Source organism: Oncorhynchus masou, unplaced genomic scaffold, assembly GCF_036934945.1.
Source record: "Oncorhynchus masou masou isolate Uvic2021 unplaced genomic scaffold, UVic_Omas_1.1 unplaced_scaffold_1299, whole genome shotgun sequence".
Taxonomy (NCBI): Eukaryota; Metazoa; Chordata; class Actinopteri; order Salmoniformes; family Salmonidae; genus Oncorhynchus; species Oncorhynchus masou.
Window position 1 is genome coordinate 114,408 of NW_027002843.1, and position 62,768 is coordinate 177,175.

Consider the following 62,768-nt stretch of genomic DNA (forward strand, 5'->3'; position numbering starts at 1 on the left):
CAGAGAGACATGGCAGAGTACCAGCTGAATATACCACACAGAGAGACATGGCAGAGTACCAGCTGAATATACCACACAGAGAGACATGGCATAGTACCAGCTGAATATACCACACAGAGAGACATGGCAGAGTACCAGCTGAATATACCACACAGAGAGACATGGCAGAGTAACAGCTGAATATACCACACAGAGAGACATGGCAGAGTACCAGCTGAATATACAGAGAGATGTTACTAGTCCATCCACACTGCAGAGGGACAATGTAACTAGACCCTCCACACTACAGAGGGACAATGTAACTAGACCCTCCACACTGTAGAGGGACAATGTAACTAGACCCTCCACACTGCAGAGGGACAATGTAACTAGACCCTCCACACTACAGAGGGACAATGTAACTAGACCCTCCACACTGCAGAGGGACAATGTAACTAGACCCTCCACACTGCAGAGGGACAATGTAACTAGGACATCCACACTACAGAGGGACAATGTAACTAGACCCTCCACACTGTAGAGGGACAATGTAACTAGACCCTCCACACTGCAGAGGGACAATGTAACTAGACCCTCCACACTACAGAGGGACAATGTAACTAGACCCTCCACACTGTAGAGGGACAATGTAACTAGACCCTCCACACTGCAGAGGGACAATGTAACTAGACCCTCCACACTACAGAGGGACAATGTAACTAGACCCTCCACACTGCAGAGGGACAATGTAACTAGACCCTCCACACTGCAGAGGGACAATGTAACTAGGACATCCACACTACAGAGGGACAATGTAACTAGGCCCTCCACACTGCAGAGGGACAATGTAACTAGACCCTCCACACTGCAGAGGGACAATGTAACTAGACCCTCCACACTGCAGAGGGACAATGTAACTAGGCCCTCCACACTGCAGAGGGACAATGTAATTAGGCCCTCAACACGGCAGAGGGACAATGTAACTAGACCCTCCACACTGCAGAGGGACAATGTAACTAGACCCTCCACACTGCAGAGGGACAATGTAACTAGGCCCTCCACACTGCAGAGGGACAATGTAACTAGGCCCTCCACACTGCAGAGGGACAATGTAACTAGACCCTCCACACTACAGAGGGACAATGTAACTAGACCCTCCACACTGCAGAGAGACAATGTAACTAGACCCTCCACACTGCAGAGGGACAATGTAACTAGACCCTCCACACTGCAGAGGGACAATGTAACTAGACCCTCCACACTGCAGAGGGAAAATGTAACTAGACCCTCCAGACTACAGAGGGACAATGTAACTAGACCCTCCACACTGCAGAGGGACAATGTAACTAGGCCCTCCTCGTCACAGTAGAGCCACTTGTGTGTTTAAGGCATGATTAAATGAAATGAAAGCCCTCCCATCAGTCCAATCCCAGCTAGTACAACAAGGCTCTGAGACGACCTGGTAACTGTCCGTATCCCAAATGTCCCCCTATCACCTTACAGTGCACTACTAGTGAACTACGTAGGGACCCAAGCCAGTGACTGATTGGCTGATGAGGAAAGCGATCTGCATACTGATTGGCTGTTTAAGGACCGATAGACCTCTTACAATTTACTTCAATGTCTTTATCATACTCCATTCTATTCTCGAGGTCACGAGGTCACAAATACGGTATAATATCGGGACCATTTCAGATCACCCCGGCTCGGCCATACGGTCACAGGTTCATCCTCCTCCTCCCCACTCCTCCTCCCCTCTCCTCCTCCCCTCCCCTCTCCTCCCCCCCACTCCTCCTCCCCTCTCCTCCTCCCTCTCCTCCTCCCAACTCCTCCTCCCCACTCCTCCTCCCTCTCCTCCTCCCTCTCCTCCTCCCCACTCCTCCTCCCTCTCCTCCTCCCCACTCCCTCTCCTCCTCCTCCCCACTCCTCCTCCCCTCTCCTCCTCCCCACTCCTCCTCCCCCTCTCCTCCCCTCCCCCTCTCCCCTCCCCCCCTCCTCCTCCTCCCCTCTCCTCCTCCCCACTCCTCCTCCCCACTCCTCCTCACCTCTCCTCCTCCCCTATCCTCCTCCCCTATCCTCCTCCCTCTCCTCCTCCCTCTCCTCCTCCCCACTCCTCCTCCCCACTCCTCCTCCCTTAAGTTAGTCAGAGAAAGGTCAGCTTAATCCTCCTCCCCACTCCTCCTCCTCCCTCTCCTCCTCCCCTCTCCTCCTCCCCACTCCTCCTCCCCACTCCTCCTCCCCTCTCCTCCTCCCCTCTCCTCCTCCTCCCCACTCCTCCTCCCCGCTCCTCCTCCCCTATCCTCCTCCCCTATCCTCCTCCCTCTCCTCCTCCCCACTCCTCCTCCCTCTCCTCCTCCCCTATCCTCCTCCCTCTCCTCCTCCCCACTCCTCCTCCCTCTCCTCCTCCCCACTCCTCCTCCCTGCAGTCAGTCAGAGGAAGGTCAGGTTCAAAGCTGGTCTTCAAAGGCCTCCATGTGGCAAGAACCTCTGCTGTGATACCACCTCCCCCTCTCCACCTCCCCCTCTCCACTTCCTCCTCCTCCTCCCTCCCCACTTCCCCCTCCTGCTTCCCTCCTCCTCCCTCCCCACTTCCCCTTTCTGCCTCCCTCCCTCCTCCTCCCTCCCCACTTCCTCATCCACTTCTACACAACATGTAAAATGTTGGTTTCATGAGCTCCCAGAACCCAGAAAATGTCCAGAAAAAGTTTGTTAACATCCCTGTTAGTGAGCATTTTCCCTTTGCCTAAATAATCCATCCCCTGACAGATGTGGCATGTCAAGAAGCTGATTAAACAGCATGATCATTACACAGGTGCACCTTGTGCTGTGAACATTAAAAACCACTCCAGAATGTGTAGTTTTGTCACACAACACAATGCCACAGATGTCTCAAGTTTTGAGGGAGCGTGTAATCGGCATGCTGACTGCAGAAATGTCCAACAGAGCTGTTGCCAGAGAATTGAATGTTCATTTCTCTATCATAAGCCGCCTCCAACGTCGTTTTAGAGAATTTGGCAGAACGTCCAACTGGCCTCACAACCCCTGACCATGTCAAACCACGCCAGCCAAGAACCTCCACATTTGGCTTCTTCACCTGTGTGATCGTCTGAGACCAGCCACCTGGACAGCTGATGAAACTGTGGGTTTGTACAACTGAAGAATTTTTGCACAAACTGTCAGAAACCGTCTCAGGGAAGCTCATCTGAGTGCTCATCGTCCTCACCAGGGTCTTAAACTGACTGCAGTTCAGTTGTAACCGACTTCAGTGGGCAAACGCTCAACTTCGATGGCCACTACACGCTAACCACTAGGCTAGCTGCCACCACTACACTCTAACCACTAGGCTACCTGTCTCCCCCCTCTAACCACTAGGCTACCTGCCGCCCCTACACTCTAACCACTAGGCTACCTGCCTCCCCCCTCTAACCACTAGGCTAGCTGCCACCACTACACTCTAACCACTAGGCTACCTGTCTCCCCCCTCTAACCACTAGGCTACCTGCCGCCCCTACACTCTAACCACTAGGCTACCTGTCTCCCCCCTCTAACCACTAGGCTAGCTGCCACCACTACACTCTAACCACTAGGCTACCTGTCTCCCCCCTCTAACCACTAGGCTACCTGCCGCCCCTACACTCTAACCACTAGGCTACCTGCCGCCCCTACACTCTAACCACTAGGCTACCTGCCGCCCTTACACTCTAACCACTAGGCTACCTGCCGTCCCTACACTCTAACCACTAGACTACCTGCCTCCCCTCCCTCTAACCACTAGGCTACCTGTCTCCCCCCTCTAACCACTAGGCTACCTGCCTCCCCCTCTAACCACTAGGCTACCTGCCTCCCCCTCTAACCACTAGGCTACCTGTCTCCCCCCTCTAACCACTAGGCTACCTGCCGCCCCTACACTCTAACCACTAGGCTACCTGCCGCCCCTACACTCTAACCACTAGGCTACCTGCCGCCCCTACACTCTAACCACTAGGCTACCTGTCTCCCCCTCTAACCACTAGGCTACCTGCCTCCCCCTCTAACCACTAGGCTACCTGCCTCCCCCTCTAACCACTAGGCTACCTGCCTCCCCCCTCTAACCACTAGGCTACCTGCCTCCCCCTCTAACCACTAGGCTACCTGCCTCCCCCTCTAACCACTAGGCTACCTGTCTCCCCCTCTAACCACTAGGCTACCTGTCTCCCCCTCTAACCACTAGGCAACCTGCCTCCCCTCTAACCACTAGGCTACCTGCCTCCCCCCTCTAACCACTAGGCTACCTGTCTCTCCCCTCTAACCACTAGGCAACCTGTCTCCCCCCTCTAACCACTAGGCTACCTACCGTCCCTAAACTCTAACCACTAGGCTACCTGCCGTCCCTACACTCTAACCACTAGACTACCTGTCTCCCCACTCTAACCACTAGGCTACCTGCCGCCACTACACTCTAACCACTAGGCTACCTACCGTCCCTACACTCTAACCACTAGGCTACCTGTCTCCCCCCTCTAACCACTAGGCTACCTACCGCCCCTACACTCTAACCACTAGGCTACCTGCCACCCCTACACTCTAACCACTAGGCTACCTGCCGCCCCTACACTCTAACCACTAGGCTACCTGCCGCCCCTACACTCTAACCACTAGGCTACCTGCCGTCCCTACACTCTAACCACTAGACTACCTGCCGTCCCACACTCTAACCACTAGGCAACCTGTCTCCCCCCTCTAACCACTAGGCTACCTACCGTCCCTACACTCTAACCACTAGGCTACCTGCCGTCCCTACACTCTAACCACTAGGCTACCTGCCGTCCCTACACTCTAACCACTAGACTACCTGCCACCCCTCCACACTAACCACTAGGCTACCTGCCGCCCCTACACTCTAACCACTAGACTACCTGCCGTCCCTACACTCTAACCACTAGGCTACCTGCCTCCATGACATCATCAGCTGCTACATCACTGCCTCTATTATTTACAGTTGTGTTTCAGAGTCCCAAATGGAATCTTATGCCCTACATAGTGCACTGTTTTGGACCAGAGGACGGCCCAGTTGGGCACTAAAGCTCCTGTCAAAAGTAGTGCACTATATACGGAATAAGTTGCCATTTTGGGACTCACAGAGACAGAGTTTTAATTATTCACAAAGCCAGGTTGTCCAGCCATGAGAGACCATGTTAGATCTGAACCAGGGCCATGCAGGCAGGCCAGAGAGAGAGAGAGAGAGTGAAGATATTTGAGAGAGGTATCGATGTTACTGCTCTGGTTAGAGGCAGGGGAGTCCCCAAGGAGGAGCTGATGGTGGATATAATGAGCCCTGAACTACTGTACTGGACATCTCTCATCAACAGTAGGCTACTGGAACATGGACGTTGCTAAATGAGAAAAACATTCATTTTAGAAAAGGCCAAAATAACACTTAGCACAATAGCAACTAGGGCCAGAATACTGTATTCTGTTCAAATGACTGGAATTTAGGAAAGTCTAAGATGGAGGCCACCTTCTCACTGTACCATTAAAAGTAAAGACTATCAGGGTATCAGCCAGTGCCCCATTAAAGACTATCCCAGTGTCCCATTAAAGACTATCCCAGTGTCCCATTAAAGACTATCCCAGTGTCCCATTAAAGACTATCCCAGTGTCCCATTAAAGACTATCCCAGTGTCCCATTAAAGACTATCCCAGTATCAGCCAGTGTCCCATTAAAGACTATACCCAGTATCCCATTAAAGACTATCCCAGTATCAGCCAGTGTCCCATTAAAGAATATCCCAGTGTCCCATTAAAGACTATCCCAGTGTCCCATTAAAGACTATCCCAGTATCAGCCAGTGTCCCATTAAAGACTATCCCAGTGTCCCATTAAAGACTATCCCATTAAAGACTATCCCAGTATCAGCCAGTGTCCCATTAAAGACTATCCCAGTATCCCATTAAAGACTATCCCAGTATCAGCCAGTATCCCATTAAAGAATATCCCAGTGTCCCATTAAAGACTATCCCAGTGTCCCATTAAAGACTATCCCAGTATCAGCCAGTGTCCCATTAAAGACTATCCCAGTATCAGCCAGTATCCCATTAAAGACTATCCCAGTGTCCCATTAAAGACTATCCCAGTATCCCATTAAAGACTATCCCAGTATCAGCCAGTATCCCATTAAAGACTATCCCAGTGTCCCATTAAAGAATATCCCAGTGTCCCATTAAAGACTATCCCAGTATCCCATTAAAGACTATCCCAGTATCCCAGTAAAGACTATCCCAGTAAAGACTATCCCTGTATCAGCGAGTGTCCTAGCATCCCAACGTGCGGTGATCAGGTCAGTGCTCTGAGTGCCTCATCACCCTCTGAGGTGAGGCCTCTCTGTGAGTGTGTATATGAGGCTTGCCTGCTGAAGGCAGTCCTCTCTGCTCTGCATGCAGGCTGCGTTCCCAAACACTTGGCTGGAGGGGGAAGACAACACTGGCCACCGAGGACACCGGGGCTCAGGTGACAGAGAGCCAGATAGGGCCTGATAGGGGGACTCGATAAACTTCACACTGACTCAGAAAACACAGACAAGACCAGGGCCCTGTCAGCTCTTATACCCCCAGGCTGCGGCTGCCTGGGAGACGGGGCGGGTCTGGTCTCCAGCTGCCTGGGAGACGGGGCGGGTCTGGTCTCCAGCTGCCTGGGAGACGGGGCGGGTCTGGTCTCCCGGCTGCCGGGGCGGGTCTGGTCTCCCGGCTGCCTGGGCGGGTCTGGTCTCCCGGCTGCCGGGGCGGGTCTGGTCTCAGGTGCTGTCTGGGAGCTCACCAACAGTAGGGAGTCATTCAGTACACTACAGCTCACCAACAGTAGGGAGTCATTCAGTACACTACAGCTCACCAACAGTAGGGAGTCTTTCAGTACACTACAGCTCACCAACAGTAGGGAGTCATTCAGTACACTACAGCTCACCAACAGTAGGGAGTCATTCAGTACACTACAGCTCACCAACAGTAGGGAGTCATTCAGTACACTACAGCTCACCAACAGTAGGGAGTCATTCAGTACACTACAGCTCACCAACAGTAGGGAGTCATTCAGTACACTACAGCTCACCAACAGTAGGGAGTCATTCAGTACACTACAGCTCACCAACACTAGGGAGTCATTCAGTACACTACAACTCACCAACAGTAGGGAGTCATTCAGTACACTACAGCTCACCAACAGTAGGGAGTCATTCAGTACACTACAGCTCACCAACAGTAGGGAGTCATTCAGTACATTACAGCTCACCAACAGTAGGGAGTCATTCACTACACTACAGCTCACCAACAGTAGGGAGTCATTCAGTACACTACAGCTCACCAACAGTAGGGAGTCATTCACTACACTACAGCTCACCAACAGTAGGGAGTCATTCACTACACTACAGCTCACCAACAGTAGGGAGTCATTCAGTACACTACAGCTCACCAACAGTAGGGAGTCATTCAGTACACTACAGCTCACCAACAGTAGGGAGTCATTCAGTACACTACAGCTCACCAACACTAGGGAGTCATTCAGTACACTACAGCTCACCAACAGTAAGGAGTCATTCAGTACACTACAGCTCACCAACAGTAGGGAGTCATTCAGTACACTACAGCTCACCAACACTAGGGAGTCATTCAGTACACTACAGCTCACCAACACTAGGGAGTCATTCACTACACTACAGCTCACCAACACTAGGGAGTCATTCAGTACACTACAGCTCACCAACAGTAGGGAGTCATTCAGTACACTACAGCTCACAAACAGTAGGGAGTCATTCACTACACTACAGCTCACCAACACTAGGGAGTCATTCAGTACACTACAGCTCACCAACAGTAGGGAGTCATTCACTACATACAGCTCACCAACAGTAGGGAGTCATTCAGTACACTACAGCTCACCAACACTAGGGAGTCATTCAGTACACTACAGCTCACCAACACTAGGGAGTCATTCAGTACACTACAGCTCACCAACAGTAGGGAGTCATTCAGTACACTACAGCTCACCAACACTAGGGAGTCATTCAGTACACTACAGCTCACCAACAGTAGGGAGTCATTCAGTACACTACAGCTCACCAACATACACTACAGCTCACCAACATACACTACAGCTCACCAACATACACTACAGCTCACCAACATACACTACAGCTCACCAACATACACTACAGCTCACCAACATACACTACAGCTCACCAACATACACTACAGCTCACCAACAGTAGGGAGTCATTCAGTACACTACAGCTCACCAACATACACTACAGCTCACCAACAGTAGGGAGTCATTCAGTACACTACAGCTCACCAAAACTAGGGAGTCTTTCAGTACACTACAGCTCACCAAAACTAGGGAGTCATTCAGTACACTACAGCTCACCAACAGTAGGGAGTCATTCAGTACACTACAGCTCACCAACAGTAGGGAGTCATTCAGTACACTACAACTCACCAACAGTAGGAAGTCATTCAGTACACTACAGCTCACCAACAGTAGGGAGTCTTTCAGTACACTACAGCTCACCAACAGTAGGGAGTCATTCAGTACACTACAGCTCACCAACAGTAGGGAGTCATTCAGTACACTACAGCTCACCAACAGTAGGGAGTCATTCAGTACACTACAGCTCACCAACAGTAGGGAGTCATTCAGTACACTACAGCTCACCAACAGTAGGAAGTCATTCAGTACACTACAGCTCACCAACAGTAGGGAGTCATTCAGTACACTACAGCTCACCAACATACGCTACAGCTCACCAACAGTAGGGAGTCATTCAGTACACTACAGCTCACCAACAGTAGGGAGTCTTTCAGTACACTACAGCTCACCAACAGTAGGGAGTCATTCAGTACACTACAGCTCACCAACAGTAGGGAGTCATTCAGTACACTACAGCTCACCAACAGTAGGGAGTCATTCAGTACACTACAGCTCACCAACAGTAGGGAGTCATTCAGTACACTACAGCTCACCAACAGTAGGAAGTCATTCAGTACACTACAGCTCACCAACAGTAGGGAGTCATTCAGTACACTACAGCTCACCAACATACGCTACAGCTCACCAACAGTAGGGAGTCATTCAGTACACTACAGTTCACCAACAGTAGGAAGTCATTCAGTACACTACAGCTCACCAACAGCAGGGAGTCATTCAGTACACTACAGCTCACCAACATACACTACAGCTCACCAACAGTAGGGAGTCATTCAGTACACTACAACTCACCAACAGTAGGGAGTCATTCAGTACACTACAACTCACCAACAGTAGGGAGTCTTTCAGTACACTACAGCTCACCAAAACTAGGGAGTCATTCAGTACACTACAGCTCACCAACAGTAGGGAGTCATTCAGTACACTACAACTCACCAACAGTAGGGAGTCATTCAGTACACTACAACTCACCAACAGTAGGGAGTCATTCAGTACACTACAGCTCACCAACAGTAGGGAGTCATTCAGTACACTACAGCTCACCAACAGTAGGGAGTCTTTCAGTACACTACAGCTCACCAACAGTAGGGAGTCATTCACTACACTACAGCTCACCAACAGTAGGGAGTCATTCACTACACTACAGCTCACCAACACTAGGGAGTCATTCAGTACACTACAGCTCACCAACAGTAGGGAGTCATTCACTACACTACAGCTCACCAACAGTAGGGAGTCATTCAGTACACTACAGCTCACCAACAGCAGGGAGTCATTCAGTACACTAGGGCTCACCAACAGTAGGGAGTCATTCAGTACACTACAGCTCACCAACACTAGGGAGTCATTCAGTACACTACAGCTCACCAACACTAGGGAGTCATTCAGTACACTACAGCTCACCAACAGTAGGGAGTCATTCAGTACACTACAGCTCACCAACACTAGGGAGTCATTCAGTACACTACAGCTCACCAACAGTAGGGAGTCATTCAGTACACTACAGCTCACCAACATACACTACAGCTCACCAACATACACTACAGCTCACCAACATACACTACAGCTCACCAACATACACTACAGCTCACCAACATACACTACAGCTCACCAACATACACTACAGCTCACCAACATACACTACAGCTCACCAACAGTAGGGAGTCAATCAGTACACTACAGCTCACCAACATACACTACAGCTCACCAACAGTAGGGAGTCATTCAGTACACTACAGCTCACCAAAACTAGGGAGTCTTTCAGTACACTACAGCTCACCAAAACTAGGGAGTCATTCAGTACACTACAGCTCACCAACAGTAGGGAGTCATTCAGTACACTACAACTCACCAACAGTAGGGAGTCATTCAGTACACTACAACTCACCAACAGTAGGGAGTCATTCAGTACACTACAGCTCACCAACAGTAGGGAGTCTTTCAGTACACTACAGCTCACCAACAGTAGGGAGTCATTCAGTACACTACAGCTCACCAACAGTAGGGAGTCATTCAGTACACTACAGCTCACCAACAGTAGGGAGTCATTCAGTACACTACAGCTCACCAACAGTAGGAAGTCATTCAGTACACTACAGCTCACCAACAGTAGGGAGTCATTCAGTACACTACAGCTCACCAACATACGCTACAGCTCACCAACAGTAGGGAGTCATTCAGTACACTACAGTTCACCAACAGTAGGAAGTCATTCAGTACACTACAGCTCACCAACAGCAGGGAGTCATTCAGTACACTACAGCTCACCAACATACACCACAGCTCACCAACAGTAGGGAGTCATTCAGTACACTACAACTCACCAACAGTAGGGAGTCATTCAGTACACTACAACTCACCAACAGTAGGGAGTCTTTCAGTACACTACAGCTCACCAAAACTAGGGAGTCATTCAGTACACTACAGCTCACCAACAGTAGGGAGTCATTCAGTACACTACAACTCACCAACAGTAGGGAGTCATTCAGTACACTACAACTCACCAACAGTAGGGAGTCATTCAGTACACTACAGCTCACCAACAGTAGGGAGTCATTCAGTACACTACAGCTCACCAACAGTAGGGAGTCTTTCAGTACACTACAGCTCACCAACAGTAGGGAGTCATTCAGTACACTACAGCTCACCAACAGTAGGGAGTCATTCAGTACACTACAGCTCACCAACAGTAGGGAGTCATTCAGTACACTACAACTCACCAACAGTAGGGAGTCATTCAGTACACTACAGCTCACCAACAGTAGGGAGTCATTCAGTACACTACAGCTCACCAACAGTAGGGAGTCTTTCAGTACACTACAGCTCACCAACAGTAGGGAGTCATTCAGTACACTACAGCTCACCAACAGTAGGGAGTCATTCAGTACACTACAGCTCACCAACAGTAGGGAGTCATTCAGTACACTACAGCTCACCAACATACACTACAGCTCACCAACAGTAGGGAGTCATTCAGTACACTACAGTTCACCAACAGTAGGAAGTCATTCAGTACACTACAGCTCACCAACAGTAGGGAGTCATTCAGTACACTACAGCTCACCAACAGTAGGGAGTCATTCAGTACACTACAGCTCACCAACAGTAGGGAGTCATTCAGTACACTACAGCTCAACAACAGTAGGGAGTCATTCAGTACACTACAGCTCACCAACAGTAGGGAGTCATTCACTACACTACAGCTCACCAACACTAGGGAGTCATTCAGTACACTACAGCTCTCCAACACTAGGGAGTCATTCAGTACACTACAACTCACCAACATACACTACAGCTCACCAACAGTAGGGAGTCATTCAGTACACTACAACTCACCAACATACACTACAGCTCACCAACAGTAGGGAGTCATTCAGTACACTACAGCTCACCAACAGTAGGGAGTCATTCAGTAAACTACAGCTCACCAACAGTAGGGATTCATTCAGTACACTACAACTCACCAACAGTAAGGAGTCATTCAGTACACTACAGCTCACCAACAGTAGGGAGTCATTCAGTACACTACAGCTCACCAACAGTAGGGAGTCATTCAGTACATTACAGCTCACCAACACTAGGGAGTCATTCAGTACACTACAGCTCACCAACACTAGGGAGTCATTCAGTACACAACAGCTCACCAACAGTAGGGAGTCATTCAGTACACTACAGCTCACCAACAGTAGGAAGTCATTCAGTACACTACAGCTCACCAACAGTAGGGAGTCATTCAGTACACTACAGCTCACCAACATACACTACAGCTCACCAACAGTAGGGAGTCATTCAGTACACTACAGCTCACCAACACTAGGGAGTCATTCAGTACACTACAGCTCACCAACATACACAACAGCTCACCAACAGTAGGGAGTCATTCAGTACACTACAGCTCACCAACAGTAGGGAGTCATTCAGTACACTACAGCTCACCAACAGTAGGAAGTCATTCAGTACACTACAGCTCACCAACAGTAGGGAGTCATTCAGTACACTACAGCTCACCAACATACACAACAGCTCACCAACAGTAGGGAGTCATTCAGTACACTACAGCTCACCAACAGTAGGGAGTCATTCAGTACACTACAGCTCACCAACACTAGGGAGTCATTTAGTACACTACAGCTCACCAACACTAGGGAGTCATTCAGTACACTACAGCTCTCCAACACTAGGGAGTCATTCAGTACACTACAACTCACCAACATACACTACAGCTCACCAACAGTAGGGAGTCATTCAGTACACTACAACTCACCAACATACACTACAGCTCACCAACACTAGGGAGTCATTCAGTACACTACAGCTCACCAACATACACAACAGCTCACCAACAGTAGGGAGTCATTCAGTACACTACAGCTCACCAACAGTAGGGAGTCATTCAGTACACTACAGCTCACCAACACTAGGGAGTCATTTAGTACACTACAGCTCACCAACACTAGGGAGTCATTCAGTACACTACAGCTCTCCAACACTAGGGAGTCATTCAGTACACTACAACTCACCAACATACACTACAGCTCACCAACAGTAGGGAGTCATTCAGTACACTACAACTCACCAACATACACTACAGCTCACCAACAGTAGGGAGTCATTCAGTACACTACAGCTCACCAACAGTAGGGAGTCATTCAGTAAACTACAGCTCACCAACAGTAGGGATTCATTCAGTACACTACAACTCACCAACAGTAAGGAGTCATTCAGTACACTACAGCTCACCAACAGTAGGGAGTCATTCAGTACACTACAGCTCACCAACAGTAGGGAGTCATTCAGTACACTACAGCTCACCAACATACACTACAGCTCACCAACAGTAGGGAGTCATTCAGTACACTACAGCTCACCAACACTAGGGAGTCATTCAGTACACTACAGCTCACCAACATACACAACAGCTCACCAACAGTAGGGAGTCATGCAGTACACTACAGCTCACCAACAGTAGGGAGTCATTCAGTACACTACAGCTCACCAACAGTAGGAAGTCATTCAGTACACTACAGCTCACCAACAGTAGGGAGTCATTCAGTACACTACAGCTCACCAACATACACAACAGCTCACCAACAGTAGGGAGTCATTCAGTACACTACAGCTCACCAACAGTAGGGAGTCATTTAGTACACTACAGCTCACCAACACTAGGGAGTCATTCAGTACACTACAGCTCACCAACATACACAACAGCTCACCAACAGTAGGGAGTCATTCAGTACACTACAGCTCACCAACAGTAGGGAGTCATTCAGTACACTACAGCTCACCAACAGTAGGAAGTCATTCAGTACACTACAGCTCACCAACAGTAGGGAGTCATTCAGTACACTACAGCTCACCAACATACACAACAGCTCACCAACAGTAGGGAGTCATTCAGTACACTACAGCTCACCAACAGTAGGGAGTCATTCAGTACACTACAGCTCACCAACACTAGGGAGTCATTTAGTACACTACAGCTCACCAACACTAGGGAGTCATTCAGTACACTACAGCTCTCCAACACTAGGGAGTCATTCAGTGCACTACAACTGAACAGTCAACTGTCATCGTCCCACACACAGCTCAGAGAGAGACGCAAAGTCACAGAGCTGCTGATGTCTTCTGACAGTTTGATTGGTGCTGTTCTCTCGGTGGTTTGTTTCCCAAACGGCCTTCTTTTCATTATATAGGGCACTACTGTTGACCAGGGCATACAGGGCTCTGCTCAAAAGTGGTGCACTATGTAGGGAATAGGGTGCCATTTGGGACACAGTTTATGTAAGGCCAGCTCATTCCTCCACCTGAGGCATCACTGCAGGCGATAAAGGCTTTTCAATGCTATTCATAACCACGCAGCCATAATGCCATTCATAAACCACTGGAGAGAAAGAGAGACCGTGGGATTGAGAGAAGAGACCGTGAGAGTGGGAGGTAGTGAGTAGGGAAGACAGAGAGAAAGAGAGGGAAGACGGAGAGAAAGAGGGAAGACAGAGAGAAAGAGAGGGAAGACAGAGAGAAAGAGAGGGAAGACAGAGAGAAAGAGAGGGAAGACAGAGAGAAAGAGAGGGAAGACAGAGAGAAAGAGAGGGAAGACAGAGAGAAAGAGGGAAGACAGAGAGAAAGAGGGAAGACAGAGAGAAAGAGGGAAGACAGAGAGAAAGAGGGAAGACGGAGAGAAAGAGAGGGAAGACGGAGAGAAAGAGAGGGAAGACGGAGAGAAAGAGAGGTAAGACGGAGAGAAAGAGGGAAGACAGAGAGAAAGAGAGGGAAGAAGGAGAGAAAGAGAGGGAAGACGGAGAGAAAGAGAGGGAAGACGGAGAGAAAGAGAGGGAAGACGGAGAGAAAGAGAGGGAAGACGGAGAGAAGGAGAGGGAAGACAGAGAGAAAGAGAGGGAAGACAGAGAAAAAGAGGGAAGATGGAGATAATGAGAGGGAAGATGGAGAGAAAGAGAGGGAAGACGGAGAGAAAGAGAGGGAAGACAGAGAAAAAGAGGGAAGATGGAGATAATGAGAGGGAAGATGGAGAGAAAGAGAGGGAAGACAGAGAGAAAGAGAGGGAAGACAGAGAGAAAGAGAGGGAAGACGGAGAGAAAGAGAGGGAAGACAGAGAGAAAGAGAGGGAAGACAGAGAAAAAGAGGGAAGATGGAGATAATGAGAGGGAAGATGGAGAGAAAGAGAGGGAAGACGGAGAGAAAGAGAGGGAAGACAGAGAAAAAGAGGGAAGATGGAGATAATGAGAGGGAAGATGGAGAGAAAGAGAGGGAAGACAGAGAGACAGAGAGGGCGAGAGGTAGTGAGTAGGGAAGATGGAGAGAAAGAGAGGGAAGACGGAGAGACAGAGAGGGAAGGAGAGAGGTGGTGCTCTTGCAACAGTGACAGATCATAGTCACACTGCAGTGGGGAAGCTGCTTTTCTCTCCCCCCTCCCCCACTCATGTCCTGTCCTCAGTTCTCCTCTCCAAACCTCCCTCATCTCCTCTCCCCTCATCTCCTCCCCCTCTTCCCCCGTCTCCTCCTGTCCCCCTCATCTCCTCCCCCTCTTCCCCCGTCTCCTCCTGTCCCCCTCATCTCCTCTCCCACTTCCCCCGTCTCCTCCTCTCCCCCTCATCTCCTCCTCATCTCCTCTCCCACTTCTCCCGTCTCCTCCTCTCCCACTCATCTCCTCTCCCCCTCATCTCCTCTCCCCCTCATCTCCTCTCCCACTTCCCCCGTCTCCTCCTCTCCCACTTCCGCCGTCTCCTCCTCTCCCCCTCATCTCCTCTCCCACTTCCCCCGTCTCCTCCTCTCCCACTTCCCCCGTCTCCTCCTCTCCCCCTCATCTCCTCTCCCACTTCTCCCGTCTCCTCCTCTCATCCCCCTCTTCCCCACTCTCCTCTCCCCATCCTGTCGCTACTGTAGTTCCTCTCTCTCCTCTCCTCTCCCCTCCCTCATCTCCCTCTTCCTCCCTCTTCTCTCCCCATCCTGTTGCTACTGTAGGCACTCTCTCTCCTCTCCCCTCACTCCTCATCTCCCTCCCTCTACTCTCTTCTCTCCCCATCCTGTTGCTACTGTAGGTCCTCTCTCTCCTCTCCCCTCCCTCCCTCCTCATCTCTCTTCTCTCCCCTTCCTGTTGCTACTGTAGGCACTCTCTCTACTCTCCCCTCACTCCTCATCTCCCTCCCTCTACTCTCTTCTCTCCCCATCCTGTTGCTACTGTAGGTCCTCTCTCTCCTCTCCTCTACCCTCCCTCCTCATATCTCTTCTCTCCCCTTCCTGTTGCTACTGTAGGTCCTCTCTCTCCTCTCCCCTCCCTCCTCATCTCTCTTCTCTACCCTTCCTGTTGCTACTGTAGGTCCTCTCTCTCCTCTCCTCTCCCCTCCCTCCTCATCTCCCTCCCTCTACTCTCTTCTCTCCCCTTCCTGTTGCTACTGTAGGTCCTCTCTCTCCTCTCCCCTCCCTCCTCATCTCTCTTCTCTCCCCTTCCTGTTGCTACTGTAGGTCCTCTCTCGCTGGCCTAAACTACAAAGTAAATCAGAGAGCCACTGCAGCACGTCCAGTCAAGGCCAGACACGCTGTATTAAGACATGCAAGCCCAGGAGGAGGATAACATATCTGGCCAGGTAAGCCCAGGAGGAGGATAACATATCTGGCCAGGTAAGCCCAGGAGGAGGATAACATATCTGGCCAGGTAAGCCCAGGAGGAGGATAACATATCTGGCCAGGTAAGACTAGGAGGAGGATAACATATCTGGCCAGGTAAGACAAGGAGGATGACATATCTGGCCCGGTAAGCCCAGGAGGAGGATAACATTTCTGGCCAGGTAAGCCCAGGAGGAGGATAACATATCTGGCCAGGTAAGCCCAGGAGGAGGATAACATATCTGGCCAGGTAAGCCCAGGAGGAGGATAAGATATCTGGCCAGGTAAGCCCAGGAGGAGGATAACATATCTGGCCAGGTAAGCCCAGGAGGAGGATAACATATCTGGCCAGGTAAGCCCAGGAGGAGGATAACATATCTAGCCAGGTAAGCCCAGGAGGAGGATAACATATCTGGCCAGGTAAGCCCAGGAGGAGGATAACATATCTGGCCAGGTAAGCCCAGGAGGAGGATAACATATCTGGCCAGGTAAGCCCAGGAGGAGGATAACATATCTGACCAGGTAAGCCCAATAGGAGGATAACATATCTGGCCAGGTAAGCCCAGGAGGAGGATAACATATCTGGCCAGGTAAGCCCAGGAGGAGGATAACATATCTGGCCAGGTAAGCCCAGGAGGAGGATAACATATCTGGCCAGGTAAGCCCAGGAGGAGGATAACATATCTGACCAGGTAAGCCCAAGAGGAGGATAACATATCTGGCCAGGTAAGCCCAGGAGGATGATAACATATCTGGCCAGGTAAGCCCAGGAGGAGGATAACATATCTGGCCAGGTAAGCCCAGGAGGAGGATAACATATCTGGCCAGGTAAGCCCAGGAGGAGGATAACATATCTGGCCAGGTAAGCCCAGGAGGAGGATAACATATCTGGCCAGGTAAGCCCAGGAGGAGGATAACATATCTGGCCAGGTAAGCCCAGGAGGAGGATAACCTATCTGGCCAGGTAAGCCCAGGAGGAGGATAACCTACCTGGCCAGGTAAGCCCAGGAGGAGGATAACCTACCTGGCCAGGTAAGCCCAGGAGGAGGATAACCTATCTGGCCAGGTAAGCCCCGGAGGAGGATAAGATATATGGCCAGGTAAGCCCAGGAGGAGGATAAGATATATGGCCAGGTAAGCCCAGGAGGAGGATAACATATCTGGCCAGGTAAGCCCAGGAGGAGGATAACATATCTGGCCAGGTAAGCCCAGGAGGAGGATAAGATATCTGGTCAGGTAAGCCCAGGAGGAGGATAACATATCTGGCCAGGTAAGCCCAGGAGGAGGATAACATATCTGGCCAGGTAAGCCCAGGAGGAGGATAACATATCTGGCCAGGTAAGCCCAGGAGGAGGATAACATATCTGGCCAGGTAAGCCCAGGAGGAGGATAACATATCTGGCCAGGTAAGCCCAGGAGGAGGATAACATATCTGACCAGGTAAGCCCAAGAGGAGGATAACATATCTGGCCAGGTAAGCCCAAGAGGAGGATAACATATCTGGCCAGGTAAGCCCAGGAAGAGGATAACATATCTGGCCAGGTAAGCCCAGGAGGAGGATAACATATCTGGCCAGGTAAGCCCAGGAGGAGGATAACATATCTGACCAGGTAAGCCCAAGAGGAGGATAACATATCTGGCCAGGTAAGCCCAGGAGGAGGATAACATACAGTGCCTTGCGAAAGTATTCGGCCCCCTTGAACTTTGCGAACTTTTGCCACATTTCAGGCTTCAAACATAAAGATATAAAACTGTATTTTTTTGTGAAGAATCAACAACAAGTGGGACACAATCATGAAGTGGAACTACATTTATTGGATATTTCAAACTTTTTTAACAAATCAAAAACTGAAAAATTGGGCGTGCAAAATTATTCAGCCCCCTTTGTAGCGCCACCTTTTGCTGCGATTACAGCTGTAAGTCGCTTGGGGTATGTCTCTATCAGTTTTGCACATCGAGAGACTGAAATCTTTTCCCATTCCTCCTTGCAAAACAGCTCCAGCTCAGTGAGGTTGGATGGAGAGCATTTGTGAACAGCATTTTTCAGTTCTTTCCACAGATTCTCGATTGGATTCAGGTCTGGACTTTGACTTGGCCATTCTAACACCTGGATATGTTTATTTTTGAACCATTCCATTGTAGATTTTACTTTATGTTTTGGATCATTGTCTTGTTGGAAGACAAATCTCCGTCCCAGTCTCAGGTCTTTTGCAGACTCCATCAGGTTTTCTTCCAGAATGGTCCTGTATTTGGCTCCATCCATCTTCCCATAAATTTGAACCATCTTCCCTGTCCCTGCTGAAGAAAAGCAGGCCCAAACCACCATGATGCTGCCACCACCATGTTTGACAGTGGAGATGGTGTGTTCAGGGTGATGAGCTGTGTTGCTTTTACGCCAAACATAACGTTTTGCATTGTTGCCAAAAAGTTCAATTTTGGTTTCATCTGACCAGAGCACCTTCTTCCACATGTTTGGTGTGTCTCCCAGGTGGCTTGTGGCAAACTTTAAACAACACTTTTTATGGATATCTTTAAGAAATGGCTTTCTTCTTGCCACTCTTCCATAAAGGCCAGATTTGTGCAATATACGACTGATTGTTGTCCTATGGACAGAGTCTCCCACCTCAGCTGTAGATCTCTGCAGTTCATCCAGAGTGATCATGGGCCTCTTGGCTGCATCTCTGATCAGTCTTCTCCTTGTATGAGCTGAAAGTTTAGAGGGACGGCCAGGTCTTGGTAGATTTGCAGTGGTCTGATACTCCTTCCATTTCAATATTATCGCTTGCACAGTGCTCCTTGGGATGTTTAAAGCTTGGGAAATCTTTTTGTATCCAAATCCGGCTTTAAACTTCTTCACAACAGTATCTCGGACCTGCCTGGTGTGTTCCTTGTTCTTCATGATGCTCTCTGCGCTTTTAACGGACCTCTGAGACTATCACAGTGCAGGTGCATTTATACGGAGACTTGATTACACACAGGTGGATTGTATTTATCATCATTAGTCATTTAGGTCAACATTGGATCATTCAGAGATCCTCACTGAACTTCTGGAGAGAGTTTGCTGCACTGAAAGTAAAGGGGCTGAATAATTTTGCACGCCCAATTTTTCAGTTTTTGATTTGTTAAAAAAGTTTGAAATATCCAATAAATGTCGTTCCACTTCATGATTGTGTCCCACTTGTTGTTGATTCTTCACAAAAAAATACAGTTTTATATCTTTATGTTTGAAGCCTGAAATGTGGCAAAAGGTTGCAAAGTTCAAGGGGGCCGAATACTTTCGCAAGGCACTGTATCTGACCAGGTAAGCCCAAGAGGAGGATAACATATCTGGCCAGGTAAGCCCAGGAGGAGGATAACATATCTGGCCAGGTAAGCCCAGGAGGAGGATAACATATCTGGCCAGGTAAGCCCAGGAGGAGGATAACATATCTGGCCAGCTAAGCCTAGGAGGACAACATATCTGGCCAGCTAAGCCTAGGAGGATAACATATCTGGCCAGATAAGCCTAAGAGGACAACATATCTGGCCAGATAAGCCTAAGAGGATAACATATCTGGCCAGATAAGCCTAAGAGGATAACATATCTGGCCAGTTAAGCCTAAGAGGATAACATATCTGGCCAGATAAGCCTAAGAGGACAACATATCTGGCCAGATAAGCCTAGGAGGACAACATATCTGGCCAGGAAGCAAATGTTAGAATGTGTATCAATTCAATCCATAGGATGACAATGACTTCTGTCATCTGGACTAGGACCACTACCAATACGCTTCTGTCATCTGGACTAGGACCACCACACCTCTGACATCTGGACTAGGACCACCACACCTCTGACATCTGGACTAGGACCACTACACCTCTGACATCTGGACTAGGACCACTACACTTCTGTCATCTGGACTAGGACCACTACACTTCTGTCATCTGGACTAGGACCACTACACTTCTGTCATCTGGACTAGGACCACTACTGCTACACTTCTGTCATCTGGACTAAGACCACTAGACTTCTGTCATCTGGACTAAGACCACTAGACTTCTGTCATCTGGACTAATACCACTACACTTCTGTCATCTGGACGAGGCCCACTACACTTCTGTCATCTGGACTAGGACCACTACCACTACACCTCTGTCATCTGGACTAGGACCACTACACTTCTGTCATCTGGACTAGGACCACTACCAATACACTTCTGTCATCTGGACGAGGCCCACTACACTTCTGTCATCTGGACTAGGACCACTACCCTTCTGTCATCTGGACTAGGACCCCTACCAATACACTTCTGTCATCTGGACTAGGACCACTAGACTTCTGTCATCTAGACTAGGACCACTACACTTCTGTCATCTGGACTAAGACCACTACACTTCTGTCATCTGGACTAATACCACTACACTTCTGTCATCTGAACGAGGCCCACTACACTTCTGTCATCTGGACTAAGACCACTACACTTCTGTCATCTGGACTAGGACCACTGCACTTCTGCCATCTGGACTAGGACCACTACACTTCTGTCATCTGGACTAGGACCACTACCACTACACTTCTGTCATCTGGACAAGGACCACTAACACTACACTTCTGTCATCTGGACTAGGACCACTACCACTACACTTCTGTCATCTGGACTAGGACCACTACACTTCTGTAACCTGGACTAGAACCTCTGAAGATATGGGTTGTTCTTACACTATAGTAGACCTTGTGTTAGAGTAGCCTACATTGAATAGATGGAACCCTGTAATAATCAAGTATGTACCTGGTAGAGTACCTGGTAGAGTAGAGTACCTGGTAGAGTACCTGGTAGAGTACCTGATAGAGTACCTAGTAGAGTACCTGGTGGAGTACCTGGTAGAGTACCTGGTAGGGTACCTGGTAGGGTACCTGATAGAGTTAGAGTAGAGTACCGAGTAGAGTACCTGGTAGAGTACCTGGTAGAGTAGAGTACCTGGTAGAGTACCTAGTAGAGTACCTGGTAGAGTAGAGTACCTAGTAGAGTACCTGGTAGGGTAGAGTACCTGATAGAGTAGAGTACATGGTAGAGTGCCTGGTAGAGTAGAGTACCTGGTAGAGTACCTGGTAGAGTGCCTGGTAGAGTAGAGTACCTGGTAGAGTACCTGGTAGAGTACCTGATAGAGTACCTAGTAGAGTACCTGGTAGAGTAGAGTACATGGTAGAGTACCTGGTAGAGTAGAGTACCTGATAGAGTAGAGTACATGGTAGAGTAGAGTACCTAGTAGAGTACCTGGTAGAGTAGAGTACCTGGTAGAGTACCTGGTAGAGTAGAGTACTTGGTAGAGTACCTGGTAGAGTGCCTGGTAGAGTAGAGTACCTGGTAGAGTACCTGGTAGAGTACCTGATAGAGTACCTGGTAGAGTAGAGTACATGGTAGAGTACCTGGTAGAGTAGAGTACCTGATAGAGTAGAGTACCTGGTAGAGTAGAGTACTTGGTAGAGTGTCTGGTAGAGTAGAGTACCTGGTAGAGTACCTGATAGAGTACCTAGTAGAGTACATGGTAGAGTAGAGTACATGGTAGAGTGCCTGGTAGAGTAGAGTACCTGGTAGAGTGCCTGGTAGAGTAGAGTACCTGGTAGAGTACCTGGTAGAGTACCTGGTAGAGTACCTGATAGAGTACCTGGTAGAGTACCTGATAGAGTACCTAGTAGAGTACCTGGTAGAGTAGAGTACATGGTAGAGTACCTGGTAGAGTAGAGTACCTGATAGAGTAGAGTACCTGGTAGAGTAGAGTACTTGGTAGAGTGTCTGGTAGAGTAGAGTACCTGGTAGAGTAGAGTACCTGATAGAGTAGAGTACCTGGTAGAGTAGAGTACTTGGTAGAGTGTCTGGTAGAGTAGAGTACCTGGTAGAGTACCTGATAGAGTACCTGGTAGAGTAGAGTACCTGGTAGAGTAGAGTACCTAGTAGAGTACCTGGTAGAGTAGAGTACCTGGTAGAGTACCTGGTAGAGTAGAGTACATAGTAGAGTACATGGTAGAGTACCTGGTAGAGTAGAGTACCTGGTAGAGTAGAGTACCTGGTAGAGTACCTGGTAGAGTAGAGTACCTGGTAGAGTACCTGGTAGAGTAGAGTACCTGGTAGAGTACCTGGTAGAGTAGAGTACATGGTAGAGTACCTGGTAGAGTAGAGTACCTGGTAGAGTACCTGGTAGAGTACCTAGTAGAGTAACTACCTGCAGCCCCATTGGACAGAGGGATACCTAGTCAGTCTAACCACTAGGCTACCTGCAGCCCCATTGGACAGAGGGATACCTAGTCAGTCTAACCACTAGGCTACCTGCAGCCCCATTGGGCAGAGGGATTCCTAGTCAGTCTAACCACTAGGCTACCTGCAGCCCCATTGGACAGAGGGACACCTAGTCAGTCTAACCACTAGGCTACCTGCAGCCCCATTGGACAGAGGGATACCTAGTCAGTCTAACCACTAGGCTACCTGCAGCCCCATTGGACAGAGGGATACTAGTCAGTCTAACCACTAGGCTACCTGCAGCCCCATTGGACAGAGGGATACCTAGTCAGTCTAACCACTCGGCTACCTGCAGCCCCATTGGACAGAGGGATACCTAGTCAGTCTAACCACTAGCATAACTGTCGCCTCATTGGACAGAGGGATACCTAGTCAGTCTAACCACTAGGCTACCTGCAGCCCCATTGGACAGAGGGATTCCTAGTCAGTCTAACCACTAGGCTACCTGCAGCCCCAGTGGACAGAGGGATACCTAGTCAGTCTAACCACTAGGCTACCTGCAGCCCCATTGGACAGAGGGATACTAGTCAGTCTAACCACTCGGCTACCTGTCACCTCATTGGACAGAGGGATACCTAGTCAGTCTATCCACTAGGCTACCTGCAGCCCCATTGGACAGAGGGATACCTAGTCAGTCTAACCACTCGGCTACCTGCAGCCCCATTGGGCAGAGGGATTCCTAGTCAGTCTAACCACTCGGCTACCTGCAGCCCCATTGGACAGAGGGATACCTAGTCAGTCTAACCACTCGGCTACCTGCAGCCCCATTGGACAGAGGGATACCTAGTCAGTCTATCCACTAGGCTACCTGTCGCCTCATTGGACAGAGGGCCTTGAGTAGATGGGGCTAAAGTCAATCTGAGAACACATCTATTCTAACACACTGCAATAACATGAGGACCAAAACTCTGCCAAGACCTTCACCCATTTCACTATGTATGGAAGCAACACTGCTGCTGCTGGGGACATTGGGTCCTTGGCTCAGCTCGCCTGCAGGGTTGGGACAGAGTGAGCTGAGAGTTATGGAGAAAGAGGAGAGGATGAACCCCTCTCTATGGTGAGAGTTATGGAGGAAGAGGAGAGGATGAACCTCTCTCTATGGTGAGAGTTATGGAGGAAGAGGAATAACCTCTATAGGGTGAGTTATGGAGGAAGAACCTCTCTATGGTGAGAGTTATGGAGGAAGAGGAAGAACCTCTGTCTATGGTGAGAGTTATGGAGGAAGAGGAAGAACCTCTCTCTATGGTGAGAGTTATGGAGGAAGAGGAAGAATCTCTCTATGGTGAGAGTTATGGAGGAAGAGGATGAACCTCTCTCTATGGTGAGAGTTATGGAGGAAGAGGAAGAACCTCTATAGGGTGAGAGTTATGGAGGAAGAGGAAGAACCTCTCTATGGTGAGAGTTATGGAGGAAGAGGAAGAACCTCTCTATGGTGAGAGTTATGGAGGAAGAGGAAGAACCTCTCTATGGTGAGAGTTATGGAGGAAGAGGAAGAACCTCTCTATGGTGAGAGTTATGGAGGAAGAACCTCTCTATGGTGAGAGTTATGGAGGAAGAGGAAGAACCTCTCTATGGTGAGAGTTATGGAGGAAGAGGAGAGGATGAACCTCTCTCTATGGTGAGAGTTATGGAGGAAGAGGAAGAACCTCTACAGTGAGAGTTATGGAGGAAGAGGAAGAACCTCTCTATGGTGAGAGTTATGGAGGAAGAGGAAGAACCTCTCTATGGTGAGAGTTATGGAGGAAGAGGAAGAACCTCTATAGGGTGAGAGTTATGGAGGAAGAGGAAGAACCTCTCTCTATGGTGAGAGTTATGGAGGAAGAGGAAGAACCTCTACAGTGAGAGTTATGGAGGAAGAGGAAGAACCTCTACAGTGAGAGTTATGGAGGAAGAGGAAGAACCTCTCTATGGTGAGAGTTATGGAGGAAGAGGAGAGGAAGAACCTCTCTCTATGGTGAGAGTTATGGAGAAAGAGGAAGAACCTCTCTATGGTGAGAGTTATGGAGGAAGAGGAAGAACCTCTACAGTGAGAGTTATGGAGGAAGAGGAAGAACCTCTACAGTGAGAGTTATGGAGGAAGAGGAAGAACCTCTATGGTGAGAGTTATGGAGGAAGAGGAAGAACCTCTGTCTATGGTGAGAGTTATGGAGGAAGAGGAAGAACATCTCTCTATGGTGAGAGTTATGGAGGAAGAGGAAGAACCTCTATGGTGAGAGTTATGGAGGAAGAGGAAGAACCTCTGTCTATGGTGAGAGTTATGGAGGAAGAGGAAGAACATCTCTCTATGGTGAGAGTTATGGAGGAAGAGGAAGAACCTCTCTATGGTGAGAGTTATGGAGGAAGAGGAAGAACCTCTACGGTGAGAGTTATGGAGGAAGAGGAAGAACCTCTCTATGGTGAGAGTTATGGAGGAAGAACCTCTCTATGGTGAGAGTTATGGAGGAAGAGGAAGAACCTCTCTATGGTGAGAGTTATGGAGGAAGAGGAGAGGATGAACCTCTCTCTATGGTGAGAGTTATGGAGGAAGAGGAAGAACCTCTACAGTGAGAGTTATGGAGGAAGAGGAAGAACCTCTCTATGGTGAGAGTTATGGAGGAAGAGGAAGAACCTCTCTATGGTGAGAGTTATGGAGGAAGAGGAAGAACCTCTATAGGGTGAGAGTTATGGAGGAAGAGGAAGAACCTCTCTCTATGGTGAGAGTTATGGAGGAAGAGGAAGAACCTCTACAGTGAGAGTTATGGAGGAAGAGGAAGAACCTCTACAGTGAGAGTTATGGAGGAAGAGGAAGAACCTCTCTATGGTGAGAGTTATGGAGGAAGAGGAGAGGAAGAACCTCTCTCTATGGTGAGAGTTATGGAGAAAGAGGAAGAACCTCTCTATGGTGAGAGTTATGGAGGAAGAGGAAGAACCTCTACAGTGAGAGTTATGGAGGAAGAGGAAGAACCTCTACAGTGAGAGTTATGGAGGAAGAGGAAGAACCTCTATGGTGAGAGTTATGGAGGAAGAGGAAGAACCTCTGTCTATGGTGAGAGTTATGGAGGAAGAGGAAGAACATCTCTCTATGGTGAGAGTTATGGAGGAAGAGGAAGAACCTCTATGGTGAGAGTTATGGAGGAAGAGGAAGAACCTCTGTCTATGGTGAGAGTTATGGAGGAAGAGGAAGAACATCTCTCTATGGTGAGAGTTATGGAGGAAGAGGAAGAACCTCTCTATGGTGAGAGTTATGGAGGAAGAGGAAGAACCTCTACGGTGAGAGTTATGGAGGAAGAGGAAGAACCTCTGTCTATGGTGAGAGTTATGGAGGAAGAGGAAGAACCTCTCTCTATGGTGAGAGTTATGGAGGAAGAGGAAGAACCTCTCTATGGTGAGAGTTATGGAGGAAGAGGAAGAACCTCTCTATGGCGAGAGTTATGGAGGAAGAGGAAGAACCTCTCTCTATGGTGAGAGTTATGGAGGAAGAGGAACAACCTCTCTATGGCGAGTTATGGAGGAAGAGGAACAACCTCTCTATGGCGAGTTATGGAGGAAGAGGAAGAACCTCTATGGTGGAAGAGGAACAACCTCTCTATGGTGAGAGTTATGGAGGAAGAGGAAGGACCTCTCTCTATGGTGAGAGTTATGGAGGAAGAGGAAGAACCTCTCTCTATGGTGAGAGTTATGGAGGAAGAGGAAGAACCTCTATGGTGAGAGTTATGGAGGAAGAGGAAGAACCTCTCTATGGTGAGAGTTATGGAGGAAGAGGAAGAACCTCTACGGTGAGAGTTATGGAGGAAGAGGAAGAACCTCTACGGTGAGAGTTATGGAGGAAGAGGAAGAACCTCTACGGTGAGAGTTATGGAGGAAGAGGAAGAACCTCTCTATGGTGAGAGTTATGGAGGAAGAGGATGAACCTCTCTCTATGGTGAGAGTTATGGAGGAAGAGGATGAACCTCTCTCTATGGTGAGAGTTATGGAGGAAGAGGATGAACCTCTCTCTATGGTGAGAGTTATGGAGGAAGAGGAAGAACCTCTCTATGGTGAGAGTTATGGAGGAAGAGGATGAACCTCTCTCTATGGTGAGAGTTATGGAGGAAGAGGAAGAACCTCTCTATGGTGAGAGTTATGGAGGAAGAGGAAGAACCTCTCTCTATGGTGAGAGTTATGGAGGAAGAGGAAGAACCTCTCTCTATGGTGAGAGTTATGGAGGAAGAGGAAGAACCTCTCTACAGTGAGAGTTATGGAGGAAGAACCTCTCTATGGTGAGAGTTATGGAGGAAGAGGAAGAACCTCTCTCTATGGTGAGAGTTATGGAGGAAGAGGAAGAACCTCTCTCTATGGTGAGAGTTATGGAGGAAGAGGAAGAACCTCTCTATGGTGAGAGTTATGGAGGAAGAGGAAGAACCTCTCTATGGTGAGAGTTATGGAGGAAGAGGAAGAACCTCTCTCTATGGTGAGAGTTATGGAGGAAGAGGAAGAACCTCTCTATGGTGAGAGTTATGGAGGAAGAGGATGAACCTCTCTCTATGGTGAGAGTTATGGAGGAAGAGGAAGAACCTCTCTATGGTGAGAGTTATGGAGGAAGAGGAAGAACCTCTCTCTATGGTGAGAGTTATGGAGGAAGAGGAAGAACCTCTACGGTGAGAGTTATGGAGGAAGAGGAAGAACCTCTACGGTGAGAGTTATGGAGGAAGAGGAAGAACCTCTACGGTGAGAGTTATGGAGGAAGAGGAAGAACCTCTATGGTGAGAGTTATGGAGGAAGAGGAAGAACCTCTCTATGGCGAGTTATGGAGGAAGAACCTCTCTCTATGGTGAGAGTTATGGAGGAAGAGGAAGAACCTCTCTATGGCGAGTTATGGAGGAAGAGGATGAACCTCTCTATGGTGAGAGTTATGGAGGAAGAGGATGAACCTCTCTATGGTGAGAGTTATGGAGGAAGAGGATGAACCTCTCTCTATGGTGAGAGTTATGGAGGAAGAGGAAGAACCTCTCTCTATGGTGAGAGTTATGGAGGAAGAACCTCTCTTATGCTGAGAGTTATGGAGGAAGAGGAAGAACCTCTGTCTATGGTGAGAGTTATGGAGGAAGAGGAAGAACCTCTCTCTATGGTGAGAGTTATGGAGGAAGAGGAAGAACCTCTCTCTATGGTGAGAGTTATGGAGGAAGAGGAAGAACCTCTCTCTATGGTGAGAGTTATGGAGGAAGAACCTCTCTATGGTGTGAATTATGGAGGAAGAACCTCTGTCTATGGTGAGAGTTATGGAGGAAGAGGAAGAACCTCTCTATGGTGAGAGTTATGGAGGAAGAGGAAGAACCTCTGTCTATGGTGAGTTACGGAAGAATTTCTCCAAAGCTCAGTGGTCCGGACTCTGCCAGGACCTTGGCTCAAGGGAGACACTCAAGTGTTTTAGTACTATATCTCTTGACACAGTGATGAAAATAATCATGGCCTCTAAACCTTCAAGCTGAATACTGGACCCTATTCCAACTAAACTACTGAAAGAGCTGCTTCCTGTGCTTGGCCCTCCTATGTTGAACATAATAAACTGCTCTCTATTCACCAGATGTGTACCAAACTCACTAAAAGTGGCAGTAATAAAGCCTCTCTTGAAAAAGCCAGACCTTGACCCAGAAAATATTTTCAAAACTAAAATTGGTCTATATCGAATCTCCAATTCCTCTCAATAATGTTAGACAAAACTGTTGCGCAGCAACTCACTGCCTTCCTGAAGACAAACAATGTATATGAAACGCTTCAGCGTGGTTTTAGACCACATCATAGCACTGAGACGGCACTTGTGAAGGTGGTAAACGACATTTTAATGGCATCGGACCGAGGCTCTGCATCTGTCCTCGTGCTCCTAGACCTTAGTGCTGCTTTTGATACCATCGATCACCACATTCTTCTGGAGAGATTGGAAACCCAAATTGGTCTACACGGACAAGTTCTGGCCTGGTTTAGATCTTATCTGTCGGAAAGATATCAGTTTGTCTCTGTGGATGGTTTGTCCTCTGACAAATCAACTGTACAATCCAGTGTTCCTCAAGGTTCCGTTTTAGGACCACTATGGTTTTCACAACATATTTTAGCTCTTGGTGATGTCATAGTGAAACATAATGTTTACGATACACAGCTGTACATTTCGATGAAACATGGTGAAGCCCAAAAATGTCCCTCTCTGGAAGCCTGTGTTTCAGACACAAGTAAGTGGATGGCGGCAAAGGGCCTTGAGTACTTTTAAACTCGGACAAAACAGAGATGCTTGTTCTAGGTCCCAAGAAACAAAGAGATCTTCTGTTGGATTTGACAATTAATCTTGATGGTTGTACAGTCGTCTCAAATAAAACTGTGAAGGACCTCGGCGTTACTCTGGACCCTGATCTCTCTTTTGACGAACATATCAAGAATATTTCAAGGACAGCTTTTTCCCATCTCCGTAACATTGCAAAAATCAGAAACTTTCAGTTCAAAAATGATGCAGAAAAATGCTTTTGTCACTTCTAGGTTAGACTGCTGCAATGCTCTACTTTCCGGCTACCCGGATAAAGAACTAAATAAACTTCAGTTAGTGCTAAATATGGCTGCTAGAATCTTGACTAGAACCCAAACATTTGATCATATTACTCCAGTGCTAGCCTCCCTACACTGGCTTCCTGTCAAGGCAAGGGCTGATTTCAAGGTTTTACTGCTAACCTACAAAGCAATACATGGGCTTGCTCCTACCCATCTTTCCAATTTGGTCCTGCCGTACATACCTACACGTACATGGTCACAAGACGCAGGCCTCCTTATTCCCCTTAGAATTTCTAAGCAAACACAGATACTGATTTCTAGGCGACACCAGATACTGACTGTTACTTTTGATTTTGACCCCCCCCCCCCCGCCCTTTTGTTCAGGGAAACGATATTCAATTTCTGTTAGTCACATGTCTGTGGAACTTGTTCAGTTTATGTTTGTTGTTGAATCTTATGTTCATGCAAATATTTACAAGTTTGCTGAAAATAAACACTGTTGACAGTGAGAGGACGTTTCTTTTTTTGCTGAGTTTTATGACAGCCTGGTGGTGAGACTACAACCTAGACTACATATGACCAATTCTATAACAGACTGGTGAGACTACAACCTAGACTACATATGACCAATTCTATAACAGACTGGTGAGACTACAACCTAGACTACATATGACCAATTCTATAACAGACTGGTGAGACTACAACCTAGACTACATAAGACCAATTCTATAAGACTGGTGAGACTACAACCTAGACTACATATGACCAATTCTATAACAGACTGGTGAGACTACAACCTAGACTACATATGACCAATTCTATAACAGACTGGTGAGACTACAACCTAGACTACATATGACCAATTCTATAACAGACTGGTGAGACTACAACCTAGACTACATATGACCAATTCTATAACAGACTGGTGAGACTACAACCTAGACTACATATGACCAATTCTATAACAGACTGGTGAGACTACAACCTAGACTACATATGACCAATTCTATAACAGACTGGTGAGACTACAACCTAGACTACATATGACCAATTCTATAACAGACTGGTGAGACTACAACCTAGACTACATATGACCAATTCTATAACAGACTGGTGAGACTACAACCTAGACTACATAAGACCAATTCTATAAGACTGGTGAGACTACAACCTAGACTACATATGACCAATTCTATAACAGACTGGTGAGACTACAACCTAGACTACATATGACCAATTCTATAACAGACTGGTGAGACTACAACCTAGACTACATATGACCAATTCTATAACAGACTGGTGAGACTACAACCTAGACTACATATGACCAATTCTATAACAGACTGGTGAGACTACAACCTAGACTACATATGACCAATTCCATAAGACTGGTGCTGAGACTCGTCCTTTAAAATGTATGTCAAAATAAAAAAAACAATGATTGTAAAGTTTAACAAACCATACACAGATGTGTATTGATTTGGATTGAAGCCAAACCAACACCTGTGTTTAGCCTACAGACAGACATCTCTCCTCCTCATCTCACTGTCAGGGCAGAGGAGGGGGAGGGGCTGCTAGATCAGCTCAGGGCAGAGGAGGGGGGAGGGGCTGCTAGATCAGCCCAGGGCAGAGGAGGGGGGAGGGGCTGCTAGATCAGCCCAGGGCAGAGGAGGGGGGAGGGGCTGCTAGATCAGCCCAGGGCAGAGGAGGGGGGAGGGGCTGCTAGATCAGCCCAGGGCAGAGGAGGGGAGAGGGGCTGCTAGATCATCCCAGGGCAGAGGAGGGGAGAGGGGCTGCTAGATCATCCCAGGGCAGAGGAGGGGGGAGGGGCTGCTAGATCAGCCCAGAGGAGGGGGAGGGGCTTCAAGATCAGCCCAGAGCAGAGGGGGGGCTGCTAGATCAGCCCAGGGCAGAGGAGGGGAGGGGCTTCTAGATCAGCCCAGGGCAGAGGAGGGGAGAGGGGCTGCTATCTAAGCAATTGTCATTATGTTAAATAAAGCAGCCAATCAAATGACATTGAAAATTATGATTATTTAAATTAAAAAAATAGCCTCCATAAGCAAGCAAACAGACATGTGGACAACAGCTCCCACATTCTGATGGACTGGCATTACAGCCTAGATGGACTGGCATTACAGCCTAGACTGGCATTACAGCCTCAATGGACTGGCATTACAGCCTCGATGGACTGGCATTACAGCCTAGACTGGCATTACAGCCTAAATGGACTGGCATTACAGGCTAGATGGACTGGCATTACAGCCTAGATGGACTGGCATTACAGCCTAGATGGACTGGCATTACAGCCTAGATGGACTGGCATTACAGCCTAGACTGGCATTACAGCCTAAATGGACTGGCATTACAGCCTACATGGACTGGCATTACAGCCTACATGGACTGGCATTACAGCCTAGATGGACTGGCATTACAGCCTAGACTGGCATTACAGCCTAAATGGACTGGCATTACAGCCTAGATGGACTGGCATTACAGCCTAGATGGACTGGCATTACAGCCTAGACTGGCATTACAGCCTAAATGGACTGGCATTACAGCCTAGATGGACTGGCATTACAGCCTAAATGGACTGGCATTACAGCCTAGATGGACTGGCATTACAGCCTAAATGGACTGGCATTACAGCCTAGACTGGCATTACAGCCTAGATGGACTGGCATTACAGCCTCGATGGACTGGCATTACAGCCTAGATGGACTGGCATTACAGCCTAGATGGACTGGCATTACAGCCTAGACTGGCATTACAGCCTCGATGGACTGGCATTACAGCCTCGATGGACTGGCATTACAGCCTAAATGGACTGGCATTACAGCCTAGATGGACTGGCATTACAGCCTAAATGGACTGGCATTACAGCCTAGATGGACTGGCATTACAGCCTAGACTGGCATTACAGCCTAAATGGACTGGCATTACAGCCTAAATGGACTGGCATTACAGCCTCGATGGACTGGCATTACAGCCTAAATGGACTGGCATTACAGCCTAAATGGACTGGCATTACAGCCTCGATGGACTGGCATTACAGCCTCGATGGACTGGCATTACAGCCTCGATGGACTGGCATTACAGCCTCGATGGACTGGCATTAAGATGTTGATTAAGAAACACACACTGACCAGGTAGATAACATAGTTAAAACACATTTCCAGTAGTAGACTATGAATTAATATATAGTTTCCTATTCATCACAACTACCTCCCGCCCCTCACTGTCAAGCCCATCTCACGGCATGCAGCTGACTGCAGTGGCGAATCGATAAGGGAGAGCAGAAGTGTTATAAAGTCAGTGTTTAGCATAGGGCTCAAGAACGCCTACTCCATTGATATTAGCTACTACCGTGTTCACAATTCAATCCGTGACATCGAATCATTGTTTATCTTTCTTTGTCCCGTTTCAGCACCTCGGCATCCGTAGGCTACTTTTACAGTAAACCCCAAGCTCGGGCGCTCCATCCTTTTGACACCCACGATGCGAATTCCAGATGGCATGTGGATGATGCGACATCGTCATGACGAATCACGTTCAACATCCATTAAGATCTAGTGAACTTAAAGTCAAATTAAATGTAGTCATAAATAACGATATGACACACAAAGCTGTCAATTGTAGTCTCAGCGCGGCGAAGCAGCTTTGCGGTAAACTCTGCGCCAACAGCCAGAACCGAACCGGAGGAATCTAACGCGATGCAGACAAATCTACAACCGAACCAACAGCAGTATCAAACCGACATATTAGAACAGTGTAATCGCTTAGAAATGCACTTACGGTTCGTAGGAACTGGATTTCATCTTCGCCGGCTTCTCCCGCATCAGCCATAGTTGCCGTCCGCGACAGAAACCCGACAGAGCCGAACGGAGTATCCGTGTGGAGGCGACAGAAGGCAGCACCGGGGATGCTGCTGACCGGAGCTGTAGAATAACCCAGGATGTGTTGCCTCGCTCTCATTGGACGGGTTACATATTCAAAACGGGGAGGAGTTGTGCAGGTGTGTGTGAGCCGAGACTTTGAAGATGATCACTGTGCTCCCTCTTCCGGTATCATTTAAAAACAGATGGTGCAGCAACGTGAACGGATGAAGGAAGATACGACTCTACTGTTATTGAAGAACGGCGTCGTACACCGACGGTGGTTGGAGATTCTGGTTGATTGAGTCATTAAAAAAATCGTTAAAATAGGATTAGCTTGAGGTATGTCAGGAATGTTGCCGTTTTATCACGGGAGGCATATTCCGACCAATCAATATTTCAATACAAGGCCAGCCAATATAGTATATGAACTGTGAAAAGCGCTGTAGCGAGTGTTGTTTTGCAATCGTATAATATAACAGACATCAAGACAGAGCCACATACTGAGTAAATTATTTTATACTAAATGAATATGGTTCCAGATCAAACACTGTAATCTCAGAACATTCATAAAATAAAATAAATCACTACTTCTTTTCAGAAATAGTGGACACCTCCAGGATAAATCGATAACATTGCAAAATGACAATGATAACTGGTCAGTCAATAGTTTTTGGCACATTTCTTTAAAGACAAATTGTGAAACAATCCAAATCATTCAAATCCGTAATTTACAATATCCATTCATAAAAACATGTACCTTTTATAGAGGTGTAGACATTAATATGGCGTGTCAAGTAAGTGTACATTTTGTGATGAAGACCATTTTTACTAATTAAACATTTTGTAAACAAGTTGTATCTAATTAGCATAACTACAATCTCAAATAAACAACTGCTGAGGAAATTAACGTCTTCTAGAACTTAATATGTCCCTAATGATCCAATTCTGAAATTAAACCATATGTATCTGTTAATTATTCAAATCTAAGATTGTGATTGCCAGAATAAAGTATAAATGACATTGGCAACAGCTGTTATATTAAAACTGTAAAATGTTAGACCATATAAAAACATCTCCATTTCTTAACTGACAGGTGGCCATTTTGAAAATAGCTATAAAAAATAAACTTGTTTTTTTTTCAAGTTGAGCCTTGATTCACTAGAAGTGTAGGTTTCTTTTTATTATCTGGCCCTAAGCAGGGTCTAGAAGGGATGCAGATTTTTTCAGAATTTACTTTTTGTAGCAAGTTAGGGAGTTAGGGAGAATTAACATAGCAGGTTAGGGAGAATAAACGTAGCAGGTTAGGGAGAACTAACGTAGCAGGTTAGGGAGAACTAACATAGCAGGTTAGGGAGAATTAACTTAGCAGGTTAGGGAGAATTGGGTTAAGGTTGGGAGAATTAACGTAGCAGGTTAGGGAGAATTAACGTAGCAGGTTAGGGAGAATTAACGTAGCAGGTTAGGGAGAACTAACGTAGCAGGTTAGGGAGAATAAACGTAGCAGGTTAGGGAAAATTAACGTAGCAGGTTAGGGAGAACTAACGTAGCAGGTTAGGGAGAACTCACGTAGCAGGTTAGGGAGAACTAACGTAGCAGGTTAGGGAGAACTAACGTAGCAGGTTAGGGAGAACTAACGTAGCAGGTTAGGGAGAACTAACGTAGCAGGTTAGGGAGAATTAACGTAGCAGGTTAGGGAGAACTAACGTAGCAGGTTAGGGAGAACTCACGTAGCAGGTTAGGGAGAACTAACGTAGCAGGTTAGGGAGAACTAACGTAGCAGGTTAGGGAGAACTAACGTAGCAGGTTAGGGAGAACTAACGTAGCAGGTTAGGGAGAACTAACGTAGCAGGTTAGGGAGAACTCACGTAGCAGGTTAGGGAGAACTCACGTAGCAGGTTAGGGAGAACTAACGTAGCAGGTTAGGGAGAATTAACGTAGCAGGTTAGGGAGAACTCACGTAGCAGGTTAGGGAGAACTCACGTAGCAGGTTAGGGAGAACTCACGTAGCAGGTTAGGGAGAATTAACGTAGCAGGTTAGGGAGAACTAACGTAGCAGGTTAGGGAGAATTAACGTAGCAGGTTAGGGAGAACTAACGTAGCAGGTTAGGGAGAACTCACGTAGCAGGTTAGGGAGAACTAACGTAGCAGGTTAGGGAGAACTGGGTTAAGGTTGGGAAAAGGGTTAGAATTTGTCAAATTTTGACGTCAATTTGCCAAAACCTGTATCCCATCTAGACATGACCATTGAGCAGCGCCTCTGTTTTCTAGGTAGTGGTTGTGGATGCATTAGTGTCGTAGCCCAGGATTGGTTGAAGTATCACTGTCAGTCAGTGTCGAAGCCCAGGATTGGTTGAAGTATCACTGTCAGTCAGTGTCGTAGCCCAGGATTGGTTGAAGTATCACTGTCAGTCAGTGTCGTAGCCCAGGATTGGTTGAAGTATCACTGTCAGTCAGTGTCGTAGCCCAGGATTGGTTGAAGTATCACTGTCAGTCAGTGTCGTAGCCCAGGATTGGTTGAAGTATCACTGTCAGTCAGTGTCGTAGCCCAGGATTGGTTGAAGTTTAACTGTCAGTCAGTGTCGTAGCCCAGGATTGGTTGAAGTATCACTGTCAGTCAGTGTCGTAGCCCAGGATTGGTTGAAGTATCACTGTCAGTCAGTGTCGTAGCCCAGGATTGGTTGAAGTATCACTGTCAGTCAGTGTCGTAGCCCAGGATTGGTTGAAGTATCACTGTCAGTCAGTGTCGTAGCCCAGGATTGGTTGAAGTATCACTGTCAGTCAGTGTCGTAGCCCAGGATTGGTTGAAGTATCACTGTCAGTCAGTGTCGTAGCCCAGGATTGGTTGAAGTATCACTGTCAGTCAGTGTCGTAGCCCAGGATTGGTTGAAGTATCACTGTCAGTCAGTGTCGAAGCCCAGGATTGGTTGAAGTATCACTGTCAGTCAGTGTCGTAGCCCAGGATTGGCCCCAGCCAGCGTTCCACCTCAGACACTGGCATCTCTTTCCTCCCAGCATAGTCCTCCACCTGTGGTAACATGACATACCACACATTAACCTACCACACATTAACCTACCACACATTAACCTACCACACATTAACAATGTCATGACATACCACACATTAACATAACACACATTAACCTACCACACATTAACAATGTCATGACATACCACACATTAACAATGTCATGACATACCACACATTAACAATGTCATGACATACCACACATTAACCTACCACACATTAACAATGTCATGACATACCACACATTAACCTACCACACATTAACATATCACACATTAACCTACCACACATTAACCTACCACACATTAACCTACCACACATTAACATACCACACATTAACCTACCACACATTAACCTACCACACATTAACCTACCACACATTAACAATGTCATGACATACCACACATTAACCTACCACACATTAACATAACACACATTAACCTACCACACATTAACCTACCACACATTAACAATGTCATGACATACCACACATTAACATACCACACATTAACAATGTAATGACATACCACACATTAACAATGTCATGACATACCACACATTACCACCATTAACATAATGTCATGACATACCAAGTAGGTGATGAGACTTGTACAGACCTGCCAACCTTGAACAATATTTATGAGTACCACTGTAGCACGGTGGTGGCATCCCTGACCCTCACGACGAAGGGCATCCCTGGCCCTCACGAAGGCGGTGGCATCCCTGGCCCTCACGAAGGCGGTGGCATCCCTGACCATCACGACGGCGGGCATCCCTGACCATCACGACGGCGGGCATCCCTGACCATCACGACGGCGGGCATCCCTGACCCTCACGACGGCGGTGGCATCCCTGACCCTCACGACGGCGGGCATCCCTGACCCTCACGACGGCGGGCATCCCTGACCCTCACGACGGCGGGCATCCCTGACCCTCACGACGGCGGGCATCCCTGACCCTCACGACGGCGGGCATCCCTGACCCTCACGACGGAGGGCATCCCTGACCCTCACGACGGCGGTGGCATCCCTGACCCTCACGACGGCGGTGGCATCCCTGACCCTCACGACGGAGGGCATCCCTGACCCTCACGACGGCGGTGGCATCCCTGACCCTCACGACGGCGGTGGCATCCCTGACCCTCACGACGGCGGTGGCATCCCTGACCCTCACGACGGAGGGCATCCCTGACCCTCACGACGGCGGTGGCATCCCTGACCCTCACGACGGCGGTGGCATCCCTGACCCTCACGACGACGGGCATCCCTGACCCTCACGACGACGGGCATCCGTGACCCTCACGACAACGGTGGCATCCCTGACCCTCACGACAACGGTGGCATCCCTGACCCTCACGACGGCGGGTATCCCTGACCCTCACGACAACGGTGGCATCCCTGACTCTCACGACGGCGGGTATGCGACACCCACACTGCTCAGATGAACCTATTCTAGTGTAATGATGGTGCTGGCAGAACACTGTCTCTGTATGAATGGTATATAGACTGATGGGTACTTGGTAATGGCAGTCAGTTAAGAACACATTGTGATTTAAAATGACGGTCTACCGGGGAACAGTGGAGGTTACCTGCCTTGTTCAGGGGCAGAACGACAGAGTTTTACCTTGTTCAGCTCGGGGATTCAATCCAGCAACGTTTCAGGTTAAACGCTCTAACCACCAGGCTACCTGCTCTAACCACTAGGCTACCTGCTGGTTACTGGTCCAACGCTCCAACCACTAGGCTACCTGCTGGTTACTGGCCCCACGCTCTAACCCCTAGGCTACCTGCTGGTTACTGGTCCAACGCTCCAACCACTAGGCTACCTGCTCTAACCACTAGGCTACCTGCTGGTTACTGGCCCAACGCTCTAACCACTAGGCTACCTGCTGGTTACTAGTCCCACGCTCTAACCACTAGGCTACCTGCTGGTTACTGGTCCAACGCTCTAACCACTAGGCTACCTGCTGGTTACTAGTCCAACGCTCTAACCACTAGGCTACCTGCTGGTTACTGGTCCAACGCTCTAACCACTAGGCTACCTGCTGGTTATTGGTCCAACGCTCTAACCACTAGGCTACCTGCTGGTTACTGGTCCAACGCTCTAACCACTAGGCTACCTGCTGGTTATTGGTCCAACGCTCTAACCACTAGGCTACCTGCTGGTTACTGGTCCAACGCTCTAACCACTAGGCTACCTGCTGGTTATTGGTCCAACGCTCAAACCACTAGGCTACCTGCTGGTTACTGGTCCAACGCTCTAACCACTAGGCTACCTGCTGGTTACTGGTCCAACGCTCTAACCACTAGGCTACCTGCTGGTTACTGGTCCAACGCTCTAACCACTAGGCTACCTGCTGGTTACTGGTCCAACGCTCTAACCACTAGGCTACCTGCTGGTTACTGGTCCAATGCTCTAACCACTAGGCTACCTGCTGGTTACTGACCCAATGCTCTAACCACTAGGCTACCTGCTGGTTACTGGTCCAACGCTCTAACCACTAGGCTACCTGCTGGTTACTGGTCCAACGCTCTAACCACTAGGCTACCTGCTGGTTACTGGTCCAACGCTCTAACCACTAGGCTACCTGCCGCCCCAAGTACATGTAAAATCCCATAGAGAACGCTAACTAAATGTTAACGAGCGCATTTTGGACAGTTTCTGACCTAAACTATACAAGTACACTCAAAAATGCTACATATATATTAGATAGCAAGGCTCTTGATTCAGGAGGGGAGGGGATTCTCTGCTGTCACGAGGCAAACGCTTGATTTTGGAAGAAGCTAACCACTTAGCTAGATAGGCTAACGTGCTACTAAATTAGCAAACCAAAAACACAACTGTAGAGCTTTTAGACAGTCAGACAGGATTTGAACCAAGGACTGTAGTGACGCCTCTTGAACGTAGGATGAACAGTGCCTTAGGCCCAAGTGTCAGTGGGGTTTGAAAACAGCACCCCCTTGTGGTGGGTTGTTAATCAGTTACGTAACAACAATCCTATCCTGAGCTTGTATCAGTACCTGTTCTCTGGTGATCTTTCCCACTGCGAAGTAGGTAGCTTTAGGATGAGAGAAGTACAGCCCAGAGACGGCAGCTGCTGGGGTCATGGCCAGAGACTCAGTCAACTTGATACCTGGAAAAACATGGGACATCGTCGCCGTCAGAACCTCATCTAGAGACTTCCTCAAGCGGGTTTTGGGGGTCGCCATCAGTCATAAAAAGCCAACCAACACAGAACGAAGTCTATAATGCAGAAACTACTCTACGCCCCCCCCACATCTCAATTAGACATTCATCTGCACTGATAGGAAAAGACTGGACAAGTGGAAACAATATGATTTGGACGCTCCTCATTAGACTGTCTTTCACCTGGTCAGGTGTTTCAGATCAGATCAGATGAAAGGGAGAGGAGGTGTGAGGAAGAGGCCTTACCCGTCTTCTCCTCTACCTCGCCCAGCGTCCACATGGCGGTCTTCTCAGTGTGGTCGGGCTGGGAGGGGTATCCTGCGGCTGGCCTGATGCCCTCGTATCGGATCCTGTGCATGTCCTCTGCCGGGAGGTTCTCCTCCACGCTGTAGCCCCACAGCTCCCGACGCACCCTGGCGTGGAGCTCCTCGGCAAACGCCTGGCGGACGGGGAGACGCACAGACCTTCAGCTTCTCATGGACTCTCACTGTTCACCTATTAGTGGCTTCCTATTGGCCTGTAGTTATCAGTCTGTCATGTATCGCTTCCTATTGGGCTGTAGTTATCAGTCTGTCATGTATGGATTCCTATTGGGCTGTAGTGATCAGTCTGTCATGTATGGCTTCCTATTGGGCTGTAGTGATCAGTCTGTCATGTATGGCTTCCTATTGGGCTGTAGTGATCAGTCTGTCATGTATGGCTTCCTATTGGGCTGTAGTGATCAGTCTGTCATGTATGGCTTCCTATTGGCCTGTAGTTATCAGTCTGTCATGTATGGATTCCTATTGGGCTGTAGTTATCAGTCTGTCATGTATGGATTCCTATTGGGCTGTAGTGGTCAGTCTGTCATGTATGGCTTCCTATTGGCCTGTAGTTATCAGTCTGTCATGTATGGCTTCCTATTGGCCTGTAGTTATCAGTCTGTCATGTATGGATTCCTATTGGGCTGTAGTTATCAGTCTGTCATGTATGGATTCCTATTGGCCTGTAGTTATCAGTCTGTCATGTATGGATTCCTATTGGGCTGTAGTGATCAGTCTGTCATGTATGGATTCCTATTGGGCTGTAGTGATCAGTCTGTCATGTATGGATTCCTATTGGGCTGTAGTTATCAGTCTGTCATGTATGGATTCCTATTGGCCTGTAGTTATCAGTCTGTCATGTATGGATTCCTATTGGGCTGTAGTTATCAGTCTGTCATGTATGGATTCCTATTGGGCTGTAGTGATCAGTCTGTCATGTATGGATTCCTATTGGCCTGTAGTTATCAGTCTGTCATGTATGGCTTCCTATTGGCCTGTAGTTATCAGTCTGTCATGTATGGAGTCCTATTGGGCTGTAGTGATCAGTCTGTCATGTATGGATTCCTATTGGGCTGTAGTGATCAGTCTGTCATGTATGGATTCCTATTGGGCTGTAGTTATCAGTCTGTCATGTATGGATTCCTATTGGCCTGTAGTTATCAGTCTGTCATGTATGGATTCCTATTGGGCTGTAGTGATCAGTCTGTCATGTATGGATTCCTATTGGCCTGTAGTGATCAGTCTGTCATGTATGGCTTCCTATTGGCCTGTAGTTATCAGTCTGTCATGTATGGCTTCCTATTGGCCTGTAGTTATCAGTCTGTCATGTATGGCTTCCTATTGGGCTGTAGTGATCAGTCTGTCATGTATGGATTCCTATTGGCCTGTAGTGATCAGTCTGTCATGTATGGCTTCCTATTGGCCTGTAGTTATCAGTCTGTCATGTATGGATTCCTATTGGGCTGTAGTGATCAGTCTGTCATGTATGGATTCCTATTGGCCTGTAGTTATCAGTCTGTCATGTATGGATTCCTATTGGCCTGTAGTTATCAGTCTGTCATGTATGGATTCCTATTGGCCTGTAGTTATCAGTCTGTCATGTCTGGCTTCCTATTGGGCTGTAGTGATCAGTCTGTCATGTATGGATTCCTATTGGGCTGTAGTGATCAGTCTGTCATGTATGGATTCCTATTGGGCTGTAGTTATCAGTCTGTCATGTATGGATTCCTATTGGGCTGTAGTTATCAGTCTGTCATGTATCGCTTCCTATTGGCCGGTAGTGATCAGTCTGTCATGTATGGATTCCTATTGGGCTGTAGTGATCAGTCTGTCATGTATGGATTCCTATTGGGCTGTAGTGATCAGTCTGTCATGTATGGATTCCTATTGGCCTGTAGTGATCAGTCTGTCATGTATGGATTCCTATTGGGCTGTAGTTATCAGTCTGTCATGTATCGCTTCCTATTGGCCGGTAGTGATCAGTCTGTCATGTATGGATTCCTATTGGGCTGTAGTGATCAGTCTGTCATGTATGGATTCCTATTGGGCTGTAGTGATCAGTCTGTCATGTATGGATTCCTATTGGCCTGTAGTGATCAGTCTGTCATGTATGGATTCCTATTGGCCTGTCGTTATCAGTCTGTCATGTATCGCTTCCTATTGGGCTGTAGTGATCAGTCTGTCATGTATGGATTCCTATTGGGCTGTAGTGATCAGTCTGTCATGTATGGATTCCTATTGGGCTGTAGTGGTCAGTCTGTCATGTATCGCTTCCTATTGGGCTGTAGTGATCAGTCTGTCATGTATGGATTCCTATTGGGCTGTAGTGATCAGTCTGTCATGTATCGCTTCCTATTGGCCTGTAGTGATCAGTCTGTCATGTATGGATTCCTATTGGGCTGTAGTGATCAGTCTGTCATGTATGGATTCCTATTGGCCTGTAGTTATCAGTCTGTCATGTCTGGCTTCCTATTGGCCTGTAGTTATCAGTCTGTCATGTATGGATTCCTATTGGCCTGTAGTTATCAGTCTGTCATGTATGGATTCCTATTGGCCTGTCGTTATCAGTCTGTCATGTATGGATTCCTATTGGGCTGTAGTGATCAGTCTGTCATGTATGGATTCCTATTGGGCTGTAGTGATCAGTCTGTCATGTATGGATTCCTATTGGCCTGTAGTAATCAGTCTGTCATGTATGGATTCCTATTGGGCTGTAGTGATCAGTCTGTCATGTCTGGCTTCCTATTGGGCTGTAGTGATCAGTCTGTCATGTATGGATTCCTATTGGCCTGTAGTGGTCAGTCTGTCATGTATGGATTCCTATTGGGCTGTAGTGATCAGTCTCATGTCTGGCTTCCTATTGGCCTGTAGTGATCAGTCTGTCATGTATCGCTTCCTATTGGGCTGTAGTGATCAGTCTGTCATGTATGGATTCCTATTGGGCTGTAGTGATCAGTCTGTCATGTCTGGCTTCCTATTGGCCTGTAGTGATCAGTCTGTCATGTATGGATTCCTATTGGCCTGTAGTGATCAGTCTGTCATGTATCGCTTCCTATTACATCAGCTAGGTGTCAATACAGTAACACTAGAGTCCGTACCTCAGTATAGCGACACTAGAGTCCGTACCTCAGTATAGCGACACTAGAGTCCGTACCTCAGTATAGCGACACTAGAGTCCGTACCTCAGTATAGCGACACTAGAGTCCGTACCTCAGTATAGCGGCACTAGAGTCCGTACCTCAGTATAGCGGCACTAGAGTCCGTACCTCAGTATAGTGACACTAGAGTCCGTACCTCAGTATAGCGACACTAGAGTCCGTACCTCAGTATAGCGACACTAGAGTCCGTACCTCAGTATAGCGACACTAGAGTCCGTACCTCAGTATAGCGACACTAGAGTCCGTACCTCAGTATAGCGACACTAGAGTCCGTACCTCAGTATAGCGACACTAGAGTCCGTACCTCAGTATAGCGACACTAGAGTCCGTACCTCAGTATATCGACACTAGAGTCCGTACCTCAGTATAGTGACACTAGAGTCCGTACCTCAGTATAGCGACACTAGAGTCCGTACCTCAGTATAGTCACACTAGAGTCCGTACCTCAGTATAGTGACACTAGAGTCCGTACCTCAGTATAGCGACACTAGAGTCCGTACCTCAGTATAGCGACACTAGAGTCCGTACCTCAGTATAGCGACACTAGAGTCCGTACCTCAGTATAGCGACACTAGAGTCCGTACCTCAGTATAGCGACACTAGAGTCCGTACCTCAGTATAGCCACACTAGAGTCCGTACCTCAGTATAGTCACACTAGAGTCCGTACCTCAGTATAGTCACACTAGAGTCCGTACCTCAGTATAGTGACACTAGAGTCCGTACCTCAGTATAGCGACACTAGAGTCCGTACCTCAGTATAGCGACACTAGAGTCCGTACCTCAGTATAGCGGCACTAGAGTCCGTACCTCAGTATAGCGGCACTAGAGTCCGTACCTCAGTATAGCGACACTAGAGTCCGTACCTCAGTATAGCGGCACTAGAGTCCGTACCTCAGTATAGCGGCACTAGAGTCCGTACCTCAGTATAGCGGCACTAGAGTCCGTACCTCAGTATAGCGGCACTAGAGTCCGTACCTCAGTATAGTGACACTAGAGTCCGTACCTCAGTATAGCGACACTAGAGTCCGTACCTCAGCCAGGCGGTCAGCCAGAGCCTTCACCATGATACTGTTGTAGTCGTCTCCCTGGGTCTCAAACTGTTTGCTCAGCTCCTCCGCCCCGAACACAGCTACAGCAAACATCCCCATGTAGTCCGACACACGGCTGGCCCTCGGGGCCACGAAGTCGGACAGGCAGTAGTAGGGGTCTGAGCTGGCACTGTCCTTCTCTGCCTGCAAGACAAACACAGTTATCTCACAATACATGCTTGTTGTTAGGGTTGACCCCATTTAGTCTGCTGTTTCCATTGATTGGTCCATAGACTGTTGGTCGACCCAGATGTCTTTAAGTTGAGCAGTAGCAACAAAATCTAAACAATTGGTGTACAAGACACCTTTCTGATTGGCTCCTGTCTGATTGGACTGATCCATTGTGGAGGCCTGTCTCAGTGGACTAATCCATTATAGAGGTCTGTCTCAGTGGACTAATCCATTATAGAGGCCTGTCTGAGTGGACTAATCCATTATAGAGGCCTGTCTGAGTGGACTAAGAGATAGCGGGGAGGAGAGAGAGATAGCGGGGAGGAGAGAGAGATAACGGGGAGGAGAGAGAGACAGCAGGGAGGAGAGAGAGACAGCAGGGAGGAGAGAGAGACAGCGGTTGCTAGTCACAGTCACAAGCTGTTTTTTTAAACACAGAGCAACAATCAAATCAATTGCTGGTTGGAATCCCTCGAGTCAAGTGTGTCTGAATTATTTCATCAAACAGTGTGCTTAAAGCATCAGACCAGCTCAGTGAATGTAGTTGATTTGATTTAAACACACAGTTTCTAAATATGGAAAAATACGTTTTAACAGTTAGATCAACCGATTGGTCGAAAAGAACAGATGATTCTGGGTCGACCAAGATTTTTTGTTGTTGTCGTGGACAGCCCTACTTGTTATAGATTTATACATGGAAATTAATTGAACACAGACGCACACAGACCCCGCCCCCTACACACAGACCCCGCCCACACAGACCCCGCCCACACAGACCCCGCACACACACAGACCCCGCCCACACACACAGACCCCGCCCACACACACACAGACCCCGCCCACACACACACCATGAACTAACACACCCTGTTCCAGATCTCCCTGCTACTCACCTGTTGGCGTAGTCTGTAGAAAGTGGCGAGGGGCGGAGCGAGGTGCTACTCACCTGTTGGCGTAGTCTGTAGAAGGTGGCGAGGTGCTACTCACCTGTTGGCGTAGTCTGTTGAAGGTGGTGAGGGGCGTGGTGGAGCGAGGTGCTACTCACCTGTTGGTGTAGTCCGTAGAAGGTGGCGAGGTGCTACTCACCTGTTGGCGTAGTCCGTAGAAGGTGGTGAGGTGCTACTCACTTGTTGGCGTAGTCCGTAGAAGGTGGCGAGGGGCGGAGCGAGGTGCTACTCACCTGTTGGCGTAGTCCGTAGAAGGTAGCGAGGTGCTACTCACCTGTTGGCGTAGTCCGTAGAACGTGGCGAGGTGCTACTCACCTGTTGGCGTAGTCCGTAGAAGGTGGTGAGGTGCTACTCACCTGTTGGCGTAGTCCGTAGAACGTGGCGAGGTGCTACTCACCTGTTGGCGTAGTCCGTAGAAGGTGGCGAGATGCTACTCACCTGTTGGCGTAGTCCGTAGAACGTGGCGAGATGCTACTCACCTGTTGGCGTAGTCCGTAGAACGTGGCGAGGTGCTACTCACCTGTTGGCGTAGTCCGTAGAAGGTGGCGAGATGCTACTCACCTGTTGGCGTAGTCCGTAGAACGTGGCGAGGTGCTACTCACCTGTTGGCGTAGTCCGTAGAAGGTAGCGAGGTGCTACTCACCTGTTGGCGTAGTCCGTAGAACGTGGCGAGGTGCTACTCACCTGTTGGCGTAGTCCGTAGAAGGTGGCGAGATGCTACTCACCTGTTGGCGTAGTCCGTAGAAGGTGGCGAGATGCTACTCACCTGTTGGCGTAGTCCGTAGAAAGTGGCGAGGGGCGTGGAGGAGCGAGGTGTGACGTCATGTTCGTACACCTGGATGTCGTCTCCTACACTCTGGGCGGGCCAGAAGCCAACCAGGCCACGCCCCCAGAGACCCTTATTATCTATCAGTCTGTTGAGGAGCCGCTGGGCGTCGTCAAACACCCTCCGAGCCTCCTCACCTGTACAGGTTCATTATAACATTATTATCTATCAGTCTCCTCACCTGTACAGGTTCATTATAACATTATAATCCATCAGTCTCCTCACCTGTACAGGTTCATTATAACATTATAATCTATCAGTCTCCTCACCTGTACAGGTTCATTATGACATTATAATCTATCAGTCTCCTCACCTGTACAGGTTCATTATGACATTATAATCTATCAGTCTCCTCACCTGTACAGGTTCATTATAATCTATCAGTCTCCTCACCTGTACAGGTTCATTATAACATTATAATCTATCAGTCTCCTCACCTGTACAGGTTCATTATAACATTATAATCTATCAGTCTCCTCACCTGTACAGGTTCATTATAATCTATCAGTCTCCTCACCTGTACAGGTTCATTATAACATTATAATCTATCAGTCTCCTCACCTGTACAGGTTCATTATAACATTATAATCTATCAGTCTCCTCACCTGTACAGGTTCATTATGACATTATTATCTATCAGTCTCCTCACCTGTACAGGTTCATTATAACATTATCATCTATCAGTCTCCTCACCTGTACAGGTTCATTATAATCTATCAGTCTCCTCACCTGTACAGGTTCATTATGACATTATTATCTATCAGTCTCCTCACCTGTACAGGTTCATTATAACATTATAATCTATCAGTCTCCTCACCTGTACAGGTTCATTATAACATTATAATCTATCAGTCTCCTCACCTGTACAGGTTCATTATAACATTATAATCTATCAGTCTCCTCACCTGTACAGGTTCATTATGACAGTATAATCTATCAGTCTCCTCACCTGTACAGGTTCATTATGACATTATTATCTATCAGTCTCCTCACCTGTACAGGTTCATTATAACATTATCATCTATCAGCCTCCTCACCTGTACAGGTTCATTATAACATTATAATATATCAGTCTCCTCACCTGTACAGGTTCATTATAACATTATTATCTATCAGTCTCCTCACCTGTACAGGTTCATTATAACATTATAATCTATCAGTCTCCTCACCTGTACAGGTTCATTATAACATTATAATCTATCAGTCTCCTCACCTGTACAGGTTCATTATAACATTATAATCTATCAGTCTCCTCACCTGTACAGGTTCATTATGACAGTATAATCTATCAGTCTCCTCACCTGTACAGGTTCATTATGACATTATTATCTATCAGTCTCCTCACCTGTACAGGTTCATTATAACATTATCATCTATCAGCCTCCTCACCTGTACAGGTTCATTATAATCTATCAGTCTCCTCACCTGTACAGGTTCATTATAATCCATCAGTCTCCTCACCTGTACAGGTTCATTATAACATTATAATCCATCAGTCTCCTCACCTGTACAGGTTCATTATAACATTATAATCTATCAGTCTCCTCACCTGTACAGGTTCATTATGACATTATTATCTATCAGTCTCCTCACCTGTACAGGTTCATTATAACATTATAATCTATCAGTCTCCTCACCTGTACAGGTTCATTATGACATTATTATCTATCAGTCTCCTCACCTGTACAGGTTCATTATAACATTATAATCTATCAGTCTCCTCACCTGTACAGGTTCATTATGACATTATTATCTATCAGTCTCCTCACCTGTACAGGTTCATTATAACATTATAATCTATCAGTCTCCTCACCTGTACAGGTTCATTATGACATTATTATCTATCAGTCTCCTCACCTGTACAGGTTCATTATAACATTATAATCTATCAGTCTCCTCACCTGTACAGGTTCATTATAACATTATAATCTATCAGTCTCCTCACCTGTACAGGTTCATTATAACATTATAATCCATCAGTCTCCTCACCTGTACAGGTTCATTATAACATTATTATCTATCAGTCTCCTCACCTGTACAGGTTCATTATAACATTATAATCTATCAGTCTCCTCACCTGTACAGGTTCATTATAACATTATCATCTATCAGTCTCCTCACCTGTACAGGTTCATTATAATCTATCAGTCTCCTCACCTGTACAGGTTCATTATAACATTATTATCTATCAGTCTCCTCACCTGTACAGGTTCATTATGACATTATTATCTATCAGTCTCCTCACCTGTACAGGTTCATTATAACATTATAATCTATCAGTCTCCTCACCTGTACAGGTTCATTATGACATTATTATCTATCAGTCTCCTCACCTGTACAGGTTCATTATAACATTATAATCTATCAGTCTCCTCACCTGTACAGGTTCATTATGACATTATTATCTATCAGTCTCCTCACCTGTACAGGTTCATTATAACATTATAATCTATCAGTCTCCTCACCTGTACAGGTTCATTATGACATTATTATCTATCAGTCTCCTCACCTGTACAGGTTCATTATAACATTATAATCTATCAGTCTCCTCACCTGTACAGGTTCATTATAACATTATAATCTATCAGTCTCCTCACCTGTACAGGTTCATTATAACATTATAATCCATCAGTCTCCTCACCTGTACAGGTTCATTATAACATTATTATCTATCAGTCTCCTCACCTGTACAGGTTCATTATAACATTATAATCTATCAGTCTCCTCACCTGTACAGGTTCATTATAACATTATCATCTATCAGTCTCCTCACCTGTACAGGTTCATTATAATCTATCAGTCTCCTCACCTGTACAGGTTCATTATAACATTATAATCTATCAGTCTCCTCACCTGTACAGGTTCATTATAACATTATAATCCATCAGCCTCCTCACCTGTACAGGTTCATTATGACATTATAATCTATCAGTCTCCTCACCTGTACAGGTTCATTATAACATTATAATCCATCAGTCTCCTCACCTGTACAGGTTCATTATAACATTATTATCTATCAGTCTCCTCACCTGTACAGGTTCATTATAACATTATTATCTATCAGTCTCCTCACCTGTACAGGTTCATTATAATCCATCAGTCTCCTCACCTGTACAGGTTCATTATAACATTATTATCTATCAGTCAATCAACCACAGGTACAATATTATATTACACCTGTTGTACCTACACAAGCTTCTAAACGGTCTGAAGGGATGGCAGGAATGCACCTTCTCCATAGAAATACAATCACAACACTCGAATGGAGAAAGCATTGCATCTCTATGTCCTCTACGTACCCACGGTTGTGTCCTTAAAGATCTTGGGGTACCCTCTGTTAGGGTACTTCCCTCTAAGCTGCCACACGTCAAAGAAAGGCTTCCAGTCGATATAGTCCACCAGCCTCCGCAGGTCATACCCCTCAAACACACGGGTACCCAGGAACTGAGGACACACTGACAGGGGGAGGGAGAGAGGGAGGGAGGGAGGGGGAGAGAGAGAGAGAGAGGGCAGGAGAGCGGGCAGGAGAGAGAGAGAGAGAGAGAGAGAGAGAGAGAGAGAGAGAGAGGGCAGGAGAGCGGGCAGGAGAGAGAGAGAGAGAGAGAAAGAGCAGGAGAGCGGGCAGGAGAGAGAGAGGGCAGGAGAGCGGGAGAGAGAGAGAGGGCAGGAGAGCGGGAGAGAGAGAGAGGGCAGGAGAGCGGGAGAGAGAGAGAGGGCAGGAGAGCGGGAGAGAGAGAGGGCAGGAGAGCGGGAGAGAGAGAGAGGGCAGGAGAGCGGGAGAGAGAGAGAGGGCAGGAGAGCGGGAGAGAGAGAGAGGGCAGGAGAGCAGGAGAGAGAGAGAGGGCAGGAGAGCGGGAGAGAGAGAGGGCAGGAGAGCGGGAGAGAGAGAGAGGGCAGGAGAGCGGGAGAGAGAGAGGGGGCAGGAGAGCGGGAGAGAGAGAGAGGGCAGGAGAGCGGGAGAGAGAGAGAGGGCAGGAGAGCGAGAGAGAGAGGGCAGGAGAGAGAGAGGGGCAGGAGAGAGAGAGAGGGCAGGAGAGAGAGAGAGGGCAGGAGAGAGAGAGAGGGCAGGAGAGAGAGAGAGAGAGGGCAGGAGAGCGGGAGAGAGAGAGGGCAGGAGAGCGGGAGAGAGAGAGGGCAGGAGAGCGGGAGAGAGAGAGGGCAGGAGAGCGGGAGAGAGAGAGGGCGGGAGAGAGAGAGGGCAGGAGAGAGAGAGGGCAGGAGAGAGGGGGAGAGAGAGAGGGCAGGAGAGCGGGAGAGCGAGAGAGCAGGAGAGAGAGGGAGAGAGAGGGCAGGAGAGAGGGAGAGAGAGGATCAGTCACCATAGTCAAGGTATATTCTATCAAAATATGACCTACATCGGTCAGACAGAAATAAGCCTCATCTTTTCAATGACAAGCACACAAATGACTTCCTGGAGTCCCGAAGGACAGTTGATCCCAGTGAATTAGTGTCGTACCTGGTTTGGCCCCAGAAAGCCAATCCACATGGAGTCCTTTCTCCCTGGCCTGGGCTAGAGACAGGAAGCGCCTCTCCTGAGAACACAGACACACAGAGACTCCTGTCATCATCTACCTGAACAGCTCTCAGACAGCCCAGCCATTACAGAGTAGTGTACCAAACTACCAGCTATGGCCCTGGACCAGTGTTGAGGACCAGGATTCATCAACGCATCATCAAACCACTGATTATGGTGATAGGGCCGGGAACCAGCGGTACGGTGATAGGGCCGGGAACCAGCGGTACGGTGATAGGGCCGGGAACCAGCGGTACGGTGATAGGGCCGGGAACCAGCGGTACGGTGATAGGGCCGGGAACCAGCGGTACGGTGATAGGGCCGGGAACCAGCGGTACGGTGATAGGGCCGGGAACCAGCGGTACGGTGATAGGGCCGGGAACCAGCGGTACGGTGATAGGGCCGGGAACCAGCGGTACGGTGATAGGGCCGGGAACCCGCTGTACGGTGATAGGGCCGGGAACCCGCTGTACGGTGATAGGGCCGGGAACCCGCTGTACGGCGATAGGGCCGGGAACCCGCTGTACGGCGATAGGGCCGGGAACCCGCGGTACGGCGATAGGGCCGGGAACCAGCGGTATGGCGATAGGGCCGGGAACCAGCGGTATGGCGATAGGGCCGGGAACCAGCGGTATGGCGATAGGGCCGGGAACCAGCGGTATGGCGATAGGGCCGGGAACCAGCGGTATGGCGATAGGGCCGGGAACCAGCGGTATGGCGATAGGGCCGGGAACCAGCGGTATGGCGATAGGGCCGGGAACCCGCTGTACGGTGATAGGGCCGGGAACCAGCGGTACGGTGATAGGGCCGGGAACCAGCGGTACGGTGATAGGGCCGGGAACCAGCGGTACGGTGATAGGGCCGGGAACCAGCGGTACGGTGATAGGGCCGGGAACCAGCGGTACGGTGATAGGGCCGGGAACCAGCGGTACGGTGATAGGGCCAGGATTCATCCACCCATCAGAGGAATCCGCTGTATAGTGATAGGGCCGGGAATCAGCTGTGTGGTGATAGGGCCGGGAATCAGCTGTATGGCGATAGGGCCGGGAATCAGCTGTATGGCGATAGGGCCGGGAATCAGCTGTATGGCGATAGGGCCGGGAACCAGCTGTATGGCGATAGGGCCGGGAACCAGCTGTATGGCGATAGGGCCGGGAACCAGCTGTATGGCGATAGGGCCGGGAACCAGCTGTATGGCGATAGGGCCGGGAACCAGCTGTATGGCGATAGGGCCGGGAACCAGCTGTATGGCGATAGGGCCGGGAACCAGCTGTATGGCGATAGGGCCGGGAACCAGCTGTATGGCGATAGGGCCGGGAACCAGCTGTATGGCGATAGGGCCGGGAACCAGCTGTATGGCGATAGGGCCGGGAACCAGCTGTATAGGGCCGGGAACCAGGCGATAGGGCCGGGAACCAGCTGTATGGCGATAGGGCCGGGAACCAGCTGTATGGCGATAGGGCCGGGAACCAGCTGTATGGCGATAGGGCCGGGAACCAGCTGTATGGCGATAGGGCCGGGAACCAGCTGTATGGCGATAGGGCCGGGAACCAGCTGTATGGCGATAGGGCCGGGAACCAGCTGTATGGCGATAGGGCCGGGAACCAGCTGTATGGCGATAGGGCCGGGAACCAGCTGTATGGCGATAGGGCCGGGAACCAGCTGTATGGCGATAGGGCCGGGAACCAGCTGTATGGCGATAGGGCCGGGAACCAGCTGTATGGCGATAGGGCCGGGAACCAGCTGTATGGCGATAGGGCCGGGAACCAGCTGTATGGCGATAGGGCCGGGAACCAGCTGTATGGCGATAGGGCCGGGAACCAGCTGTATGGCGAACCAGCTGTAGGGCCGGGAACCAGCTGTATGGCGATAGGGCCGGGAACCAGCTGTATGGCGATAGGGCCGGGAACCAGCTGTATGGCGATAGGGCCGGGAACCAGCTGTATGGCGATAGGGCCGGGAACCAGCTGTATGGCGATAGGGCCGGGAACCAGCTGTATGGCGATAGGGCCGGGAACCAGCTGTATGGCGATAGGGCCGGGAATCAGCTGTATGGCGATAGGGCCGGGAATCAGCTGTATGGCGATAGGGCCGGGAATCAGCTGTATGGCGATAGGGCCGGGAATCAGCTGTATGGCGATAGGGCCGGGAATCAGCTGTATGGTGATAGGGCCGGGAATCAGCTGTATGGTGATAGGGCCGGGAATCAGCTGTATGGTGATAGGGCCAGGAATCAGCTGTATAGTGATAGGGCCAGGATTCATCACATGTAGTAATACTAACCCTGCAACTGTGGCCTGGGACAACTACCTTCTAGACTATTCCAGGACTGGACAGTCTGTTAGACTGGAACAACTCCTCCTTTCTAGACTGGAACAACTCCTCCCTTCTAGACTGGAACAACTCCTCCCTTCTAGACTGGAACAACTCCTCCCTTCTAGACTGGAACAACTCCTCACTTCTAGACTGGAACAACTCCTCCCTCCTAGACTGGAACAACTCCTCCCTTCTAGACTGGAACAACTCCTCCCTTCTAGACTGGAACAACTCCTCCCTTCTAGACTGGAACAACTCCTCCCTTCTAGACTGGAACAACTCCTCCCTTCTAGACTGGAACAACTCCTCCCTTCTAGACTGGAACAACTCCTCCCTTCTAGACTGGAACAACTCCTCCCTTCTAGACTGGAACAACTCCTCCCTTCTAGACTGGAACAACTCCTCCCTTCTAGACTGGAACAACTCCTCCCTTCTAGACTGGAACAACTCCTCCCTTCTAGACTGGAACAACTCCTCCCTTCTAGACTGGAACAACTCCTCCCTTCATGACTGTTCCAGAACTGGACAGTCTGTTCCTAATTCAGAGCCCTTGATTTCATCCAATGATTTCAGAGTGTTGTAGTGGTCCAGTGTGTGTGTTAAGTGCGTATGTTTGTCTCTGTGTGTGTTTGTGTTCCTCACCTTTAGAGAGTCGTAGTGGTCCTGTCTGATGTCTTCGTACTCCTCTGTCGTCTCCTCAAAGAACTCCTCCTTCACATTCTCATCAAGCAGCTGGGAACACTGAAGAGACAACAACATGGAGGCTCATCTAACAGCTGAGGACACTGACAGAGACAACATGGAAGACACTGGCAGAGACGACAACACGGAAGACGCTGGCAGAGACGACACCACGGAGGACGCTGACAGAGACGACACCACGGAGGACGCTGACAGAGACGACACCACGGAGGACGCTGACAGAGACGACAACACGGAGGACGCTGACAGAGACGACAACACGGAGGACGCTGACAGAGACGACAACACGGAGGACGCTGACAGAGACGACAACACGGAGGACGCTGGCAGAGACGACAACACGGAGGACGCTGACAGAGACGACAACACGGAGGACGCTGACAGAGACGACAACACGGAGGACGCTGACAGAGACGACAACACGGAGGACGCTGACAGAGACGACAACACGGAGGACGCTGACAGAGACGACAACACGGAGGACGCTGGCAGAGACGACAACACGGAGGACGCTGGCAGAGACGACAACACGGAGGACGCTGGCAGAGACGACAACACGGAGGACGCTGGCAGATACGACAACACGGAGGACGCTGGCAGAGACAACACGGAGGACGCTGACAGAGACAACACGGAGGACGCTGACAGAGACAACAACACGGAGGACGCTGACAGAGACAACACCACGGAGGACACTGACAGAGACAACACCACGGAGGACACTGACAGAGACAACACGGAGGACGCTGACAGAGACAACACGGAGGACGCTGGCAGAGACAACAACACGGAGGACGCTGGCAGAGACAACAACACGGAGGACGCTGGCAGAGACAACAACACGGAGGACGCTGGCAGAGACAACAACACGGAGGACGCTGGCAGAGACAACAACACGGAGGACGCTGGCAAAGACAACAACACGGAGGACACTGGCAGAGACAACAACACGGAGGACACTGGCAGAGACAACAACACGGAGGACACTGGCAGAGACAACAACACGGAGGACACTGGCAGAGACAACAACACGGAGGACACTGGCAGAGACAACAACACGGAGGACACTGGCAGAGACAACAACACGGAGGACACTGGCAGAGACAACAACACGGAGGACACTGGCAGAGACAACAACACGGAGGACACTGGCAGAGACAACAACACGGAGGACACTGGCAGAGACAACAACACGGAGGACACTGGCAGAGACAACAACACGGAGGACACTGGCAGAGACAACAACACGGAGGACACTGGCAGAGACAACAACACGGAGGACACTGGCAGAGACAACAACACGGAGGACACTGGCAGAGACAACAACACGGAGGACACTGGCAGAGACAACAACACGGAGGACACTGGCAGAGACAACAACACGGAGGACACTGACAAGTGAGGACCACAGCATCTACTGACAGGAAGTGTAGTGTGGGCAGTACTAAGTGAGGACTACAGTATCTACAGACAAGAAGTGTAGTGTGTCTAGTCAGTGTAGTGTGGGCTGTACTAAGTGAGAACAGGAAGTGTAGTGTCTAGTCAGTGTAGTGTCTAGTCGGTGCAGTGTGGGCTGTACTAAGTGAGAACAGGAAGTGTAGTGTCTAGTCAGTGTAGTGTGGGCTGTACTAAGTGAGAACAGGAAGTGTAGTGTCTAGTCAGTGTAGTGTGGGCTGTACTAAGTGAGAACAGGAAGTGTAGTGTCTAGTCAGTGCAGTGTGGGCTGTACTAAGTGAGAACAGGAAGTGTAGTGTCTAGTCGGTGCAGTGTGGGCTGTACTAAGTGAGAACAGGAAGTGTAGTGTCTAGTCAGTGTAGTGTCTAGTCGGTGCAGTGTGGGCTGTACTAAGTGAGAACAGGAAGTGTAGTGTCTAGTCAGTGTAGTGTGGGCTGTACTAAGTGAGAACAGGAAGTGTAGTGTCTAGTCAGTGTTGTGTGGGCTGTACTAAGTGAGAACAGGAAGTGTAGTGTCTAGTCAGTGTAGTGTCTAGTCGGTGCAGTGTGGGCTGTACTAAGTGAGAACAGGAAGTGTAGTGTCTAGTCAGTGTAGTTTGGGCTGTACTAAGTGAGAACAGGAAGTGTAGTGTACGTACCACCACCACACTCCTGGAAGCATCCAGAACATGCACCACAGGACAGCTGTAACGGGGAGCGATCTTCACTGCCGTGTGGGTCCTGTTACACACAGAGGCTTCACATCAGACACAGGGCCAGCAAGGGGCCAGGAAGTAGCGAGTTGAAAGGTCATGGTGAAGATAATGACGTGTGTGTTGAGAGACGCATCACATCAGACACAGGGTCAACAAGGGGCCAGGAAGTAGCGAGTTGAAAGGTCATGGTGAAGATAATGACGTGTGTGTTGAGAGACGCATCACATCAGACACAGGGTCAACAAAGGGGCCAGGAAGTAGCGAGTTGAAAGGTCATGGTGAAGATAATGACAGTGTGTGTTGAGAGACGCATCACATCAGACACAGGGTCAACAAGGGGCCAGGAAGTAGCGAGTTGAAAGGTCATGGTGAAGATAATGACGTGTGTGTTGAGAGACGCATCACATCAGACACAGGGTCAACAAGGGGCCAGGAAGTAGTGAGTTGAAAGGTCATGGTGAAGATAATGACGTGTGTGTTGAGAGACGCATCACATCAGACACAGGGTCAACAAAGGGGCCAGGAAGTAGCGAGTTGAAAGGTCATGGTGTCTGTGTGTCTTACTTGGAGGTGGTGGCCCCTCCGATCAGCAGTGGGGTCTTCATCCCAAGCCGCTCCATCTCCTTGGCAACGTAGATCATCTCATCCAGCGAGGGCGTGATGAGGCCAGACAGACCGATGATGTCTGTAGGGCGGAGGGATACACAGGAAGTTCAGCTGGAGGGACTTCTTCTAAACGAGCGGTTCACTCATTCCATCTCTGATTTCAGTCCCAATCCTACTCCTTCTCTGGCCTGGTCCCAGATCTGTCTGTGGTTTATAGCCACTTCCAACTCCTAGCAGTTGGCAAGACAGCCCAGACTGATCTGGGACCATAACCTCCTAGTGCCACCCCGTCAGACAGCCCAAACTGATCTGGGACCAGGTTAATCACCTCCTAGTGCCACCTCGTCAGACAGCCCAGACTGATCTGGGACCATAACCTCCTAGTGCCACCCCGTCAGACAGCCCAAACTGATCTGGGACCAGGTTAATCACCTCCTAGTGCCACCTCGTCAGACAGCCCAAACTGATCTGGGACCAGGTTAATCACCTCCTAGTGCCGCCCCGTCAGACAGCCCAAGCTGATCTGGGACCAGGTTAATCACCTCCTAGTGCCACCTCGTCAGACAGCCCAAACTGATCTGGGACCAGGTTAATCACCTCCTAGTGCCACCCCGTCAGACAGCCCAAACTGATCTGGGACCAGGTTAATCACCTCCTAGTGCCACCCCGTCAGACAGCCCAAACTGATCTGGGACCAGGTTAATCACCTCCTAGTGCCACCCCGTCAGACAGCCCAAACTGATCTGGGACCAGGTTAATCACCACTTCCTGTCCTAGTGCCACCTCGTCAGACAGCCCAAACTGATCTGGGACCAGGTTAATCACCTCCTAGTGCCACCCTGTCAGACAGCCCAGACTGATCTGGGACCAGGTTAATCACCTCCTAGTGCCGCCCCGTCAGACAGCCCAAACTGATCTGGGACCAGGTTAATCACCTCCTAGTGCCACCTCGTCAGACAGCCCAGACTGATCTGGGACCAGGTTAATCACCTCCTAGTGCCACCTCGTCAGACAGCCCAGACTGATCTGGGACCAGGTTAATCACCTCCTAGTGCCACCTCGTCAGACAGCCCAAACTGATCTGGGACCAGGTTAATCACCTCCTAGTGCCACCTCGTCAGACAGCCCAGACTGATCTGGGACCAGGTTAATCACCTCCTAGTGCCACCCCGTCAGACAGCCCAGACTGATCTGGGACCAGGTTAAGCACCACTTCCTGTCCTAGTATCACCCCGTCAGACAGCCCAAACTGATCTGGGACCAGGTTAAGCACCTCCTAGTACCACCCCGTCAGACAGCCCAAACTGATCTGGGACCAGGTTAATCACCTCCTAGTGCCACCTCGTCAGACAGCCCAAACTGATCTGGGACCAGGTTAAGCACCTCCTAGTACCACCCCGTCAGACAGCCCAAACTGATCTGGGACCAGGTTAATCACCTCCTAGTGCCACCTCGTCAGACAGCCCAAACTGATCTGGGACCAGGTTAATCACCTCCTAGTGCCACCTCGTCAGACAGCCCAGACTGATCTGGGACCAGGTTAATCACCTCCTAGTGCCACCCCGTCAGACAGCCCAGACTGATCTGGGACCAGGTTAAGCACCACTTCCTGTCCTAGTATCACCCCGTCAGACAGCCCAAACTGATCTGGGACCAGGTTAAGCACCTCCTAGTACCACCCCGTCAGACAGCCCAAACTGATCTGGGACCAGGTTAATCACCTCCTAGTGCCACCTCGTCAGACAGCCCAAACTGATCTGGGACCAGGTTAATCACCTCCTAGTGCCACCTCGTCAGACAGCCCAGACTGATCTGGGACCAGGTTAATCACCTCCTAGTGCCACCCCGTCAGACAGCCCAAACTGATCTGGGACCAGGTTAATCACCTCCTAGTGCCACCTCGTCAGACAGCCCAGACTGATCTGGGACCATAACCTCCTAGTGCCACCCCGTCAGACAGCCCAGACTGATCTGGGACCAGGTTAAGCACCACTTCCTGTCCTAGTGCCACCTCGTCAGACAGCCCAAACTGATCTGGGACCAGGTTAATCACCTCCTAGTGCCACCCCGTCAGACAGCCCAAACTGATCTGGGACCAGGTTAATCACCTCCTAGTGCCACCTCGTCAGACAGCCCAGACTGATCTGGGACCAGGTTAAGCACCACTTCCTGTCCTAGTGCCACCCCGTCAGACAGCCCAGACTGATCTGGGACCAGGTTAATCACCTCCTAGTGCCACCCCGTCAGACAGCCCAAACTGATCTGGGACCAGGTTAATCACCTCCTAGTGCCGCCCCGTCAGACAGCCCAAACTGATCTGGGACCAGGTTAATCACCTCCTAGTGCCACCCCGTCAGACAGCCCAAACTGATCTGGGACCAGGTTAATCACCTCCTAGTGCCACCCCGTCAGACAGCCCAAACTGATCTGGGACCAGGTTAATCACCTCCTAGTGCCACCCCGTCAGACAGCCCAAACTGATCTGGGACCAGGTTAATCACCTCCTAGTGCCACCTCGTCAGACAGCCCAGACTGATCTGGGACCAGGTTAATCACCTCCTAGTACCACCCCGTCAGACAGCCCAAACTGATCTGGGACCAGGTTAATCACCTCCTAGTGCCACCCCGTCAGACAGCCCAAACTGATCTGGGACCAGGTTAATCACCTCCTAGTGCCACCCCGTCAGACAGCCCAAACTGATCTGGGACCAGGTTAATCACCTCCTAGTGCCACCCCGTCAGACAGCCCAGACTGATCTGGGACCAGGTTAAGCACCTCCTAGTGCCACCTCGTCAGACAGCCCAAACTGATCTGGGACCAGGTTAATCACCTCCTAGTGCCACCTCGTCAGACAGCCCAAACTGATCTGGGACCAGGTTAATCACCTCCTAGTGCCACCCCGTCAGACAGCCCAAACTGATCTGGGACCAGGTTAATCACCTCCTAGTGCCACCCCGTCAGACAGCCCAAACTGATCTGGGACCAGGTTAAGCACCACTTCCTGTCCTAGTGCCACCCCGTCAGACAGCCCAAACTGATCTGGGACCAGGTTAAGCACCACTTCCTGTCCTAGTGCCACCCCGTCAGACAGCCCAAACTGATCTGGGACCAGGTTAAGCACCACTTCCTGTCCTAGTGCCACCCCGTCAGACAGCCCAGACTGATCTGGGACCAGGTTAATCACCTCCTAGTGCCGCCCCGTCAGACAGCCCAAACTGATCTGGGACCAGGTTAATCACCTCCTAGTGCCACCTCGTCAGACAGCCCAAACTGATCTGGGACCAGGTTAATCACCTCCTAGTGCCACCCCGTCAGACAGCCCAGACTGATCTGGGACCAGGTTAATCACCTCCTAGTGCCACCCCGTCAGACAGCCCAGACTGATCTGGGACCAGGTTAATCACCACCTAGTGCCACCTCGTCAGACAGCCCAAACTGATCTGGGACCAGGTTAATCACCTCCTAGTGCCACCCCGTCAGACAGCCCAGACTGATCTGGGACCAGGTTAAGCACCACTTCCTGTCCTAGTGCCACCTCGTCAGACAGCCCAAACTGATCTGGGACCAGGTTAATCACCTCCTAGTGCCACCTCGTCAGACAGCCCAGACTGATCTGGGACCAGGTTAATCACCTCCTAGTGCCACCTCGTCAGACAGCCCAGACTGATCTGGGACCAGGTTAAGCACCACTTCCTGTCCTAGTACCACCCCGTCAGACAGCCCAAACTGATCTGGGACCAGGTTAAGCACCACTTCCTGTCCTAGTGCCACCCCGTCAGACAGCCCAGACTGATCTGGGACCAGGTTAATCACCTCCTAGTGCCGCCCCGTCAGACAGCCCAAACTGATCTGGGACCAGGTTAATCACCTCCTAGTGCCACCCCGTCAGACAGCCCAAACTGATCTGGGACCAGGTTAAGCACCACTTCCTGTCCTAGTGCCACCTCGTCAGACAGCCCAAACTGATCTGGGACCAGGTTAATCACCTCCTAGTGCCACCTCGTCAGACAGCCCAGACTGATCTGGGACCAGGTTAATCACCTCCTAGTGCCACCTCGTCAGACAGCCCAGACTGATCTGGGACCAGGTTAAGCACCACTTCCTGTCCTAGTACCACCCCGTCAGACAGCCCAAACTGATCTGGGACCAGGTTAAGCACCACTTCCTGTCCTAGTGCCACCCCGTCAGACAGCCCAGACTGATCTGGGACCAGGTTAATCACCTCCTAGTACCACCCCGTCAGACAGCCCAAACTGATCTGGGACCAGGTTAATCACCTCCTAGTACCGCCCCGTCAGACAGCCCAAACTGATCTGGGACCAGGTTAATCACCTCCTAGTGCCACCTCGTCAGACAGCCCAAACTGATCTGGGACCAGGTTAATCACCTCCTAGTGCCACCCTGTCAGACAGCCCAAACTGATCTGGGACCAGGTTAATCACCTCCTAGTGCCACCCCGTCAGACAGCCCAAACTGATCTGGGACCAGGTTAATCACCTCCTAGTGCCACCTCGTCAGACAGCCCAAACTGATCTGGGACCAGGTTAATCACCTCCTAGTGCCACCTCGTCAGACAGCCCAAACTGATCTGGGACCAGGTTAATCACCTCCTAGTGCCACCCCATCAGACAGCCCAGACTGATCTGGGACCAGGTTAATCACCTCCTAGTGCCACCCCGTCAGACAGCCCAAACTGATCTGGGACCAGGTTAATCACCTCCTAGTGCCACCTCGTCAGACAGCCCAAACTGATCTGGGACCAGGTTAATCACCTCCTAGTGCCACCTCGTCAGACAGCCCAGACTGATCTGGGACCAGGTTAAGCACCACTTCCTGTCCTAGTACCACCCCGTCAGACAGCCCAAACTGATCTGGGACCAGGTTAAGCACCACTTCCTGTCCTAGTGCCACCCCGTCAGACAGCCCAGACTGATCTGGGACCAGGTTAATCACCTCCTAGTACCACCCCGTCAGACAGCCCAAACTGATCTGGGACCAGGTTAATCACCTCCTAGTACCGCCCCGTCAGACAGCCCAAACTGATCTGGGACCAGGTTAATCACCTCCTAGTGCCACCTCGTCAGACAGCCCAAACTGATCTGGGACCAGGTTAATCACCTCCTAGTGCCACCTCGTCAGACAGCCCAAACTGATCTGGGACCAGGTTAATCACCTCCTAGTGCCACCCCATCAGACAGCCCAAACTGATCTGGGACCAGGTTAAGCACCACTTCCTGTCCTAGTGCCACCCCGTCAGACAGCCCAGACTGATCTGGGACCAAGTTAATCACCTCCTAGTGCCACCCCGTCAGACAGCCCAAACTGATCTGGGACCAGGTTAATCACCTCCTAGTGCCACCTCGTCAGACAGCCCAAACTGATCTGGGACCAGGTTAATCACCTCCTAGTGCCACCTCGTCAGACAGCCCAAACTGATCTGGGACCAGGTTAATCACCTCCTAGTACCACCCCGTCAGACAGCCCAAACTGATCTGGGACCAGGTTAATCACCTCCTAGTGCCACCCCATCAGACAGCCCAGACTGATCTGGGACCAGGTTAATCACCTCCTAGTGCCACCCCGTCAGACAGCCCAAACTGATCTGGGACCAGGTTAATCACCTCCTAGTGCCACCTCGTCAGACAGCCCAAACTGATCTGGGACCAGGTTAATCACCTCCTAGTACCACCTCGTCAGACAGCCCAAACTGATCTGGGACCAGGTTAATCACCTCCTAGTGCCACCCCGTCAGACAGCCCAAACTGATCTGGGACCAGGTTAATCACCTCCTAGTGCCACCCCATCAGACAGCCCAAACTGATCTGGGACCAGGTTAATCACCTCCTAGTACCACCCCGTCAGACAGCCCAAACTGATCTGGGACCAGGTTAATCACCTCCTAGTGCCACCTCGTCAGACAGCCCAGACTGATCTGGGACCAGGTTAATCACCTCCTAGTGCCACCTCGTCAGACAGCCCAAACTGATCTGGGACCAGGTTAATCACCACCTAGTGCCACCCCGTCAGACAGCCCAGACTGATCTGGGACCAGGTTAATCACCTCCTAGTGCCACCTAATCACCTCCTAGTCAGACAGCCCAAACTGATCTGGGACCAGGTTAATCACCTCCTAGTGCCACCCCGTCAGACAGCCCAAACTGATCTGGGACCAGGTTAATCACCTCCTAGTGCCACCCTGTCAGACAGCCCAAACTGATCTGGGACCAGGTTAATCACCTCCTAGTGCCACCTCGTCAGACAGCCCAAACTGATCTGGGACCAGGTTAATCACCTCCTAGTGCCACCTCGTCAGACAGCCCAAACTGATCTGGGACCAGGTTAATCACCTCCTAGTGCCACCCTGTCAGACAGCCCAAACTGATCTGGGACCAGGTTAATCACCTCCTAGTGCCACCCCGTCAGACAGCCCAAACTGATCTGGGACCAGGTTAATCACCTCCTAGTGCCACCCTGTCAGACAGCCCAAACTGATCTGGGACCAGGTTAATCACCTCCTAGTGCCACCCCGTCAGACAGCCCAAACTGATCTGGGACCAGGTTAATCACCTCCTAGTGCCACC

The 62,768-nt window shown here is 49.4% G+C and overlaps 1 protein-coding gene across 1 annotated transcript; it reads right to left on the reverse strand.

Annotated features, from left to right (window-relative positions):
- Positions 1-33,696: 33,696 nt before the first annotated feature.
- Positions 33,697-56,265, reverse strand: LOC135530247 (methionine synthase-like; the record flags this gene model as incomplete). The annotated part of the gene is made up of 10 exons (XM_064958600.1): positions 33,697-36,221; positions 39,242-39,354; positions 39,654-39,846; positions 43,900-44,100; positions 45,841-46,037; positions 49,200-49,355; positions 50,357-50,432; positions 53,372-53,470; positions 55,524-55,605; positions 56,145-56,265. Coding segments are annotated over 10 exons (1,325 nt in total), but the record flags the coding sequence as incomplete, so codon positions are not given.
- Between the last annotated feature and the right edge of the window lie 6,503 nt (positions 56,266-62,768).